The sequence below is a fragment of the Arachis stenosperma genome, chromosome 3, assembly GCF_014773155.1.
Source record: "Arachis stenosperma cultivar V10309 chromosome 3, arast.V10309.gnm1.PFL2, whole genome shotgun sequence".
NCBI classification, from domain to species: domain Eukaryota; kingdom Viridiplantae; phylum Streptophyta; class Magnoliopsida; order Fabales; family Fabaceae; genus Arachis; species Arachis stenosperma.
In genome coordinates, this window is record NC_080379.1 from 165,358,847 (window position 1) to 165,430,208 (window position 71,362).

Genomic DNA, 71,362 nt, shown 5'->3' on the forward strand with positions numbered 1-71,362 from the left:
AGAAAGTTACATAGAGGGGGAGTTCATTGAACTACCAATTCAAGAAGCTCTTGATGAAGAGGACACTCAAAGCATCATACAACATCCAAGTCTTGATATTAAAGAAGGGAAGGCAATAAACAAAAGCACTAAAAAGAGGATTGTGACCAAGATACAAAGGATGATACCCATGAAAAGAAAAGGTCAACCAAAAGCAATCCCACCCCTACCCCAACAAGTAAAGCAAATCAAGCCAACAATGAAAGAGAGCTTGCTAGGAAGAGGCCAAAACATGGGACATCAATTTGCTCCTCTTTCCCCTTGAGGTTATTTCTCTTAACCAACTAGAAGAAGAGGAAGAAAATTCATGAACAAAATGTCAAGCTAATGACATTAAAATAGCGCTTGTTGGGAGGCAACCCAACTGTTTGTAATATTATCTTTCTTTTAGTTTACTTTCAATAATTTGGCATATGATTGCATTCTAAGTTTGGTGTTGCCATGCAGCAATTTGATTTTCAATCTTCACTGGGCACTTGCATCATTCCAAAATAAAAGTGTCACACTAAGTTTGGTGTTGCCACTTACCTTTCATGCAAAGTACCATGCATACACCACTTATTAATGTAATCACATTGTCTCAGTTTTCTTTTTTTGTGCCTTTATTGTATCCTTAATTTTGCTTGCTTAAGCACATGCATTACTCTCATTCCATTGCTTAAGACATTCATGACCCATCGTAAATCCCATCACCATTGTTTTATTTGTTACTTGAGGACAAGCAATCAATCTAAGTTTGGTGTGGAAAAGAGAAGAATAGGAGAAAAGTGACAACAACAATGAAGATGAACTAAAAGGTGGTAAAGTTCCTTTTCCTCTTATTTGTTTCCTGTATATTCAATTGCTTGATTGTCTTCTATTTTTTATATGCATGTGTGTTATTCCTCTTGTATAAGTATAGTTTGATTTTTGAATTGTAATATATTGCTGTGATATCATAAATACCAATTTGGATTTTGTGGGTCAAAATAATTAAGTATCATGACCATAAACAAACAAGATAATTAAAGAAGAAGCTAGCATGAGCTTATAAGTATTGGGAGGCTAGCATAATTAATTTGCTGCTCAATTGCATTTGAATTTGTTTATTTGAAGTTTTCATCTAGGATATTTTATGAAATTTTTTAAAATCTTGAAAACTTTGAAAAAGCAAATCAATTAAATCAAGTAAAAGCAAAAGGAAAAATGAGAAAGCTGAAAGTTATGAGTACCAATGACGCTTCATTTGTCAAGTACTTGTGATGTTTATGTATCGAGCAAAAAACTTGAAAACAAAACACTTAGAGTCAAGGCTAGGTTCAAGTGCAAAGCACTCCCTCAAAGCTCAAGGCTCTAAGCATCAATGATTATAGAGTAAAGAAGAGAAACAAATGAGCTTAAAGAGTCCTCTAATTAAATGTTTGTGGTGCTTATGTATCAAGTGGTAATACTTGAAAATAAAGCATTTAGAGTCGAAGCTTTTAACTAATGGTGCAAAGCACCCGAGAAGCTAAGCTAAGAAGAAATAAAAAAGCTTGTTTCAAGGAAGGGATATAAAGAAAATATTTCATAAAGTGAGATAGATAAAAACATCAATCATTTGAATCTCTTTTGTGATTGTTGCATGCATAAAAAACTAGCTAATCATGAACATTAAATTGCTATTCTTCTCACCTTGGATTGTCAAATTTATTACATGATTCTTTATTTGTTTGAGGACAAGTAAAGTTTAAGTTTGGTGTTGTGATGCATGAGCATCATGTTATGTTGTTCTATGCTTTTTCATGACAAAAACTAATTCATAATGCTTAATTATTGAATATTTTTATGCTTAAGTTATAGATTACTTTCATCTCTTTGATTTGATTTATGTTGTAGAAAATGGTGGAAGAAAAGGAAGTAAAAAGCACAAGACAAAGTATTCCTTGCAAAGGAGCACCTGGAGAGCAACCATCAGCGCTTACTTGGGCGCTCATTTAGTAAGCGCCAAACTAGCGCCCATAAGAGCGCCCAATACATGCTAAGGACCCCTGGAGCTAGGCCCGGCGCTCTCCCTCAACGCTCTTACTCACGCTCACAATCAAGAGCGCCAGCCTGGAGCTTGGTTTTAATTCAATTAAAGTTACCCAAGGTCCACTCAAACTTCAAGCATGCAAATCCCACAAATACCACTCAATCAATCAAGGCCACAAGAATAATCTAAAATAGTTAATTTTCATTTGATTGTAATTTGTTTTTAATTTCATTTGAATTTGTAATCTAGGATAGCTGATAAACAGGCTTTAGTTTTCACATAGGAGGACGACTACTGGGAGGGGTCTTCGCGGACTCTCACCCACGCACTCTTCTTCTCCTCCATTTTCCTTCTCATCACTTTGTAAATATTTAGTTATGAGTCACTAACTCTTTCTATTGAAAGAGATATCTATTGCAATTTAATGGATTGATTTCTTTTCATTCTTCATCTTCAATTCTTCTTTCATTACTTCTTTAGAGAGAGTCTTTGTGCTTCAAAGATCTAATTACTATCGAGAGATGGATTAGATCTATTAGAATTCTATGATGAACTTGAGAAAGGAGTCATGGAATTCAGTTTGTGACTCTTCTCTCATAATCCTCTTGATAAATACATTCTTAGTCCAGTATGTGACATGTAACCACTTTGAATTGAGGTATTGAGGGTTGTGTGGTGTTTAAATAAGAAATTGAGCTTCATCTCTTCTCATGACCAATTAGATCAATAGATTGGCAATTGATCAAGTTCAGAGAAATCAAATCACTAAGAGATTGGAATTTGATTACTTATGATTTGCCAAGAGATCAATGATTGCATGATTGAAGAGGAGATGAGAATTGTTGATCCTGAGAATGTAATATCTCTTTATCCCAATGCTTTCTTTTTATTTTTTCTTCTAGTATTTTACCTTTCTGTCATTTACTTTCTTGCACTTTACTTTCTTGTACTTTCCATTCCTTGCAATTTACTTTCCAACACTTTACTTTATTGTACTTTACATTCATGTCATTTACTTTTCTTGCACTTTATTGCGTTCTTTTACTTTTATGCCATTTACATTTCCTGTTTGCTCAACATCACAATATGAACCGTCTAACTAGAATAATCAACTAACTATTGATTGCTGAATCCTTTAATCCTCGTGGGGTCGACCTCACTCTTGTGAGTTTTATTACTTGCTACGACCCGATATACTTGCTGGTAGTTATGTGAAATTAATATCTTTTCCGTATCAGTGGTTGGCTCAGCTTTTGTTTTTAAAGGCCCGGCGACCAATTTTTTTTTCCGACCAACTCCTCTCTAGCGCGAGCTTTTAAGCTCATTATTAAGTTTGAAATTGTAAGGAGAATGGCGAGAGCGGCAGAGTGTTTCAAGGATGCTTCTGATGGCACTAATGGTCAGAGTGGTGGCAACTATGACCGCGACAACATTCATGGTGAAAACGGTGACACTTATAGTAACAGAGGATAGTGAGTTCGGTGAAAATGGAGTGGCTAAAAGAAAGGGAGAGAGAAGGGTACAAAAGGGTGAAAAAAAAGAGAAAGAAAAAAAGGAAAGATTTGTTGCACCGGAGGTAGCTGAACGACAGAAATGAGAGTGCGTGTAAGGTGATGATGGGTTGTGATGGAAAATGGCAGCTGAGCTTGCGTGGAAGAAAATGAAGAGAGATTTTGAAAATTAAGAGTTTGAAGAGGTTTTTTTAGTAATTAAGAAAATTTTAGTAATTATTTTTATTTTAGTCTTTATATTTATCTTGAATCAAATAAAATATTGAAACATAACTCAAACATATACGCTTTATACTAAATATAATATAAAGACTTAATTTAGTCTCAATTTTTTTTAGTCACATTCTCTCTTCTAAATACAGTCTAAAGGTATAAGGTTTACTACTAGTAGAAAATTTTAAAAGTTTTATTTTAATAAATGCACATTGATATTAAAATTTGCACATTTTTATAGAAAATGAATCCTTTCAATTTTTTTAACACTTGAGAGAATAAAGTATGATCTCTCACCATTAATTTTATAAATGGGACAAAAAATAAATATGAGAAAGAATAATAAAAGATGAAATTAAACAATTGACACCGTCAGTTTTTTCTCCAGGAGAGGATCCACTCCCCATTTTTATATAATAACTTTCGAGATTAGTAACTATTAAGGCACATGTTAGCTAAACTCTTTCCTAATTTTCAACTTCATAAAACAAGCTTTTTAGATAAGTTCATGAGTTTGTTGGACTTATAAATAGGCTAAATTTGAACCTAAAAAAAACCTATAAAAAATAAAATACCTAGATTTTGACCATATATTTACAACATGAGTCAAATTTATCTAAATAGAATGTCAGCTCTGCTCAATCTATTTGTACTCCTACTTAAAAGTTAGATTATCAATTTAAATGGTGTTTTTTAAACTTATGGGAGGTACACAAATCGGACATCCGATTTGCATTTAAAAAATTTTAAAAATTTGGAGTATACAAGTCGGAGGGTCCGATTTGTGTTTTAAAAAATTAAAAAAATTTGGAATACATAAATTGAATCGTAAATTGGAGTGTCCAATTTCTGTACATTTTAAAAATCGGACGGTCCGATTTTTATTCCTAAATTAAATCATCTCACATTTTAGAAAAATACCATAGCAGTTCACAATTCAGACAAACACCATTATTAATCTAATACTAAAAATGAAAACATGTAATATTATTACCGATGATATTTGTATTGGTGATAATGAAAGTAGATGAGATAACGATAATAATAAAATATAATTATACAATAAAAATAATAAAAATAAAAGTGATAATAATTAAATAAAAAAGAGGATGATAATAATTAATTATATTATAAATTTTTTTTATGAGAATTTAAAATTTTCATAAATTTCAAATAAAAATTAAATAAATAAATCGTATTATTTTAAAATAAAAAATTGACATGGAAGTGTAATTTTTTAAAACAAAAAAAAACACCTTGTACTTTATGAAAATGAACAATGACAACATCGAATCTTTACTCGTTGCGAATTGCAAAAAGGTTGCACGGAAGATACGGGTCTGGTAAAACTTGCTGCAACCTAACAATCCTGTTTTTCGCAGATTGCAGAAAGGTTAAATGGTAGCCACGTATTTGACATTTCAATACTGAAAAATTGAAACTACTTCAATATTTCTTGTAGAATGTAAAAAGCTAAAAACAGTAATATAAAAAAACTTCTTGCTGACTGACTGCGATAAAAAAATCTTTTCTCATATATTGAAAAAGATTAAAAAAAAAGCTTTCACAAAATACGAAAAATTTATCTCTATATTTTTGTATTTTATCCAAAAATTCTATTTTTTGTTATTACACCATAAACTTTTCATATATAAAATTTCAGCCCATTAAAGGCACAAAATCTTTTAGTAGTAATAAAGTGAAATTATCAAAAAAAAATTCCAGTAATTATATTTGTACTAAATAAAAAAAGGAACTAATTTAAATTGGTTTAGTAATGAAACAACTAGTTTATTTAAATAATTATTCAAAATTTAAATCTCATTTTAGATAGGTAAATGCTATAGTGTCTAAAAGGTGGTGATTATTTACTAAAAATGATTAAAAATTATTATTTAATTTAAAAGATATAAGAATAAATAATTTTTAAAAAATCAAAATTTGCTACAAAAAATAAATTAAGCAAAATTTAGACAAAAACTCATAGACACCATAAAATTGGTCTTTTATGTATTTAATAATTGATTAATCAATAACAAATTTTAAATAAAGTTTTAATCCGAATCTTTATCCGACAGGGACCATGGAAAAACAAAAGTTACAGCAAGAGAGGTTTCTTCTTGCTCAACCACAATAGACAGAAGCTCACGGTTTCGGCAAATACTTGTTAGCTGTTCTTACTGAATGCAATGGTGTACCTGGTTGGAATTTGGAAAGCTTGCTTTTCAATTTCATTGATCTATAGACACATACATACACTTCAGAGTTCAGACTTCAGACAAATACAGAGCGATTATTGGATATAAGTTGCACTTTCCCCCATAGGAGAACCTTCGTTATTTATCTTCTCTGCACTGTCATGATATCAATTATCATTCATCCACAACACCTACTGTCCTATTATCAATGATAAATTATCAATTTTCCTCTTGTATGATCATAGATTTATAGTAGTTAATCTTTTCAAATCCGATTTGAACATGCATGACCACATATATACAAGACCAATTTATTCTCCTTACAAATATCAGATCATGTGACTTTATTTTTAGTATCTATTGGCTTGTGCCGTTTGATATCCTTTTAGGAAGAAACCAGCACATGTTCCCATTAATTGTCTATCTATATTTTGTGTTGCCTCCACATGTAGGGGTCGCAATGTGTAGGATAGGATAGGATTTGGATCCAACTCTAACTATATTCGCTCTAAACTAGCGGGTACTCGATTTTATTGCGGATTACAAAAAATATACAACATTATTATATAACTTTATGATAATATAAAATAAAATTAATTTTTATGTAAAAAAAATATTAAATTATCAATTAATGATTTTTTTTTATGGATAAGGATCTTTTGCATTTAGTGAGAGGTTTTTGATTCAACATCAATTTAAAATATATTTTTATACAAGTATATAACATAAACATATATAGAGTGCAGGTTGGTCGGATAGGGTTGAGACTCAACCCGTACCATACCCGACTCGCACGAGATCCCTATCATATGCGGATCGGGTTGGCAATCCTACCCGATCGGGTGGGGTCGGATTGGGTACCCGCGAATAGGATACATATTGTCACCCCTGTACACATGGTTGAACTATATATATAGAGCAGCAGAAAATCACCCAATCTGCTACCTCTAACTTCTAATAACTTTGTATAGAATAAAATACCTGGTTTTGTTTACACATAGTTTAAACTTATTTTTATTCTCAAATCTATTATTGGCCATTTTAATATTTTAAAATACTTTTCTCTCACTTGAAAAGATCGAATCAAACTAGAATAAATTGAAGGAGCTGTTACAAGGTGCTGTGATTGTCTGAGAATCCAGATGCATGGTTCATAGATCACGCTGTGCAGCCCTTCAACATGCATGTGCACTTGTTATTGATTTTGTTCGCCATATCTATATATCCGTGACTGAAAACCAAGTGAGTTTATAGAATGTCAACAAAGTGTCATTTTCCAATTTCATGAATGAATGATGGACAGACAGAAAGAATGAAAATAGGACTGACACAGTGACAAACGCTCTGGAAGTCAATGTCACCGTTGGTATCACTATCAATGAACCTTTCAATTTGCAATCAATCACTATATGTTGTTTTCTCCGGGTGACAAGGTCTAGAATCTAGAGAGGGGATCCTCTTAGTGTGTTCCGTCTGATACTATGAATGAGCCATTGTCTTTATCGCCATTATTATCATTATTATTATTAGTTGCCAATTCATATTAACTTTCTTCTCATTACTCACCTTTACTTCCACACAAACGCTCACTTCCAATTTCCTTCCAAGCTTATCTTCTGCTTATCCTGCACTTGTGATGGATCTTCCTCCTCCACTATGTCCTGATGATGAAATCTTCCGTGAGAAGGTTCAGGTATATTTCTTGATTCTTGATTGAGTTTATATGAAATTAAACCTGGCTAAGATCTGATCTTCACCATGTATTGCTGTGTCTATTGAGTCCTTTCACAGTTTTCAATTGATTTTTCAGAAGAAGAAAACATGGAAGCAAGAGATCCTCCTGTCGTTTCAAATTGTTGGAGTAGTTTATGGTCAACTTAGCACTGCACCCTTATATGTGTTCGGTACAATGGATGCGAAAGCTCTTGCATCGGAGGAGGTCGTTTATGAACTCTTCTCCTTCATTTTTTGGACTTTGACAATCATTTCTTTGCTTAAGTATGCCTCTATAGTGCTCAAGGCTGATGATAAAGGAGAGGGTAAGTAATAAGTATCTTTAAATTTATAACCGCCATTGATTAATTCCCTCAATTCAATTCATCAGATTTTGAAGGACTGACTTGGATGTTATGTGATTATGCCTAGGTGGTACGTTTGCGTTGTACTCGCTATTGTGTAGAAATGCAAAAGTTGGGCTGCTCCCTAGTGATAGAAGTGCCAATCAGATTATGAATTGTGAGGGGAGAACTCCTTCAAAGATCAGAGCAAGAAGGGTCATTGAGAAAAGCAAGATCTGTCACTATTTACTGTTGTTCTTAGCCCTCTTTGGTTCCTGTATGGCCATTGGGGATGCAGTGCTCACTCCAGCTCTTTCAGGTTTATACAAGAGAAAGTATAGGGGCTAGCATTTTTATTAAAATTTGGCCAGTACTTAACCAGCAAAAGAAAAGTGAATAATCTCACACTATTAGATAAAATCTCACACCATTAAAAATATCAATGATGGCTAATTAATGGCTACAAATCACAAAACTTGCTGATCCCCTAACACTCCTCGTATATACGATCTTCTAACATTTGTTTCTTTCTTGTGTGATTAGTTACATTGTTCTTCTTCAACTTACATTATTATGTATTTTTCTGGCTGTTTACCACCAGTGTTTTCAGCTTCAACTGGCGTTCAGAGATCCTTATCTGATATAATAGCAGACATGTGTAAGGCCATTTAATTTACTCAATGATGCTAGCAGAATTTTTCTCTGTGCTTTTTGATTGGCTTATCAGTTAATTGTAAATAAATAATAAGCAGATCCATCGTCACGCCGTGCTCGCGAGTCGGACACAGTGTCTAATGCCTTACACAGATGTAAGTACAGTTTGTACCTTGCTTGAGAAAAAAGTTACAGCACCAGTTTGAGTTTACAACTAACTTGATCAATGAATGTCAATTAATGTGTTGTTTATCTAATGAACATTACATATTGCAGATGTAACTGTTCCCGCTGCGTGTGCTATATTGGTTGGCTTGTTCATGTTGCAGAACTGTGGGACGCGTAAAATTGGCTTCATGTTTGCTCCAATTATTTCTGCTTGGCTCTTGTTTATTGGAGTGGTGGGAATTTATAATATTTTCCATTGGGATGTCAAAATCATTTATAAAATATCCCCGGTATACGTCTTCAAATTTATCAGAAATTTCAATTATCACAGATGGAAATTGTTAGGAAGCATCATTTTATGCGTGGGAGGTAGGTTATTTATTTACTCTCATCAATTAGGGTTTTTTTTCGGATATCGTTTAATATGATACGCACGATGTTCTACTGTTTTGCAGGATCAGAGGCAATGTTTGCAGACCTAGGCCATTTCTCCAAGAAATCAATCAAAGTATACTACATAATTCTAATTTGTGCATTGTAATTCAAAATTAATTCTTATCAAATTGTGCATTAATTATGCGTCTACTCTGTTGTAGATTACATTTATATGCTTGATCTACCCGATTCTTGTTTTATGCTATGCCGGTCAGGCTGCATATATCTCCAGGAATTTAGGTGCTAGAGATTTCAACCATTTTAGTCAATCTATGCCACGTAAGTTGGATGGAATGCACCCTAGAAATTTAGGTGCAATTAACTACCTGAATTTCTACCATATACGGTGGAAACTCATGTGCAGTCGACTTCACATGAAGTTGATATCTGAGAGTCGTTAGATGGTTTGACTAATTTGACTAAATTTTCATCTAACGGCTCTCAGATATCAATTTCATTTGAAGTCGACTTTACCTGAGTTTTCACCGCCACATATATTTTGATGTGTTTTTGAAAATTCAGTATTTGGGTGAAGTGATATATATAGTTTGGTGTGGTGATCCCTTGCAGGTCATTATTGCAAACATGTGTTCATAATATTATCCCCACTTGCTTCAGCAGTAGGAAGCCAGGCAACCATAACAGCGAGTTTCTCCATCATCAAACAGTGCTTGGCATTAAACTGCTTTCCCAGAGTGAAAGTGATTCACACATCAAAAACAATACACGGCCAGATTTACATTCCTGATGTCAACTGGCTACTGATGATTCTCAGTCTCACCGTCACAATTAGTTTCAGAGACATGGTGAAGATTGGGTATGCAGCAGGTTTGGCTATAATTTGCGGAATGCTTGTAACAACTAGTCTCATGTCACTCATCATCTCATTGTGTTGGGAGAAGAACTTGAGCGTATCCGCGTGCTTTCTGCTATGCTTTGGTTTTGTTGAGGTGGTGTATCTCTCTGCTTGTCTGCTACAGATTCACAAGGGAGCCTGGTATCTGCTTGTTCTTTTGACAATCACAATGACAATCATGCTCTCGTGGCACTATGGAACTGTCAAGAAGTATGAGTTTGATATGCAAAACAAGGTCTCAACAGAATGGCTCGTAGATGTGAGTCCGGGTCTCGGGATCGCCAGGGTGCCTGGGATTGGCTTTATCTACACCGACATTGTAGCAGGAATCCCAGCTTTCTTCTCACACTTCATTACTAATCTTCCCGCGTTCCATCAAGTCCTGATCATGGTATCCTTCAAGTCTATGCCGGTGCCTTATGTCTCCGAAGGCGAAAGGTATCTCATAGGCCGGATTGGCCCAAAAGATTACAAGATTTACCGCTGCATCGTCAGATATGGATACTGCGATCACATCAGGGATACTGGCGACTTTGAGGAGCACATCATTCGTTCCATAGGGGAATTCATTTCCATTGAGGAGAGAGATATTGAATCCGTGGATGCCGCCACCGCCACAAATGAAAGAATGATTGTTGTAGGGAATTCTTCAACAACGCATGAACATAACAATGCTCTAGTTCCTCTGGATGCATATGAGGATCCAGCGGTGAACAATGAATCTCAGATCAGTCCAGTTCCTGACACGGAGGGTACAAGCAAGAAGAAGCGAAAGAAGGTTCGGTTCATGCTGCCTGTTAATAGTCCTAAAATAATGCAGCCATGTGTGAGGAAGGAACTTTTGGACCTAATTGATGCCAGGGAGAGCGGTAGTGCCTATTTCTTGGGCCAATCGCACCTAGTGGTGCGTGACGGCTCAAACTTTCTTAAGAGATTCTTAATCATGGTCTATCGTTTTAGTGAGAAAAACTGTCGAGAGCCTCCCGTAGCTCTCAAAATCCCTCATGCTGCTCTTGTAGAAGTTGGTATGGTATGTACTATATAGAACACATACAGATCAACAACCTACACTGTTTTCGCTATTTTATTAGGAGGAGCGCGCGAGCAGCTGCCTTGCAAACAAGAACCTCTTATCCCTGCAACTGTAATATGCATGAAAGGGATGGTTACTTGCTTCCGCCAAGATATCTTCATAGAAAAAGTCGTTTTTATACAAACTCCTTTTGTTAATGTCACGACCCGGCTAAAGGTTATGCACGTATATATTTGACTACTTGTTAGTTCATTAGTTGTTACCCGAACAAAATAAAATGTATGGTAATCTTTTTTTTACACATTTTTTAAAATATAAAAGATACATTTTTTTATCCTTTTTATTTATATTAAATTATCTTTAATAAAAGAGACCAAGATAAAAATAGCTTGTTGATTTGTTCAGACCAATAAAAGATAATTTGAGCTGAAGAGTTAATAGAGTTTTCTTTTGAATAAAATCAAGAATTCTGTCTTGTATACAATAATTTATTAAATAAAATTCACATCTACAACAAATTAATCTTGGAAAATGCTACATATACAACACTAATCACCCTTTAATCAGCCTTTATTAATATTTAATTATTTTTTTATTAAAACATATCCCTATTTTTAGGGTATATATCTATAAATATTTTTAATTTAAATCATAAAAACATAAATCAATCTAACTTCTCTCCAACTTCATAGTTAACTACTAGGTGTGTGTTTGGATTACAGTTTGCAAACGGAAGTTTGTATAAAATTGATTTTGCAAACTTGATTTTGATCAAAAGTAAGTTTGTGTTAAAGTGATTTATGTTTGGTAATTTTTATATCAAAATGGATTATAGTAAAATAAATGTTATTTGGCTTGTACCATTCAAAATCACTTTTAGCTAAAAAATTACTAAAATAGGCATCAACTTAAAATTTTTTTTATATTATCTTATTATTTTAATTTATATATTTAAATACATCTTATTAGTTAATTTTATAATAAAATTAATATTTACTTACTAAAATAAAAATAACATATAAAAATAGATAAAATATATTTTTAAATAAAAATAAAAAAATATAAATTATATATATATATAAAAGAATATTAGTCAAATATGTTACATTTTCTAAGTATTAAATGTTACTTTAGTATTTTTTACATCGTATTCTTGTTTTAGAACTCTCAATAATCTTATTATTAATATTAATTTGGAATCCGATTTTATTATTATCTATTATTAATTTTTTATTTAATTTATCTTTTTTAATGAAATCATAATCTATATTATAAAAAATTACACTAAAACATAGTATACGAGAATTACAGTTATAAAAGAGAATACTGAAAATAATAAAAAAAATAAATATTTACTTTATAGTGATTGAAACAAATCTAAAAGTTCTTGATAATCTTTTATATAATATTTTTAGTATTTTTGGTACTCGTTTTTAGTATGTTATAATTTTTTATTATTATTATTATTTACAATTAATTTTTTGTTTAATTTACTTTACCTAATAGAATTAATAAATTATATTATAAAAAAGATAATAACAAACATAATACACAAAAATCACAGTTATAAAAGTGTATAATGTCAAATAAATAGTTAAAAAAAATAAAAATAATAAATAATAGAAAATATAATTCATATAAATGGAAATAACAATAATTTTATAATTAATACAATAACATATACAAATGATAAAGTTGGTAAAAAATAAATAAATTGTTAGTATCTATGGCTAAAAGTCAGTTAAGAAAACACAGAAGCTACAAATAGTTGCTTCTTGTAAACGTGGTTTTGGCAGTAAAATCACTTCTGCGTTCATAAGAAAAAAATTTGCCAAACCAAAAGTTGAAGCTTTCAAGAAATGTAAACATGATTCTTCCTTTCAAACGGGTTCCAAACACACCCTAGGACTTTGCTTCTTTTTACCCAACCTCCCATAACAAACCTGATTTGTTGTTCCTTTTTTATCGTAACTTTCACACTGTAAAGCACCCTCGCAATCAAACATGATTTATTATTAGTTGCATTAGTGAATTTCAAAAACTGAAACCTCCCAGCCGAAGCCTCTCTCATTTTCATCGGTGAAGGTAGCTGAAATACCCTTTAATCTTTATTAATGAAAGGTATAATCACTTTTTATATCTGTGCTTAATTAATGTTATGAAATATTATATTCATTATTTTTAATTATATTTAAAAATAAACAGAAAAATTATATTTTTATTTAATTGGAATAAATTTGATTTTATTTGATTTTATTAATAGAATTATTACGAATAAAGTATTTTGTACTTAATTAGTTTGAGTAAAAAAACAAATAAAAAATTTAGAGTTTACGAGAGAAAATATAGCTGGTATAGTCATAATAATTGTATTTTTATTTTTCAATTATAACACATCTAATAATACGATATTATATACAAAATATTTTTAAAACACATCTAAAATCGTAAAAATCTAGTTTTTAAATATACACGTTTTCAAAATCGTAAATTTCTAGTTTTTAAATAAAAACGCACATAAACTATTTTGTACTTAATTAGTTTGAGTAAAGAAGCAAATAAAAAATCTAGAGTTTACGAGAGAAGATGTAACTGGTATAATCATAATAATTGTGTTTTTATTTTTCAATTATAACACATCTAATAGTATGATATTATATACAAAATATTTTTAAAACACATCCATAATCGTTATAATATATTTTTAAAACACATCCATAATTATTATAATATATTTTCAAAGTTGAATTTTAAATTTTGATTCATTTGAATTTTAGTTGTGTACTTAAATTATAATATATTTTTATATTAAATGTATTAATTTTGAAACGAAAATTTAAGATTTAAATTTTAAATTTTAGTTTGATTTAATTTGAATTTTAAATATGGATTTAATTTTTAAAGACACTAAATCTATTTACATTTTTTAGATGTGTTTGTTTTATTTTTTTGAATTATTGTAAGAAAAGGGTGAATATTGTACCAATTCTAAAGGATACCTAGTTGAGTTGATTAATCTTTAGTTGATCAAATTAAAAGATATTGTGAACAATAAAAAAACATAAAAAATTAGGTCGAAAAGATAATTTGCAAGGACATTTTAATACTTACACTAATAAATATCTTTTGATTTTGAGTGTCTCTGTCTGTTACCTTTAACTCATATTATCCTCTCTTTTATCTACCATTATGACTTAAAGTTACAAGATTATTTTGATTCTTTTTCTCAATTTACACGTATCATTAATTTACCATGTCTTCGTGCCACATAACATTTAAAATGATAGGTCAATATTTAATTGATAAAAAGGCTCATTTAATTTATGATTATATTTCAATTATAAAATTAAATTTTAAATAAAAATAAATTCTTTTTAAATAAAGTAAAATTATTTTCCGACATTAAAAAACTTTGCATAAACACTCACAGTTATTAGTTTAACTGTTTAAGAATAAGATACCCCTTTTGCCAAGGAACCGAAAAACTTAAAGCCGTCACATAAAGTTGATCGATATTAACGTGTTACTAATCTAATCTATTATTCCAGATTCTTGTAAAAGAGATTCTGTATGTCACCACTAACTTCACACTGTTGAAGGGTTCCAATATATATATGAGTGAGTCGTTCGAATTGGTGATAATAGTAATAGCATGGTCTTTTTGTTATTCTCCTAATTAGCTAGTAAGATAGAAGAAAGCCTGTTGGTTCCGCTGTATCGGGTGTTTGAGGTAGTGGTTAGTGGTGGGAACTGGGCGAAAAGCACCACTATGCATGGCGAGGAGGGTGAGGGAGGAAACTGGACAAGGAAGAAGAGAGGACTGAGCAAACAGGAGGAGCGGTGGAAAAGGTTGAGGCGTCGGCTGGCGATGTTTTGCGGTGAGGCCGAAGATAATTCCACCGCTCACGGCGGAGATGTACGGCGGCAATATATTATTCACCCTGACAATCGGTACATCTCTCTCTTTCACACCATCACACACACAGATTAATTAGGAATTATTCAAGATGTGGTATTACATTATTGCATATTTACATGAATTGACACAACACTACACGGGTAGGACACACCACGCCTATCCTCCGCATGAACTTCGGCTTCCCAATGTTCACTTATTGTTTGACTCAACTTTTGTTGAGTTTTTTTTTTTCTTAACTCGCTTGATTTTATATGTCATAAGAATATTATCTATACGGTGAAAATTTAGGTGCAGTTAATTTTATGTAAAGTTGATAATTGAGAATCGTTAGATAATTTGACTGATTTGACTAAATTTTCATCTGACGGCTCTCAACTATCAACTTCATGTGAAATTGACTGTACCTGAATTTTCATCTATCTATACCTAAAACATTAAGAGTTTCGCTACTCATCCAAATAATTTTATATTCAAATTCATCCAAATCATTTAGTTTACATTATTGGGAGAGTTTCGTCTTCTTTTTCTTCTTTCTCTTCTTTTTCTTTTTTCTCTTCTTTCTATTCCTTTTTCTTTTTCTCCTACTCCTCTTTTTTTTCATTATCGTTATCGTCACCACCACCATATATACCACTACATTCATCCTTTCCTCCTTCTTTTTCTTTTTTATTTGAATTTATTTGATCTCTTCCTTCATTTTTTTCCCTCCATCATCATTATCGTCATCACCAACAACACAAACATTTTGTTAATATCTTTATTGATTCTGATTTTCTGTGATAATCGAATGAATCGAAAATATTATCAAAACGAAACCATTATATAATACCAAATGAACCGAAAATTGTCCATTATATAAATTTGAATTCAGAAATACCTACGACTCAAATGAACGAAAATATTATCAAACGAAACCATTATATAATACCAAATGAACCGAAAATTGTCTATTATATAAATTCGAATTCGATGATAACGATAATGATGATACGTATTAGAAGAATACAATAACGATAACGATAATAATTATGATGATGATGATAATAGAAAAAGATGAAAAGGAAGGAGGAGACGAAATTTCAATAAGAGGAGGAAGAGAAAAAGGAGTTGTTGGTGACGACGATAACGAAATTGAAAAAAATTAAAAAAGAAAGAGAAAAAGAAGAAGACGTAGCATCGAGAGTGAAGAAGAAGAAGAATAAGAAGAAGAAGTATAAGGGAAAGAAAACAAAAAAAAACACGTAATTTAAATTACTTGGATGGACTTAAATAAAAAATTGCTTAAATGTAAAAAATTAATAAAAAATTAATAGCTAAATCAACTATCATGTATTTATAAATAAATATATATAATATCTATTTTATTTTTAATATGTATTTTTTTTGACACATATTCTATACATGTAATTAAATTTAGCAATTAATTTTGTGAATACATTGCATAATTTTATATATATCACTCGATTATATACTATTAATATGATTAAATAATCAATAAAACTCAGTCTTTATTCTATTAATGATTATTAAGATTAATCTAAATAAATACAAAAAATAATATTATTAGATTTAATCTTTTATATTTAAAATACAAAATTAATCTCCTTAAAAATTAATATATCTAAATTTAAAATAAAATACAATCTAAATAAAAGTAATAAATTCTAAATCAAAGATCTTAAGTCATAAATTTAAATTCAAAATTTAAAACCTAATCTTAAATTTTAAACACTAAAATATAACCTCTAATTTTTATTAACTGGACTTAAAACACACAAAAAAAAATAATTAAAAAACAACAGTTCTTGAAAATGAAATGTTGATAGAATCAGATAGAATCAGCATAAAAACAAAAAAAATACAAAAAAAATAAATTAAAAAATATATGACAGTCAAAATAAATTATGACTATAATTACTTAATTAGTCATTCGATATGCACACAAATTTATTAATTTCTAAACTTATATCATTAATTTTACGAAGTTTAGTAATAGAGAGAAATGTTAAGGATGAAAAGCAAATTTAATTTGAATTAGAGATTAGTTCTCTAAAAATATTAGAAAGTGAATGTATAAAAAACTAATATAATTAAACTTTTATATTTAAAGACTAATTAAAGACTATACAGCATTTCTCAATGTCTGTTATGTCAGAAAAATAAGAAAATCAATTAATAATTAGTTATTTGTATATAATCAAAACTTGAAAAATTTTATATGTAAAATTTAAAAATTATATAAAATATCATTATAAATAAAAAATTAACAAAAAAGATAAAATAAATAGGTTTCGCCAATAAAAGATATACTCAAAAACATTCAAATACACAAATTTGCTACAGGCATAGCCACACTATAAATGATGCACGTTCTCTGTAATGATTTAAATTTTGTATGAACGAGGATTTAAAATTTGTAAGTCTTAACATTTTTTTAAGGTTGCTTCACAATTTTTTACATTCCAAAATATTGAAAACTCTCCATGAAACATTAGATTTTTTATTTAGTGTTCATATACGGAAGATTTTCCAAAACGAATTAAAATAACTTTTTATTTCTAAAAATCAAAGAAAAAAAACCTTCAATTACTCAATTCCATTTTTTTGTTTGCAAGTTGTACATAGATTGAATGGGCCAGACCCGATTTGAAGGCAAATCGACCCAGCCTCTCGTGATGAGTAGCAGTTCTAGAATGAGAATAGATGTTCTTATTTTTTTTAAATTATTTGATAGATACTTTACATTTTTTAAATAGAATTTAAAAAAAAAAAGAAAAAATATTAAATGATGAATGATCACATTTTATTAAATAATTAAAAAATTGAAAAAATCCAATACATACCTAGACCAAAAGAAAAAAGTGTATATATATATATATATTTATGTTTTTTATTTTATTTATGTGACTATTTTATAATTTTTTGTGTTTTTTATTTTTTTATTAAAATAATTTTACTTAATATTTTTAAATTTTAGGAACAATTTCTTATAATAAACGTTTAGAAAAAATATAGAATTTCTTAAAACAATTTGAGGAGTCACATGTTATGTTATTGTTACTTTAAGTTATCTAATCTAAATATTTTAAATTTTTATTAAAAGTTAATGAGTTTAAGATGATATAAGTGTATATTAGTAACAGGTAGATGATATAAGATAGCATTTGATTTATTTATTTTTTGAGAGAGACACACAGAAACATAAATATTAAAAGATATGGATACAGATTATTAGTGTATATATATTTTGTTTGGTAAAATATTAAATAACATACCATAAAATTAAAAAAGTTTATATTTTGTAAAAATTAATAAAAGATAAAAATATAAAAAATTAATAAAAAAAAGTTTACAAAATTGATAAACAATAAAAGTATAAAAATTAATAAAAAATAAAAGTATAAAAAATTGTGTCCAATTAATTGTATCTCTATATTTTTGTGTGAATTTATATATGGGAGCCATTCAGATAAAGACGTCTAAATCATGTTATTTTTGTCAAAATTAGGCTAGATAAATTGATTTAACCGAAAAAATGGTGAATCAAATCTTGAACTGGTCTAAATTAATATTATTTTTTATAAAAAATGACTACAATATCTTTATTATAGAGAATGATTAAAATATCCTATATTTAAAAATTCTAAATCTTAATCCTACAATAGAAAAATAAAGGATTAAAATTTAGAATTCTTAAAATTAATATATATAATAAAAGTATTTTAGTCATTTTTTATAATAGGGTATTATAGTTATTTTCTATAAAAAATAATATTAATTTAGACCAATTCAAAATTTAATTTACCATTTTTCAGTCAAATCAATTTGTCTAGCCTAATTTTAACAAATATAATACAATTTAATTAATTATATATATTAAATTTTAATTATTAAAAAACATCTTTATAAAAAAGACGTTTCAACATCTTTATTTTTATCTGAGTAGTTCCTTTTATATATTAACATATTAGTAAAAAATTTGTGTCTCGAGTAACAAACAATCAATATGTATTAACCTGTTATTCGAAACCAAAAGTTGCCTAAGTGGATATTAGTAGCACGTACATGGTATAATCTAAGCCATGGTTGAAACTAGAAATAGCTAAAGAAACGGGATTCTAGCGCGAGAGGAATTGAGGAGCAGAAGGATACAGAAACTAAAGTAGCGTGGGCGCAGTGCAGTATATATAATTGTAAGAAAGAGATGGGGAAATGAGATAGAAAACTAAAGAAAGAATGTACATTACATGGATGCAGGTTGTACAATATTGGGTGGAAGCACTTCATACTGATATGGGCGGTGTACTCCTCCTTCTTCACCCCAATGGAGTTCGGATTCTTCAGAGGCCTCCCGGAGAAAATATTCCTGCTAGACATCGCGGGCCAGTTGGCCTTCCTCCTCGACATCGTGCTCCGCTTCTTCGTGGCCTACCGCGACACCCACTCCTACTGCGTGGTCTCCAGCCCCTCCCGCATCGCCATCCGCTTCCTCAAGTCTCCGCAATTCACCCTCGACCTCCTCGGCTGCCTCCCCTGGGACTACATCTACAAGGCAGCCGGCAGGAAGGAGCCGCTCCGCTATCTCCTCTGGATCAGGCTGACCCGGGCCGCCCGCGTCACGGAGTTCTTCGAGACGCTGGAGAAGGACATCCGGATCAACTACCTCTTCACGAGAATCGTGAAGCTTCTCGTGGTGGAGCTCTACTGCACCCACACAGCCGCCTGCATCTTCTACTATCTGGCCACCACCATCCCCCCCTCCCGCGAGTCCTACACTTGGATTGGCTCCCTCAAGATGGGCGACTTTGCCTACTCGGACTTCCGCCACATCGACCTCTGGAAGCGCTACATCACCTCCCTCTATTTTGCTATTGTCACCATGGCCACTGTTGGCTACGGCGATATTCATGCCGTCAATGTCAGAGAGATGATATTCATCATGGTTTATGTCTCCTTTGACATGATTCTTGGCGCTTACCTTCTTGGCAACATGACCGCCTTGATTGTCAAGGGATCCAAAACCGAGAGGTTTAGGGACACCATGACTGAAGTTATCAAATACATGAATAAAAACAATCTTGACAAGCCCACAAGTAAGGCCATCAAGGGCCATTTACGCTTGCAGTATCATCGCAGCTACACACAACCTGCTGTACTTCAGGACATCCCACCCTCTATTCGATCCAAGGTATATATTCATCATCTTTTCATTCCTGGTCCAACTTCACTTGTGACACCCACATATTTTTTTTTTTTTTGGTTTTTGCAGATTTCAATTAATTTGTATGAGGAGTTCATTGAGAACGTTCCTCTTTTCAAGGGTTGCTCCTCAGAGTTTGTTAAGCAGATTGTAAGACTTACTGTAACACTTCACTTATTCTTTCTCTTGGTATTGTTCTTAATTGCACGTGCTAGCTTCATGCTTCATTATCATTCTAGTATATTTGAAGATACACTGCTCAATTGCCAAATATTGAACTTGATGCATGCTTTATCCTTGTACTTCATGTACTTTCTTGAAAGCGCCACCAGTATCTGAAACTTGTCCTTTTTTCTTCAATCAAAAACACCTGATTCAGATTCTTGTTTGACAGACAACCAAAGTTCATGAAGAGTTCTTCCTCCCTGGAGAACTGGTTTTGGAGATAGGAGATGTAGCAGATCAAATTTACTTCGTATGTCATGGAGAGCTGGTACGGGTTATCGTAGCAACGATTTTTTTATTTTATTTATTTAACTTCCTACGTCTTTCAGCATTACTTTCCTCTCACTTCAATTCCTCATCAGTTCGCTATTTTCTAAACTATCTGCTCCAGACTCTAAATAAATTATCATAAAAGATGATGTTTACTTTAGAGTGGATAATGAAACATGAACCAGGGAATGGTATTTGTTAGTGATGGATTCTTCTATTTCAAATTGCTGTCGTTCCATAAATGTGAAATGTTTTCACAAGTGAAATAGTATTTTTAAACCCGACCTGACTGTTCATCCTTTTGTCTACAGCGTGAGATAAGCAGTGAAAATGACAGTGGTACAGACGAAGTAGTGCAATTAAAAACCTACGATTCCTTCGGTGAGGTTTCTTTCCTTTGCAATATGCCTCATCACTCCACAGTCATAGCTCATGAGCTTTCCAAGGTTTTGCGACTTGATAAGCAATCCTTGAAGGACATAGTGAAGATATACTATGTAGATGGCCGTGTTACCTTAAACAATCTCCTTGAGGTATATGTTTGCCTTGGATATAAAAAAATAAATAATAATTTTACTGATGGAAAGATATGGATTTATAATTTTAGATCATCCATGCTGCTTTCGGACTCATGGTTATGCGTGGCTGACAGGGAAAAGACTCCGGTCTAAAACGCAAGTTGTTGGAATCAGACTTGAGCTTGACTATTGGAAACCAGGAAACAGAGTTGACTGTGAGGATGAATTGTGCTGCATATGAGGCTGACTTATACCTTTTGAAACGTTTGATCACATCCGGGGCAGATCCCAATAACACTGATTATGATGGTAGATCACCCTTGGTATCAACTCTTTATCAACTCTTCATCTATTAATTCATTTTTTTGTTAAATGTGTGTAAGAGTAAAAAAAAGTGAAATTAGTTGAGATGACAAGTTGCTCTTAACTAAGATATTTTTTTGTTCAAGTCTTGTCTATACTATATATAATCTTTGTAGCATTCCCTCAAATCTAATCTGGCTCGCACTCTATGAGTAGGATTGGTTGAATCCTGTTCTTCGCATGTGAGTCTTGATTAATTTGTTGAGAAATAAGATAAGAGGAGTAGTATGATCAAGATTTTGAATTTTCGACACATAATACAGTGGTGACAACCTAACATAATAACATTTTAATTACGTATTTTATGTTTACTATCACAGCATATCTCTGCCTCAAAAGGATATGTAGATATTTCTTCCTTTCTAGTTGAGCAAGGAGTAAATATCAATTTACCAGGTTAGTTTTTAAACTTTTTTTCCGTTTTTAGGTGATTGAGGACAATCCTTTTATTTTTTGAATGTGCTGTATTGAAGTCAAAATATGGAGTTTGGTTTAAACTTTAAACAACCACCTGCATCAGATAAATCTGGGGCTACTCCCTTGCTAGAAGCCATCAAGAATGGACATGAAGACGTAGCTGCTTTACTAGTTAATGCAGGGGCTACTCTCACTATTGATGATGCCGGCAATTTTCTCTGTGTGATGGTTGCAAAGAAGGAATTTGACCTCTTAAAAAAGGTTCTGGCTTGTGGAATTAATCCAAATGCCAAAAATTATGACCAGCGCACACCTCTTCACATTGCTGCTTCTGAAGGTTTGTGTGCAGTAGCTGAACTACTTCTGGGAGCAGGAGCAAGTGTATTGTGTAAGGACAGATGGGGGAATACACCACTTGATGAAGCTCGTATCGGCGGAGATATAAATGCTCTCAAAATGCTTCAAGTTGCCAAAATTTCTCAGTTGGCTGAGTTATCCTGTGGTATTCAAGAAACTAAAGGTATGGTTGTCATTTTAAATTGAACTCAGTTGGTTTAATTTGTTTTTCTGACATATGCTTTGATTGAGTTTGCAAGCAGAAATATTGCCATCAAGAAATGAAATTCCGAAGAAGAGATGTATAGTATTTCCTTTCCACCCATGGGAATATGATCATAAAGAAAAGAGAACAGATGGAGTTGTTCTATGGGTCCCGGAAAGCATTGACGAGCTTATAATAACGGCAATGAAACATTTGAACATTTCAAATGGTACTTGTATTTTAACAGAACAAGGAGGCAGAGTTCTAAATGCAGACATAATTGGCAATGATGAGAAGCTATTTCTGGCGAGCCAAGTGCAGAGTGCAGAGTGAGGTACATAAAAGGATCAGGCACAAAATTAGGGATCAGTTCGTTATATTTCTTGTCTTTTCACATTGCATTGCAAATTTGCAATGATGCTCAGATATATTTCAAGTTTCTCCTTCAACGACCTAAATTAAAAAATAATGTATAATTTCAAGTGAATGCATTATGTATTGGATTTATGTTTTGCAGTGATATCATAGGTGCACCTGTTTTTGAAATTTTAAGTAAAATTTTTTTCATATTTAAATTTTTCTAAGAATTTTCATTTCAAAAAAATAAAAAAGAAAAAGAGAGAGAAGACAAGAGTGCACTCAATTTTTTTCCATTTATTTATTTGGAATTTTAAAATTGGCACGATCCGACGTTAGGATTTATGTTTTGCAGTAAAATGTAAAAACTTCTCTTCATTAACTCTTATAATTTCTCAAAAAATAAAAAAATATTAAGAAAAAATTTATTCGACTTTAAAACTAAATTGAAGTAATTTGATTGTTATCTTGCATCTATTTATCTATTTCGCTATTAAAACGAGGCTAAAGAATTTTATTATGGACTTTAGAGGTATACTTTACTTGAAAATGGAGGTTTTTGATGTATATATAGGTGGGTGGACGTTGCAGACATGCAGGCACAACACACAGGTAACGTGCTAATTTAGCACGTAATTTACGTGTTGGACACGTGACACAATCGCACGCAACACGTAGTTACCGTGTTGCCACGTGGCACTCATCTCTTCAACACACAGGTAACGTGAATCACACGCGGCAGCATGGCAGGCAACATGCATCATGTGTGTTGCACACGTGGCAAATGCTGGTTGGATGACGTTACAACACGTAGCCTGCGAGTTGAGTCTTCTGTCTATAAAAACCAAAACTCGTAACCATTTTGTTTAATTGTGAGAGAAATATTTTTCTCTAGGGTCAGTACGATGGAAGGCACTGCAAATATAGTGGTTTACCACAACGGTGAGGTCGTACGAAATACGTATGAGGGTGTGAGTTTTGTGTGTGAGAATATGTTTTCGTTTATGGTTCCGTGCACTATAACGTGCGCGGAACTACAGTACGGGCTCTGTCAAAGCATAGAGGTTGATATTTTAAAAAAGGTGACCAACATTCTCTACAGGAGTCCGATTGTCGTATTTGACGGTCTGATACAGTTCAAAACTAGTATTCAACGGATATTTCATATCCACCAACAAACTCAGGTGCAACACTCGAAGATTGAGTTATACGTTGAGTTTTAGCATATTGTTGCATATGAGGTTCAACATGACACATATGTGTAAAATGACAAAGTCGAGGCGTACTTGGAAATGAACGATGATAGCGATGAGGAGTTCGAAGCTACGTACGAAGCCAGTGATGAGGACGAGGACGATGATGGGAGAGGTGAGGCAGTGGCGGAAACTTTAGTGGTTCCAGTCGCAGTTAGTCAACCGATGGACGTTCCACATTTTATGCGTAGCTTGTATCTTGACGCCATGCATGCACCGGACTTTTCTGAATATGCAAACATAGGTACGTGAGCAGTGGGTAGCATGTTTACTTGATTTTGTTTTAGCGGATCGATGAACGATAAATTCGTTTTCTTATAGGTGTTGTTGATCCTGGGGATGGGGAGTTCAGAATCGGAATGGAATACGGTTCAAGAAAATCAATCATTGCGGCAATTCGGAGTTACACTATCTCCAGAGGAGTTGATTACCTTTTTTATGAATCCGAGTCACAGACGTTCTATGCAAAGTGCAAGAATTATGGGCGTGGGTGCGACTGGCTTATCTGAGCCAGCTTGATACAAAAGAAAGCCTGTTGGGAGATTCAGAGATATAACGGAAGGCACACATGTTCCATGGGAATGATCTCACGAGATCACTCAAAGTTAGACTCAGACACGATTGCTGAGGCTATGAAGCCATTGGTTGAATCCGACCCATCCATAAAGGTCAAATCTATAATTGCGGAAGTCCAGGCAAGATTCAACTATACTATTAATTACCAAAAGGCTTGGCTGGTAAAACAGAAGTCGATAGCCAAGGTTTTCGGTGAATGGGAAGAATCTTACCAAGCTTTGCCGTTGTGGTTCTTGGTAATGGTTCAGAAGATGTCTAATTCACAAGTCCAAATAGAAACACAACTCCTGTATAACAGGAGTCAAGAGGTAGACGGAGTTAGGATACTTCATTAGATATTCTGGAATTTCAATTCATGCATAAGAGCTTTTAACAGTACATTTAGAATAATATTATCCAAATAAATAATAAATTATTAAACTTATGTTAACCAAGTAACAACTAATAAATTAATCAAAAATAACAAACATAATTAGGATATCCCAAATAATTGATAACATGATTTTCAGGAGACGTTAATTACGTACTATTTTTAATGTTCAAATCTCACTCTGAATCTTAAAACTAATTCAAAACATAAACCCAATGAATGAAACCCCAAGCCCCAACATTTCGTTACCCCACCACTCTAAACAATAGAATGAAATGAAGCCTCAGCCCCACCACTATTTTATACACTTACGGCATCAACCCTCAACCCTCACCTTAAATGACTGCTGTTCTCGGAGCGGAGTTTGCCGGTTGCATGGAGACACGGGACAAGACGCATGTTGCATGTTGTTGCATGCAGGACATGTGGCATAGCAGCGTTAACACGCAAGTAACGTGCTGCTTGGATGAAGACACATGGCGTTGCGAGGTTAACATGCAGCCTGCGTGCTGTTTGGATGAACACACGTGGCGTTCGCGTGTTTGGAGCCACTGATTAATGCACCTTAGCTTGATGAGCTGAGAATGTATGGTTTATGGTAATAGTGAAGGAGAACGAAAATGATATGCAGCCCAACCCCACTCTTCCTCCATTTTTATACACCAGGGGTGGGTCTAAAACCATAAATGTCACCTGTTCTCGGAGCAAAGTTGCCTCTTGCATGGAGACAGTAGTCAACACATTACCTGCGTATTGAACAACACGTAACCTGCATGTTGGATTACATTTCTAACACCTCCACAACTCTATAAAACACCCCAAACACCAATATTTAAACAAAACACTATTCTTGTCTCCATATCTTAAATAATTTCTATTAAAACGAATATACGGCTAAAGAATATACGTAACCTACATGTTTGACTGCTTTTCTGAAACTTCTGATCCACAATTCTATAAAATACTCCAAACACCCATATTTAAACAAAACACTATTTTTTTTCTCCATATTTAAAATAATTTCTGCGAATATACGTTTTTATATTATTATTATTATTATTATTATTATTATTATTATTATTATTATTATTATTAAAACATGGTGAGTGATAGTTGGTACTTGATGATTTTTGTTTATTTAAAAAGAAATAATTCTCCGTACAGATATCAATAATATCATTACCCTTGGAAAAAAAAAAGTATTAGACATATTATTTCAGAAATAAACTATTTTAAAATAAAAAATTCTTTTTATTTTAGAGATTTTTTTTCATATTTTAATTTCATGTTAAAATCCCTGAGGTTACATGAAGCCAATGATAAATTATGGCAGCATGAATGGCCATTTGTGCACCACAAATAAATTGTTTGCAACAATTGAACAAGTAACATCTCCGGTTGCCTGTTCTTACTTCTTTTCTCAGCCTCATGATTCACGAGTGAGGGCCACTGGGTCACTCGAGGTAAAGGATCCCCATCAAATCCGTTTCGCGAACTCTCTTCTCCGTTCTATCGTTTTCTCAATTTCTCTCTTAAACCCAAAATATCTTTCTCCTCATCTCTCATTTACGTGTTTCCACCTTCGTTATTTATTTTTTTCCACGTTTTGCACCTCTAGTCTTTTCTCCTCGTGTACCACTCTGCACCATCCTTTTAAAATTTCATAATAAGCGAAAAAATGTATATGATCTTTTTTTAAATTAATTATCTCTTTCACATTTTTAAATTTAAAAGTTAATGTATTTGGATAAAAATATATTTTTTTGAAAATTTTATATATTTAACAAAAATAAATTAATTTTTAATACATAAAAAAAATTAATGAGAACGAAAAAGTATATAATAAAAAATGCAAAAAGTTATCCTTTAATATTGAAAGAAAAAAACTGTGAACTATTAAATATAATAGCTTAATATAACACAAAAATTGAGGGAATAGAGTTAAATTTTTCAATTAAGAAAATTTACTATGGAAATGTGATCTAATAGTTATTTCATGGATTTCATTAGATTTTTTAATGATTAATTGGAGTTTTGACCAACCTTTAGTTGTTAACTCGGTCAACGACTCAATGTGTTAAACAACAATTATTTTTTAGGAATTTCAACTTTGAAGTTAGGATTTTTCTTTTGCAATTATTTTGTTAGTTACAAAAAATTTTCAAATTTATTTTAATAATTCACATTAAGATAACAAAGTATAAAAAAGGATAAGTATGACAGTTATTGCACATAAAATAGAAGTTACTGTTTTAATATTATTTAATTATATTTAATTTTGTGGTTATTATTTTATACAAATCTAATTAATTCAAAATTTTTAAAATTATTTTTGATTTTTTAATTATATTATATATACATAAAAAATTAGTCATCAAATAAAATATTTATATGCAATATATATTATAGTATAGAATAGACATTAACAATATATAAAATAATATACACAATAATCAACAATTTTTTAATACTATCGGGACAAGAATTATCATCTTAATTCGTATTAAACGATAATATTGCGTTACGAGTTAATAGGTATATTTCAAAGGAGGTTAATATAAGAATTTTCGCTTAACTGCTACATTATGATATTTAAAACGTATATTGAAAATAATAAATGCCTAAGAGTGGTATACTAAAAAGACGGAATAAAAAAATGAGAATTTAGCAAGTAAAAGATTGTTCATTTCAGTATCTAAAAAGCACTACTAATTTAAACATTAAGTATCAAAATATTTTTATAAGTAATTCTTCCGATCTAAAAATAAAGTTGTGGAAATTAAGATTTTTGAAACTCATAAGCTCGTAACCTAAGCTTAGGTACGAACAATAATATTTTTAAAAAATGTCGTGTATCTAAATACTTGTTATCATTGATACTTTACTTTTTGTTATGGGCAAATAAATGAGTGTAATAGCCAACGAATAATAGCTTAAATAGCATAGTCTCTCCATACTCAATTAAGAAGTTGTGGGTTCGAATCTCCTATTTTTAGTAAAATAAATAAATAAAAAAATGAGTGTAATATAGATAAATAATACTTCTAACAAGCAAAATCAAAATTTTAAAAGAATAGGGGTATGACAGTCATTTTGCGTGTTAATGGGTACACAAGTGGAGGAGACGCCATATAAAGACGAGAGACGCCTCCCTGAATGTTCCGATTAACAAACAGTAAACAGCCATCATAAGAATCACAATACAACTAAAACACGAAAGGATTAATAGTCAGAATTGTATACCTCTGTTATCATCAACTAGGGTTCTTGCAAATGGACGCGACGACCACCGTGGTGCGATCGCCCTGCAAAGCGTCGATCCTCATCGGAAGACCCAGCATATTGGCGCCCAACGGCTGCAGCTTCGCCCGCTTCGATTCCAATTTTCGCTTCTCTTCTTCCGCTAAGGTATCAAGTCAAATCCTAGCTGAAGTAGCCATGGAAATGAAACCACCTCATCTCAAATCATATCATATCTTATGACGCACGATTAATTAATGCTCCGTAAATGAATTGCATTGTTAAATAGTTGTCAGTCCAAATTAGCATTCCATTATTTGATTGTTGTGTCGATATTTTGCAGCTATACACTTCTGTTGCTATTCCCAAGCAAGGGCAACGGAGACTGTGTGTTGGAAATAGAAGAGGCTTAGTAGTTAGAGCTTCATCGTCTCCGGAATCATCAGAGTCCGGTACCAAGATTGCTCCTCTTAAGCTGGAGTCCCCGGTCGGCCAGTTTCTCTCTGAGATTTTGATTAATCACCCGCATCTTGTCCCTGCTGCAGTAGACGAGCAGCTTGAGCAGCTCCAGACCGACCGCGATGCTGATGATCAGAAGGAAGCTCCTGCTGCTTCAGGCACTGATCTAGTTTTGTACAGGTTTGTTGCATACTTGATGGCTGATGTGATGTTATGCTATCTTATTTTAGGTTCTTATGAACAAATATTGTTTTATCGTGTTATTGCTTTGTTGATAATAATTATCGCTAGTTGAATTCTTGCTTATGGGCGTAATTTAGATGAAAGGAAAAAACTCTTATGCACTATATATGCTTTATATTATGTAGTATAATTATAAAGTATTATAAAACCTTTTTACAGCACATATTCAATTTTTATACCGCCCTTGTTTGTTTATTGTAGGTAGAGAGAAGCTTTTACTATGTTCCTCATAAGGCTGTTTGGCAGACACTTAAAGATTTTAGGGGAAGAAAATTTCATTGGAAAAAAATTATGGAATAAAAATTAAAGCAGTAAAATATTGCCAAAATTAAAGCAGTAAAATTTGTGTTTAGTTATGATCCCTAAAAAGATTAGTTTTTAAAAAAGGAAACTCAATATCATGGACTACATTTGTAAAAGCAATTTCTGTATTCATGAATATCACCTTTAAAGGAGATAGGGATTCCATGCATAGGATGGAAACATGGAGTTGTCTACTTTCCCTTGCTGTTCTCTAAATTTGAAAGCTTTTTGTAATTTTTCCAGGAGAATAGCAGAGGTAAAGGCTAATGAAAGGAGGAAGGTTCTGGAAGAGATCTTGTATGCGTTGGTGGTGCAGAAATTCATGGATGCCAATATTTCTCTGATTCCCTCCATCACCCCTGATCCATCTGGAAGAGTTGATTCATGGCCAAGTGAACATGGAAGACTTGAGCAGCTTCACTCTGTTGAAGCATATGAGATGATCCAAAACCACTTGAGTCTCGTTCTGGGTAACAGAGTAGGAGATTCAATGACTGTGGCTGAGATCAGTAAACTAAGGGTAGGGCAGCTCTATGCTGCATCAGTGATGTATGGTTACTTTCTTAGGCGAGTTGACCAAAGGTTCCAGCTGGAGAAGACAGTGAAATTTCTTCCAAGTGCTGCAGAGGATAATAATGTTGATCAAATTGTCATGGGCGATACAAGACATGCTGGTGGTGAGGACACTCCTCAAGTTATGTCTCATCCTGAAGTCTCTGCTTTTCCTGGTGGTGATGTCAGTCCTGGTGGATTTGGATATGGGATAAAGCCAACCAGGCTGCGTAGCTATGTGATGTCCTTTGACAGTGATACACTACAGAGATATGCGGCAATAAGATCAAAAGAGGTTGTGAGCATCATCGAGAAACATACAGAGGCATTGTTTGGAAGACCTGAAATTGTTATAACACCCGATGGGGCAATTGATTCTTCAAAGGATGAAAACATCAAAATTAGCTTCGGTGGTTTAAAGAGACTTGTTCTAGAGGCTGTGACTTTTGGTTCTTTTCTCTGGGATGTTGAAAGCTATGTGGACTCGAGGTACCATTTTGTCTTAAATTAAATTCTGCTTGCTCCTATATTTCCATAGGCAAAGTATGTATAACCTTAGTGACAAGAAGTCCAAATATTGTTGTTTAGTGTTTACTAATTAATCTGTACATAGTATACAGTGATTTTTGCTCTACATTTCCCTTCCCTAACTAAGGAAATGTTGTCGTCATTTGTTTCCTATAGCAAATCCTTTCACAAAATGGTAATTTCACTAATTTGGATTGCTGTTTTCCCGAACTTGTTTGGGTATTAGTTGGATATTGGAACCCCTTGATTTGGATATGGCTTTTTGCCTACAAATCAATTGCTCTCAAAACTTGGGCATAGAATCCGTTATACTAGGGTAGTAGTTGTGTTAGAAATATTGGACACCATCAACGGATTCTTAATTAGTAGTAGTAAAGCTTAGGGTTTTTCACCTTTCTAAAATAAAAATTATCTGAGAGTTCCAATTCAAAAATATTAACATCTGCCCTGTTGCAGCAGTATGTTTTGGATTTTAAAACATAAATCAAAGCAGAGACACGTGTTTTACTTTTGATTTAAATTAAATACAAATCGCAAGTGTGTTTGTGGTTTGCTCAAAACTCATTAAGCTAGCTTTGGGATAACTAATTTTTATCTATTTTATAAAAATGTAAAAAAACCCAATAGCTTGTATACATCACATATCCAGAAAATATTGAATAATTGACTCTCCAATCCTAATACGATAAAATAAATGTTTTATTCTCTTGTACAAAAAAAAATTCTCTTATTCTTGGATGTTGGAAAGAGCAACTCGATTTCCAATACTTTGAAGCAACATATAACGTTGGTTGTTCCGTGATGAAATATCTTGCATTATTGACTATCAGTGAAAAGAAACAAAAATTTAGACGTATAAAAGACGCTAGCTTCAAAGCCTTTACAGTAGCACATCTTTTCAATCCCAAGATTAAACACACTAAACGTTCATCAGATATGACATGAAGAACTGAATCCTAAAATATCACCTACTACTTTGCCGGGGTGTTACCCATCTAAAATTCTAAATGGCTACCATGGAGCTCTAAACGTTACATGGAAGAATATAAATCCTTTGACGAAGTAAATCTGTGCAAAATCTCGCCATAAACATCATAGAACTCAATGTCAGCATCTGTCTGAGTCAATTTGACAGACATGAAGCCTTGTCCGTCATAGAAGAAATTTACGCCTCTTTTGTGTGTTTCTTTGACGTCTCCTCTCCAAGCCTTTGATCCTGCCCCGCTAGTTAGGAATTGGATAGGGCTGCAAACAAGTTCATTCATTAGCAAATAAGCACCTTTTTAAATGGTTGTTTTCTGTATAACTAGTTGCATATCATAGTTTTTACCTTTCTGTATCACTTATGTGTTCTAGACAATGATCATGTCCATTCATGTAAAAGTCAACGTCATTTGCCTGAAAATTGATGTTAAAATCAACAGAGTTTTAGACAGAGTAACTAGGAATTATTCTTCATGGAGGCAGGGAGAAGTGAGGATGATATGCAATTTCAGTTTTATGCTTACCTGAAGAAGTGGGAGAAGCTGCTTTCTAAGTTCTGGAGTATCACCGTGATGTCCAACACTACTGATTGCGTGATGACCAACAACGATCTTCCATTTTGCTGTTGATATGCTTAATGCCTGTTCTAGATCCTGGAACATGGTAATATTTTTCACCAGTGCACCACCACATAGATAATTTAGGCATCAATTCATTAAATTGCTTGGCTACCCTAGAAGCCCCATGTAATTATAATCTAATCATAATTCATACCTTGAGCAAGTTGGAAATATAAGATTTTGGTGGATTAATGCCCCGCCAATCATAGGTGTGTCCCTCGGGTTCAGTGAAGTACTCTTGAACGAATGGAGTGGTGTCTACAAAGAAAATCTCAACTAACTCTGCAGGAGAAGATGCAGTAACGTTTATGAATTTGAATGCCTAGAAGTAAAAGAAGACGGAAGAGAAAGAAGAGTACCTGAATGTACGATAAAAGACCTTAAACAAAGCCATCTACTATCGACCTCCCTCAGGAATGGGCTCAACTGGGCCATTGCATCGCCCCTATAGTCATGGTTTCCCAGCACTACGATGCATGGGTATTAATAAAGGTGAAGAAGAAGTAAGAGATGGGAGGAGGAGGTGCAAGAACGAAGAGGTTTTTACCGGTATACCATTGCGTTTGAAGACTCTTTGCTGTGTAGATATTAGTGAAAGATTGTTGGAAGGCAGGGTCGTGGTGGCTGGTGAGTCCATCGTCGTAGAAATTGTCGCCGGTGGACACAACAAAGTCAATCTCAAGCTTGTCTGCGGCCTTTCCCATCTGGAAAGCAACTTGAGATTGGTTGTAAGCACCTCCTCTTCCCCAGTCACCCACCACCAAGAACCTTACAGACCCATCTTCATGTTTCGAAGGATGTGCAAACCTCTGCACATCATTATCACAACACCAACATACCCCAAAGCCTAAGCTTATTGCTATTATTGTTCCAATACTCAACATGCTCGCACGATATCCAAAGGGGACAAATTTCTCTGCGTTAAATATTTTTATATTTTAAGTAACTCTAACCTTCGAACAACAATATAGTTGCCTTGCATTCATCAGAAATTTAGCTAATCCACATTTAGTTTTCTTTCTTCTTTCAGAACCGTAACAATCTCTCAATCAATGCTAAACAAAGTTTCGTTTCTTTTATTTTTATTTTTATTTTTTTGAACTTCTAAGTTCTAACCAAATTTTTTTTATCTTAACTTCTAAACAAACAGACCATTTAAACGGTTCGGATGCAAAAGTAGCGGGCCCACAGGCCGAAAGCAAACCCTGCGGCAGGCCCAGTGCATGGATATTTTATCTCTCATTCTTCATTTTTTTACCTTTTAATCCGCGGACATTTTTGTTCCTGAGCATTGGAAAATACATTTAAATTTCTGACGTTCCTAAAAATAAGACCGATCAATCCCTCCGTTCATGAGCCACCCTCAGAGTGGACAGAAAATGCTGAGCTGGCTCCCCCTATGCTTACCTGGCTCAACGGCTTTTCCACGTGGCACATTAGTGGGATTGAGGTTTTGAAAACGAGACACATAAGTCCCTCTCACACAAGTAATTTTAGTAAAATGACTACATTGCCCTTAAACCTAATTATATCTTCACCGATTCTCTCCTCTTCACCTGCGCAGCCCCCAACCCTCCTCTCTTCACTCTTTCTGCCTACCCAACCATACACACACAAAACAAATGCATTCACACACATGGAAGAGAGATCCGAGAAAGGGGATGCATCGCCGGTAGGGTGTGGGCCGCCGTCACGCCATCGTCAAGTTGGAGGGAGGAGCCGTCGCCGCCACGCCTCACCGTCGAATTCCCACGCCGTTGTCGCTGCCGCGAAGAGAGGCGTCGCTGGAGGGTCCTCGCCGCCGTTCTCGTGCTTCATCGTCGCCGTTTACCTTCCATCCAGCCCAAGCCGCCGCACAAGGGAGCCAAGGAAGAAGTAGCCGCCATTGTGCCATGCATCGTCGCCGACCTGCCTTGAAGTTGCCGTCGCGGATCAAATTTGAGGCGTGAGAGAGAGAGACACGAAGAAGGGTACCGCACGCTGCCATCGTCGCCATTACTGAAATCTGAACAAGTCTTCTCCTCATCACCAGCCGCCACCATGAAGGAACGACCCAAATGAATTTTAGTATTAGGGCAGCACTCAGAACGACGTCGTTTTGAGTGAGAGGAACTTATGTGTCCCGTTTTCAAAACCTCTATCCCACTAACGTGTCACGTGGGAACGCCGTTGAGCCAGGTAAGCATAGGGGGAGCCAGCTCAGCATTTTCCGTCCGCTCTGAGGGTGGCTCATGGACGAAGGGACTGATCGGTCTTATTTTCAAGAACGTCTAGGATTTAAATGTATTTTCCAATGCTTAGAGACGAAAATATCTGCAGGTTAAAAGGCGAAGGACTAAATTGTCTTTTTCTTTTTTTATTAGTAAACCACAAAGAATGTTTTTATATTATTAAAGGGCAATGCTATGAGAGTTATTAAGGTTCTTGAATCACACTCTTGATACTGAAATTGCTATCCATCTATGATGTCAGAATCCCCAATCTCGCTCTGACCAAAAAAAAGAAAGAGCAATGCTATGATGTAGATAATCAGTTTTCTTTACACCTGTCACCTGGGGAAGGTGTGTAGAGGGTTCTCGTAATGAACACGTGGCAATCATAATAGTTAGACTTTGCAAAGGTTCCCCATAATACATGTAAAATACGATTTTCGTGGAGAACTCTTTTGGGTAACCAACATTTAATTTCTCAATTTATTATTAATTAGTAATTTTAATTTTTTAAATTATTATTAATTAATAATTATTTATATTTTATTTTTTAAAAATATAAAATTAATAATTATTAATTACAATTATTTATAATTGACTTAATTGATTAAAAATTATTTATATTTTTTTGTAGATTATTTTTTTATACTATTAAAGATGTGAGATAAAAATTAATGATGTAATTTAAAAAAGATAATAATAAAATCGTTTAACTCTTCACCTCCTTCTCCTTTTTTTTGTTGTATCACTTGTATGTAGTATTGTGTAATTTACTCATTTATTTATAAATGATCTTTTTGTGTTATTGACAATCTTCTGTACTTGGTTCATTATCTTCCCAACTAAGTATTTATTTGGCTCTGAGATCAAACAAATGTCATTTAAGTGCTTGGATTCATTTTTTTGGTATCGGTATAAGACATGTCTTGAGATGATTCAAGATGTCAGTTTATATCATGCTATAGATTGTATTGAAAATTTGAAATTGTTTTATTTTTTGCTTATCAATTGGCCAAATTATTACTTAGGATCGCTGATTATACTTCTAGCGACAATTTTAATATAACAAAAATTTTACTGTCATCTTTTTTTTATCACCATTTCACATTTGACAAAACAGAGTATTAACCTCTTTTCTCTAGTGTCATCTCATTTAAATATCTAATCTGACTCTATGATTCTACTCACTAACTTATCTCTCCCCTGCAGGCTCGCTGTTTCAAACTCTTATTTTTATTCTATGATGGCCTCTTCTACATCTTCAATTGAAATTGAATTAGAAATTGAATATGCAAATTTCACCCTTTCTCTTCATGGATGTGCAATACCATCTTCTTTGTATACAGGATGTAAACTGAAAATGAGTTACGCAAACATATAATAATTAATTTGGTAGATGATTTTTATTAGGTACATAGTCTTTCTTTTCTAATTAAAAATATTAAAATAAACTACTAACATTGTCCTTAATTTTTAAAGAGTTCAACAAAAATAATTAGATAATTATTTAAAAAATATATTAAAAAATTAAACCAAAATTTGATCTCAATAATTTTTCATATTTTTAAAGTATTTTTTTATTAACAAAAAAATTGTAAAAAAAAATTAGTTGGTGTAATCACTAAATTTTAAGTATAAAATGTGATTTTTTAAATCATATTTGTAAAAAACATATTAAAATTAAGTATTTTTTTATAATATATATTTAATATTATTAAAAGAGTATGTTTAAAAATTAAAAACAATTTAGTTGTTTATCTAAAATTTTATTAGTTAATAACTTTAATGTGTTCTAAGAATACATATTAATTAAACTCTAACTAAAATATAATATATCTAACATTCAAACTATTTTGTCCTAGACCCTTTTTGTTATCAACTATGAGTAATTTCGCATGAGGGAGGGTGATAGGGTGCTGGATTTTTTTTTTCATTTATTTCCTCATGTTGCATGATATGGGTAGTTGAGAAATGAGAATGTGTTAAAAAAATATTGCATGATATAATCATACAGACACTAAAACATGCACATAAAAATACAAATTATTTTGACTTTATAGGTGCAAATTGTAAAAATATTTCGCACTGTGAGAATATGCGGAATGTGCTTAACTTTTGTGAGTAACTCATCAAAACCGGTTGCTAAACTATTGCTAATTAAATAAATAAAAAAAATTGACACTAACACATGGAGGGGTGAGTACGGGTTGCGGGTATCCCATTAGGCTGATTTTTTTTATATTGGAACAAATTGTGTGATGTGCCCCAATATTTTAATATATGTGAGTTTTACTCTTGTATGGGATAATTTTTTAAGTTTTAGAAGATACAAAACGTCACCAACGTTTTATATGTAAAATAAATTTTAAATTTGTTATATACAAAACGGCAATGCCGTTTTCATTTAAAAAATAAAAAAATATATAATTTTTACAAAACGGCAGAACCGTTTTGCATGGGGAAAATTTTTTTAAATGGAAAATAGGAAAATGTCATTGACGTTTTGATCTTTTTTATTTTTTTTAATTAAAAGAAATTGAAAACGGCGGTGACGTTTTGTATATTTCCACAATGACGTTAAATACAATTTTTTAGACATTTTGATGGATTACACCAACTCAAATCCAATATTAAAAAAAAAAAGTGTATCCCATTACCCATTCGAATTTAAACCGAATTAATTAAATTGGTTCTGAAACCAACGGGTAATTGGATTCAATTCGAACCAAATTAATAACTCTTTCTAGTAATTAGTTCGGATAACAGTTTTGGTTGTGCAGAATTCGAACCAACTCGTAAACTCGATCATATATTAATTAAATAAAAAAATTAAAAATTAAAAAATATATATGCCTTTTAATATGTTTGGATTTTAATATCTTTAGTATTTAATATGTTTGGATTTTAATGTGTTTAGTTTTGAATGTATCTGGTGTTTAACATGTTTAGATTATTTCTATTAATATTAAAACATTTATTTTTTTATGAATTTCTGTTTCATCGATATCTAATTACCCAAACTGAACCAATCTATTTTCAATCGGTTTAATTTAGTTCGAATACACACAAAAAAAATAATATAAATTCAAACCAAACGAACCAATTATAATTTAATTAGTTCGATTCTAATTTAATCTTAAATCCGAACCAACCCGATCCGTGCCCACTCCTAAATATATGAGACAATGAGATGTAATTAGGATTTTGTATTGTTAGTGTTATTTTTTTATTTATTTAATTTTTATTTTTTTACTAATGATAATATAGAATTAATTTTACTGGTATAATTCTTTTTATCGTGGTTAAAATAAATTTTCTTTAATTAATAAATTTTATTAAATTTAAAGTTTTATTCTTTTGACTCAATGATATTTGTAGAAAAACCAACAAAAACCATTCACAAACATACGCATAAAATCATACATTTTTAGAGTAAAATTCCATAGTGGTCCTCGAGATTGACGCCGTGCACCAAAATCGTTCCTGAGATTCAAATTTTACCAATTACGTCCCTGAGATTGTGAAAATTGCACCATAGTAGTCCTTGACCCGTTTTCCGTTAACGACGCGCTGACGTGGCTTGATGACGTGGACCTTTGGTGACACGTGTCATCCCATGGTTTGGCCACGTGTAACGGTAGGATGACGTGTCGGTCAACAACACGTGGCATGCTGACGTGGTTGAATATGCCACGTGCCACAGTGCTATTTTGCCACGTGTTAGATTATGCCACGTGTCGCAATGTTATTTGTCCGCGTGTTATCTACTATGTCATTGTTATATGTGCATCAAATCGGTCCCTTACTTTGCATCAAATGACTCATTTTAGTCCCTGAAATTGAATGCCGTGCACTAAATTAGTCCCTTCGTCATTTTTTTCTAATTTTTTTATAAATTTAAACTTCTCATTATATATTTGAATACACTAATTTTAATTATATTTTTTATTATACATATTTTATAATAAATTTTTTAATTAATAGTGTTAACTTATATCATTAGAGTACATGTTAACTAAAACCAAAACTTTATTATTACCTCTTGTGTTTATTTGTATCTGTTTTAATGCTGTTTAAGTGATGATTACAATAAATACTTATATTGATTAATAGTGTAATATATTCGGACATTCTTAAAATGGATGGGAATAACGAATTTATATTAGTTAATAACGAATTTATATTAGTTAATAAGTGTCATATCAAGTATTCCTAAAATATTTATTAAGAATGTCTGATTTTTCATATAATTAACTTCTCACTAAATTAATAAGATAGATTTATACTGTGATTATAATAATTCATTTTATCTATAATTTAGTTAGGCGATTTTTTCATATATTACACTATTAATCAATATAAGTACTTATTGTAATCATGACTTGAACAGTATTAAAACAGATACAAATAAATAAAAGAGGTAATAATAAAGTTTTGGTTTTAGTTAACATATACTCTAATGATATAAGTTAACACTATTAATTAAAAAATTTATTATAAAATATGTATAATAAAAAATATAATTAAAATTAGTGTATTCAAATATATAATGAGAAGTTTAAATTTATAAAAAAAATTAGAAAAAAACTGATGAAGGGACTAATTTAGTGCATGACATTCAATTTCTGGGACTAAAATGAGTCATTTGATGCAAAGTAAGGGGACCGATTTGATGCACATGTAACGATGACATAGTAGATGACATGTGGACAAATAGCATTGCGACACGTGGCAAAATAGCAATGTGACACGTGGCATATTCAACCACGTCTGCATGCCACGTGTCGTTGACCGACACGCCATCATACCGTTACACGTGGCCAAACCATGGGGTGACACGTGTCACCAAAGGTCCACGTCATCAAGCCACGTCAGCGCGTCGTTAACGGAAAACGGGTCAGGATTACTATGGTGTAATTTTCACAATCTCAGGAACGTAATTGGTGAAATTTGAATCTCAAGAGCGATTTTAGTGCACGACGTTAATTTCGGGGACCATTATGGGGTTTTACTCTACATTTTTATTCTTTAAGTAAAAAATAGTAATAAAATTTCTTAACGGTGACGCTAAAATATTTTAATTTTAATACAAAAATTTTTTAATTTTGCTATTGAAATTTTTTAAGATTCTGAAGACCGTTTTAATACTTAATAGTTGAATTTTTTATTAATAAAATTTAATTAATGCTTTCTTAAAATAATTGAATTGTCATTTATTTCATTTTGGTTTGTTTATTTCTTTGAAAAAAAATTACATAAAATTAAAATTGCTGAGACTGAAAATTATTGTATTATGTATAAATATATGCTAACGTGCTTTTTAATTCATTTTTTTTGGTAATTATCAGTGTAAAAATAATTGAAATCAAATCAGTAAAAGATAAATTGCCAATAATAGTAATGCTTTATTTTTTCTATTTATCTTTTTTTTTTATTTCATTTGTCACAACTCTTTCACTTTATTAGTATTCTTAAAAACTAATTTCCTTTTTTATTATGCAATTTCAATCTAAATATTGTGATTTCACTTCACTATTATATTTAAAATAGACTATTATTGATATTTATACTTTTATAGGCACTAAAACACATAAAATTCTCGAACTTTAAATTCCGCACAAAAAATTCAACAAAATACTAAATAAAAATATTTCTACAAATATAATTGGGTCAAAAGAATAAAAATTTTTAAATATTATAAAATTCAATAATTACAAAAAAATTCTTCTTTAACAATAATAAAAAAACATCCAAGTGAAATTCAAATTTTAAAACACAATATCTATATATAATTTTGATTTAATTCGAATCTCAATCCTATTTTTTGGTTAAAAAAAAAGAAAGTAGATTTAAAAAAAAATTATTTCAAACAGGGATTAACCTAATGTCATCCTTAGCCACCATTTTTTATGCCTCCATAAAACTCACCTAAATATAAACCTAATCTATTGTGTTACAACACACTTCCATAAGTTCTATGGGAGTGACTTGTTCTTCCTTATAAACTTCTTCACTCCACAACTTATGTAAGAATATATAAATTAGTCCATGGAGGGAGAATACAAGAATAATACCCGTGTCTCTGTTGAGCCTAATGTATCCAAACAAAATAAGTTAACATCAGTGGTTAAAGAAGTGAGAAAGCAAGTATGTCTGGCAGGACCTTTAATTATGGTGAATCTTCTTAATTTCGCCATTGAGCTTATTTCCATAATGTTTGTGGGTCATGTCAGCGAGTTGGCTCTCTCCGGCGTTTCCATGGCCACCTCCTTTTCTTCTGTCTCTGGCATTGGTTTAGTGGTCAGTTCCTTTTATATATCTTAACATTCTTTTTACGGTTTCATTAATCTGATTTTTCTTCTCTTCTTTTTCTTTATAATTTGAATTTATTAAAAAATATCAAATAAATATAATCCGAACTGAACCATCCCAATGTTTTGTTCGATGTTAGTTATGAAAATATTTCAACACGAAACCCGATTACTCCCCTCCATGGCATGGAAACTAGAAGCGATTACTAATTCATTGCCAACTGTTTCTATTGAATCGACTAACCTTGTGTTCAACTTCTTGTTGGTTTCATATAATGACAGATGGGAATGGCAAGTGCCTTAGATACCTTCTGTGGCCAATCATATGGAGCAGGACAGCATGGCATGTTAGGCATACACGTTCAAAAAGCCATGCTTGTTCTTATCATCTTATGCATACCCATCTCTATTATTTGGGCAAACACAAAATCCATATTGATTTTATTTGGCCAAGATCACGAAATCTCCACAGAAGCAGGAAGATATGCTCAGTTAATCATTCCATACCTTTTTGCCTCCAGTGTTCTTCAATGTCACACTAGATTTCTACAAACACAGAACATTGGAGTTCCAATGATGCTCAGCTCTGGAGTAGCTACTGCACTGCATGCTGCTTTGTGTTGGGCGTTAGTGTTAAAATATGACTTAGGGAGTAGAGGAGCTGCCATATCAAATTGTATATCATATTGGGTGAATGTGTTGATACTTGCGTTATACATTAAGTTTTCTCCAAAATGTTCACAAACTTGGACGGGATTTTCAGTGAAGGCATTCCATGATATTCCTTCTTTTTTGAAACTTGCTATTCCTTCTGCTGTTATGGTTTGGTAAGTTTCTACTAACGTTGCTTTTCTCACCGTTATACTGTTCGAAATCCTCTACGAATGAGTTTTTGTTTGGTTCCCATTGTGCCATTGTGCTGAACAGCTTAGAACTGTGGTCGTTTGAATTGATGGTTCTCTTATCTGGTCGTCTTCCAAATCCAAAGTTGCAAACATCAGTGCTTTCTATTTGGTTAGTTCCACATTTGATGTAGTTCTCACCATTCTTAGCTACTAGATCTTTACATGTTATTGTGGATATTGTTATTTGCACCGATATTAATTAATGTTGGGAATTACAGTGTGAATACAGCATCAACTATTTGGATGATCCCGTTTGGATTAAGTGGAGCTATAAGGTAACTTAATTATTACTGCTGCGTGCTGACGAATATTTAGAATTCTGTGACAACAAATGTCCGAGATCAAGTAAAAAATTGTAATTGCATCATTGTTTGTTTGTGTTGCAGTACTCGTGTATCTAACGAACTTGGAGCTGGTAATCCTTGGTCTGCACGTTTAGCAGTGCGTGTAGTGGTAGTAGCAGCCATTATTGAGGGTATCCTGGTTGCAACACTGATGATAATGATACGCAACGTTTGGGGCCATGTTTACAGTAACAACGTACAAGTGATTCGACAGGTGGGATTTATGCTGCCAATTCTTGCAGCATCCAATTTCTTGGACGGGCTGCAGGGTGTTGTCTCAGGAATTGTTAGAGGATGCGGTTGGCAAAAAATGGGTGCTTTTATTAACTTAGGGTCATATTATGTAGTTGGAGTTCCATCAGCTATTGTGTTAGCTTTCGCCTTGCATCTTGAAGTAAAGGTATGTAAATACCAAACCGAAATCTATTGTTTTAGATTGAGATATGCGCCATACGGGAAAAGGTAAATTAATTATATTATATAGTGTTTTTTAATAAGTATTATATTATTTAAAAATTGATTAAATAATATATAAATTAATGTTAAATTTAAATTATTTTATATTAAAAATATTTTATAGAATATTTATTTAATAATTTGTATATAATTTTATATAATTATTCAATTAAAATATAATATAAATTAAAATATAATTTATTATTTTAAAATTTTAATATTTATTTTTAAAAAAGATATAGACCTTTTATATTAGAGTTGTGAAAAACTATATCTTCATTTGTTGTTTTTATTTTTATGTTTATTTTAGTTATCATACTTTATCTTTTTATATGGTATTTTTTGAGTTGTAAACAATTAAAAAATATTTTAAAAATGAATGAGAACAAAAAATATCAAAAATATAAATTAGTTTTATAATTATGAAAGATTTGAATATACCTATTAAAAAGATGTGTCAAATTTAAATTTACTTGGATTTAAAAAAATAAATGAGAATAAAAAATATTTAAAATATAAATATAAAATTATGAATTAATTTTATAATCATAATATATTTAAATGTATTTAGTAATAAAATGTAACAAATTTAAATTTATTTAAAGGAGTTTTTGCTAATTAGTATGAAAAATTAAAAAAAAAAGAGTAACAAAATTTTATAGACCAAATAATATAATAGTAAAACTATTAATATATTTAAGTTGTAGAATTTTAATATTTGTAACTAAAATTTGTTATAATTATTATTATAATAATATTTTTAATATATATTTATTGTATTTAATTAATATTTTATATTTTAATTAAATAATTCTAGTTAAGATTTTTTTTAATTTTTTATTAAAAGATAATTAGTTAATTTTTAGGTAAGTAAAATTAATAATATAAAATTATTAAAAAATATAATTTAAATATAATATAAAAAAATTTAAATATCAACTTTTATATAATAAGGATAGATACTCTGCAGGGACTCTGGCTTGGAATTATATGTGCCCTTGTTGTTCAAGTACTTGGTCTGATGATCATAACTGTTCGGATTGATTGGAAGAAAGAGGTGTCTACTTTTTTTTCTTTTTGGTTTTTCTTTAAAATTTTAGTTTTGCTTATTAGTTACTGAAATGGTTAAATTTGTTTCTTTTTGTAGGCAAGGATAACTAGCGAAAGAGTTAATAATTTAGGACAGACAAGTATTGAAAGAGTTAATAATTCATTTATTTAAAAGTTTGAGTTTATAGCATGTTACATTTTTTTTTGGTTTTTTTTTCATGTAAGTAATTTTGTGTAAGTGATAATTTTGAACATACATTTATTTATCTATTTATATAAAATTGAGTTTATAGCATATTATTTTTTTTAATTTATATAAGGTAGAATTCAAACTCTCGATATTTGTTTAAATAAATTAGTGATCTAACTACTAGATTAATATAACTTAATTGTAATATAAAAATAATAAAATTCACATAAAATGAAACAAAAAATTTTATCATGTTAATCGATTAAATTTAATATCTATTATTACTCAATTAAATTAAAAAATAACGGTTATATATAATTAACTTTTACATAAAATTATAATAATAATAATTTTTTAGTTACAAATACTCAAAATATATATTATTTGACCTACTTAATCATATTATTAATTTTTTTTAGAAAAGGGGTTAATACGAATACCCCAAACAGAACAAACAAAACAAGACTAAACAGCTCCTCTTAAGTTTAGTTTGATAAAATTTATAAAAAAAATGTTTGTACTTTTTAAAAATTCAAATTTTTTATTTTGTATTTGATAAATAAAAAAGACCATGTATGCTTGCAATTTTTAAAAGATTAAGGTATTTTAAAAGCACTTAAGATAGAACTTTTTAAAATTGACTTGTGTTTTTTAAAATTTAAAAATTTAATATAACTTCATATGTTATCTAATTTTTAAATTTAATACTTGTATTCATATTTATTAGAATATTTTTAAATTTTAAAAATTATTTTACCAAATACAATTATTATTACTTATATTTATTAAAAATTATTTTTAATTTAATTTACTAAATATAAATATTATAATTTTTAAAAAATTATTTTTTAAAAATTAACTTTTATAAGCTTTTCTTACCAAATAAAAACTTTAGCAAATCTTATTCTAAGAGTTCCAGGAGAATCAGAAAGTAGAGTAATATCAGAAGGTGGCCTCTCAAACAAATGATGACCTATGGGGAGCTCCTGACCTTTCTTAGCATCATTGGCGACTAACCAAATGAAGGAGCGAATTCGCTCCGGACCGCTCCACTTCCAAATCAGTTTGAACTTTGAAGACTCGATCCGGCGTGCTTTGATTCTCCCGAGGCGAGTTGTAGGCTGATTTGAGGTTGAAGCGAGCCTTCTTTCTTTCTTTTTTTTTCTCCCCCTCCCTCTACTCTACTGGAAAGTTTAGTTTTTTTTTTTTTTTAAGTATTATTGAAAGACTCTCCTTGTAAGGATGTGACCAAAGTTTCTTAAAGCCCTAAAGATTAAAGAAACAAAGGCTTCTTTTATTTGTTTGCCCACACTCCTATCTCTATAAGTGTATGTGTTTGTCAATGACAATGACAATGAAATAATGATCAATTGCCCTAATACAAAAAAAAAACAAAAATTGATCAATTGCCTTCATTTTCCCTGAGGTCATTTCTCTGATTTACTACAATAATTAGTTACTAATCTTGTTCCTTGATTTTTTTTTTTTGTGATAGTATGAAATGAAACCAAAGGCATGATATTAAGATTCAATTAATTTATTTGGCGGAGTTTCAATCATTATTAATTAAGTTAAAGCTGAGTTGGGGCTGACCAAATGCATATGAACAGTAAAGAAAAATAAAATGTTCATTAATTTAATTTGGGTTTGGGAAAAGAAGCACTAAAAAAAAACGATGCGCATGTGAGTGGTTGACAGCACTTCTTTCTCTTTTTGAAAAACGGAGGCCCACATCCACAACCTTACATTTTCAATCCCTCTCCTAAAAAACCTGCAAAATAAATCTTCATTTTATCATTAAAGCCCGTCAAAGATGCTCTGCCTACTATAAATAAGAAGTAAATGTCAAAGAGAAGCACTCACATCAAAAGGTCAAAAACGTCTTTTCTTAAATTATCTTTTAATAATTAAAATTTAATACATATAATCGATTAAATTGTATTATTTTTATTAAAATTTGACCGGATAAATCAATTTAGCCAAAAAAACCAATAAATTAAATTTTAAATTAGTCTAAATTAATATTATTTTTATAAAAATGACTACAATATTCCTATTATAAAAATTATAATAACTAAAATACTCTTATATATATATAGGAGTATTTTAGTCATTTTCTATAATAAGGGAATTGTAGTTATTTTCCATGAAAAATAATATTAATTTAGACTAGTTCAAAATTTGATTCACCATTTTTCTATCAAATTAATTTGTCTGGCCTAATTTTGATAAAAACAACACGATTTAATCGATTATATGTGTTAAATTTTAATTACTAGAAAAGATCTTTAAAAAAAGACATTTTAGACGTCTTTATTAAAGTGGCTCTCAATATTAAATCCATATCCAAAAGATTCTGGTTGACAAAATGGTATTTGACCTTTATTATTAACAAAATAACTCCCGAAAAATTTTAAAAGTTAACAAAATTACCTAAACAAAAAAGCATGATATCACATTAAATGAAAAACGTTGATCTAACAATAAGAAGAGCTTTAGTGATAGCGACAGAAAACTCCAATGGTGTTTCCAGCAAGAAAGGGAGCTTGCAGCTGCGACAATGGCATTTTCACATCTCGTTCTCTCTTAGTCTCGCAACCCACCTCTCGTTTGTCTTCCTCTCTAGCTTGAAGAAGAAGAGAAAATCAAGAGAGAAACAGAGGAGAGAAGAAGAAAAAAAGAGAAAAGCGGAAGACGAGGGTGCCGACGGAAGGAGGACTGCTGCTCACCATTACCGTCGTTGTTGCGGTTGCAAGGGGAGAAAGCGCAAAGAGTAGGGAGAGACGCAACTTGAGAGAGAGATGATGAAAGGGCACAGGCACGACGGAGAAGAGGAATGAGGGAGCTATCCTGTCATTGCCGTTGTGCACTTGTTGTGAAAACTCAACAAAAGGTTCAAAACAAGAACCTGTCTAATAGCGGAAGCATCAAAAATAATTTTTTCACAACGTGTGTGATTGAATAAGCAATACCAAAGATACTCCAACCAATAAATATAATGACAAAAATAAAATAATCAGACACCAGAATTTTAACGTGGAAAAATCCCCTAAAAGAGAGAAAAAAAATTCATGGGACATAATCCAGTAAAATCTTCCACTATAAGAATAATGGGTACACAAACAGTCTTCCTAGTGACACTAGGACATCTCAACCATCAACAAAATACATCATCAAAACTGATGGAATCAACATAAATCCTCCACAAAGTGGGTATCTTAAATCAGGCAAAAGAGAAGGCAATACAACTAGCAAGTTATATCCTAATGTTCATTTCTACACCAGGAATAACATACTAAAATTTCATAAGAAATGGAACAAGTTTACCGGTTTAATCAGATCAAATTGTAACTGTCATTTTCCCCTAAATTCTTCTCCTATTCGTTTCTTAAGCTTTCTGCGTGCTTCACTTGCTTTCAAATTGAAAGAAGCCCTCTGTCTCTCTCTTGCTTCCCGTGGCGATTAGCCACTTTATTTATTTATTTATTTTGTTTTTAATATGTGGGCCCCACTTAGTTGGGGACCCACCAACAAATCTCTCTCTCACCAACTCAAGTGAGAATAGGCTGCTCCACCAAACCTGCCTTTTCTTTGCAGGAATCAAACTTCACTGCAGGTAAACTCTTAGTCATCATATTTGAACTATTATCATCAGTATGGATCTTCTCAAGTGCATATGACTTCATCTCAAGTGCTTGACGTATCCAATAATGCCTTACCTCTATGTGCTTCGATCTGGAATGAAACGTCGAATTCTTACTGAGGTGGATAGCACTCTGACTGTCACAAAATAACACAAACTTCTCTTGATTGATACCCAACTCTTGTAAAAATTTCTTCATCTACAAGAGTTATTTAGAAACTTCAACAATAACAATGTATTCTGCCTCTGTAGTAGACAAAGCAACACATTTCTGAAGTCGAGATTGTCACGACACAGCTCTCCCAACAAAAGTCATCATATAACCAGAAGTAGACTTCCTTGAATCAAGATCTCCAGCCATATCTGCATCTGTGTAACCATCCAACACATGTTGGCCACTCCCAAAGCATAAACAAACTCTGGAAGTACCATTAAGATATATGAGAATTCACTTCACTGCTTGCCAATATTCCTTGCTAGGATTAGAGAGAAACCGACTAACAACTCCAAGGGCATGAGCAATATATGGCCTGGTGCAAACCATAGCATACATCAAATTGCCAACTGCAGATGCATATGGAATCTTCTCCATTTTTGCTTTCTCTTTCTCACTTGTAGGACATTGTTGCGAATTCAGCTTGAAATGACTAGCAAGTGGAGTACTAACAGGTTTGAAATTACTCATGCTAAACCTCTCTAAAACCTTCTCAATATACTTCTGCTGTGACAACCACAGTTTTTCATTCTTTCTGTCACAAGTGATACTCATGCCAAGGATTTTCTTTGCAGGACCCAAATCCTTCATAGCAAAGAATCTGTTCAAGTCTTTCCTAAGAATTTCAATCTTCTTAGTGTCATGACTAACAATCAACATAAAGCAAGAGAATTATAAAATTATCATCCAAGAATTTTTTAACATATACACAATGATCAGAAGAAGTCTTACTATATCCATGACCTTCCATGAAGGAATCGAACTTTGTGTACCACTGCTTTAGCGCTTGCTTCAGCCCATATAAGCTCTTATTCAACTTGCATATAAGATGCTCATTTCCTTTAACCTCGAAACACTCTGGTTGCTTCATATAAACTTCTTTATCTATGTCATCGTGAAGGAATGCAGTCTTCACATCAAGCTGCTCAACCTCTAAATTCAAGCTAGCCGCCAATCCAAGCACAACTCGAATAGAGGACATCTTCAAAACTAGAGAGAAAATCTCCTCAAAATCAGTACCTTTCTTTTGCTCGAAACATTTCACAACCAATCGAGCTTTGTACCTTGGTCATGAGACATTTTTATCCGCTTTCAGTTTGAACACCCATTTATTCTTGAATGCTCTCTTATCCTTCGGCAACTTGACCAATTCAAATGTATGATTTTCATGCAATGATTTTATTTCTTCTTGCATGACCTTCAACCAATCTTCCTTATGCTCATCAGACATAGCTTCCTGGTAGCTCTCTAGCTCCCCAATCTCAGTGTTCATCACATACTCATGAGAAGAGTATTTTTGAGAAGGATGATGCTCTCTAGTAAATCTTTTCAATTCAGGCTCAACTAGTAGTTCAGGTGAAACTTTAACATCTGGCACCTCAGGTTGAGGTGTAGGTTCATCATGCAAATCATCACCATCATTATCAACTTGTATATCTCCTCCATCAACAAGAGGTCTAGTGGAAGGACTAGGTTAATCATCAGCAGAACGTCTAACAGTTATTGTTGGCTTATCTGTCTTCTCAAAGTCTTCAATAGTTTGGTCTTCAAGAAAAATCACATCTCGCCTTCTAAATATATTCTTGCTCACTGGATCCCATAATCTGTAACCAAAGTCTTCTTGATCATAACCCTGAAGATACACTGCTTTGACTTTCCATCAAGTTTAGACCTTGCATCTCTTGGAATGTGAACAAAAGTCTTGCAGCCGAACACTCGCAAGTGACTATAGGAGACATATTTCTCTCTCCAAACTTTCTCTGGAACATCACTATTTAGTGGAATTGAAGGAGAAAGGTTGATCAAATCTACTATAGTTCTCATCACTTCACCCAAAAAGATTTAGGCAACTTTGCATGAGAGAGCATACACCTGACTTTATCATTGATAGTGCAATTCGTTCTCTCTGCAACTCCATTATATTGAGGAATATTAGGAACCGTCTTCTCAAGCTTGATCCCATGTCCTTTACAATACTCTTCAAATGGACCCCTGTATTCACCACGAGTACCTGGTCTTTAGATTTCAAAATAAAAGCCCACAGTTTTCAAGAATAATCATCAATAAAAGTAACAAAATATGATGCAACACCTAGTGTCTTAGCATCCATAGTGCAAACATCAATGTGAAATAATACTATAGCATGCTTTCCAACAAAACAATGAGTACAAGTATTTAAAGTTGTACCTTTCACGAGAAGTGAGTGCTTCTTGGCTAAGACGCTTAGTCCTTTATCGCTCAAGTGACCAAGACGTATATGCCACAAATCAGAAGGGGAATCATCAGCTACATTCATCTCTTCTTTGCACAACTTTGCTTGCAACCGGTAGAGAGTAGTGCGACTATTATCTTCTTTAGCAACAATGAGAGCTCCTTTGGTAATTTTGCATTTTCCACTACCAAAGGAAGTGCAATACCCCTCTTGATCCAATGCTTTCACTGAAATAAGATTGAACCGCATATCTGGCGCATGCCTAACATTCTTCAACTGCAACTTGCATCCCATGTTAGTTTCAAGCCACATATCACCCATACCAATGATATCACACACTCCTTTATCTCTCAATTTCATCTTGCCAAAATTTTCAGCAGTATAGGAAGTGAAAAATTCACGTTTCAGAGTGACATGACATGAGGCACCAGAGTCCATAATCCAAGTGGAATCATCACAGACAAGATTCACATAATTTTCATCATACGTGATAAGAACATCTTCATAAACAATAGCAGCAGTTTCTTTATCACTATCTTTACCTTTGTCTTCGTTTCTTCTCCTTGATTGTTCTCTTTTCAAGAACCTACAATACCTCTTGATATGCCCCGGCTTGCCACAATGGTGACAAATAAATTCCTTTATTGGCTTGTACTTTCCTCTTGACTTGCTTCGACTCTCTGACTTGTCGGAACTGTGAGGTTTTCTACTTTGACTTCTCCTCCGTGACTCTGAAACAAGTGCTTCTGAATGGGAGGAGGCATTAGTCAAACCTTGCTCTTTTCTTCTGGCTTCTTCATTCAACATACTCTCTTTAACCATTGCCAACGTCAATTTTTATTTGGAGCTGAGTTAGTCAGTGTCACAACCAGAACTTTCCAACTATCAGGCAAAGAGCTCAACAATAACAAGGCTTGCAACTCATCATTCAAAGTGATTTCATTATTTGTCATTTGGTTCACCGTCTCCTGGAAAATGCTCAAGTACTCGGACATTGATTTACCTTCAATATACTTCATATTGATAAGCTTCCTAATCAAGAATGCTTTGTTTTTCACATTCTTTCTCTCATATAACTCTTTCAATTTATTCTACATATTCTCGACATTTGTTTCGGTGTCAATACGTGGATACACGCTAAGATCAAGCCATTGCCTAATCAAAGCAACTGCCTTCCGATTCACCTTCTTCCATTCATTATCGGATTTAGTACCTTTGGATTTACCCCCCTCCACAGGATCATACAAGTCCTTGCTATACAATATATCTTCCATGAAGGTCTTCCAAATCGAGTAATTTTGGGAATTCAATTTGACTATATTTGGCCCATAAGTATTTTCTGTCATTTAATCAGCACATAGATAAATAACCAAGGCTCTAGATACCACTTTGTTGGAAAAACTCAATAAAAGATTCAAAACAAGAACCTGTCTAACAGTGGAAGCATAAAAAATAATTTTTTCACAACATGTGCGATTGAATAGGCAATACCAAAGATACTCCAAGCAGTAAATATAATGACATAAATTAAATAATCAGACACCATAATTTTAACGTGAAACCCCCCCCCAAAAGAGGGACAAAAAACCCACAGGACCTAGTCTAGTAAAATCTTCCACTATCAGAATAATGGGTACACAAACAGTTTTTCTAGTAACACTAGGGCATCTCAACAGTCAATAAAATACATCATCAAAACGGATGAAATCAACATAAATCCTCCACAAGTTGGGTATCTCAAATCAGGCAAAAGAGAAGGCAATACAACTAGCAAGTTATATCCTAATGTTCATCTCTACACCATGAATAATATATTAAAATTTCATAAGAAATGGAGCAAATTTACCGGTTTAATTGGATCAAATTGTAACTGCCATTTTCTCCCAAATTCTTCTCCTCTTCGGTGCTGAAGCTTTTTGCGTGCTTCACTTGCTTTCTTTCAAATTGAAAGAAGCGCTCTGTCTCTCTCTTGCTTCCCGTGGCTATTAGCCACTTATTTATTTATTTTTTTGTTTTTAATATGTGGGTCCCACTTAGTTGGGGACCCACCAATAGCACTGTCACCGCCCCTGTAGTCGATTGGAGATGCCGCCTTCAACGCAACAAACAGAACATGAGGAGAGAGTGAGCTCGATGTTTTCTTCTTCTCCCATTTATTTCTCTCTCGATCTTCTTTTCTTCTTTAAGCTAGAGAGGAAGCGAGAAAGACGAACGAGAGGTGGGATGCGAAACTGAGAGAGAACAAGATGCAGAAACGTCATTGTTGCAGCTATAAGCTCCCTTGCTTGTCGTAAACACCATCGGAGCTCTCTGCTGTCATCACTGAAGCTTTTTTGATTGTCAGATCAATATTTTTCGTTTAATGTAATGTCATGTTTTTATTTAGATTATTTTGTTAATAATAAAGATCAGATATTATTCTGTCAATATCAAAATTTTTTAAATATTAATTTGATATTTACCTCTAAAAATAATAAAAGACCACCTAATTCTTATTTTCACTTAATTCTATAATAATAATAAAAATAATAAAGGTCCACCCAATAGAACATTTTAAAATGTTTAAATTCTTAGGAGTTGGTTGGTTGTCATGGACGATTATGGAAAGACATGTATGTATAATCATTGATGTTAAACTCGTAATGTATCAGTTTGTATTCTAATTTGACATAATAAATTAGACATAATATTTTGTGAAAATAAGTTTTTTAAATTTATTATAACATTATTATTATCATTGTGTAATAAATGTAGTGAATGTGTTATTTCACATTTATTCAATATAAAATATAAATTGAATAGTTTGACATTTATAATATCGTTGTATCACTGAAATAAATCTAAAAAGCAATAAGAACATATATAAATGTATTATTAGCATATTAATTTTATACTAAATTTATATATCAAAAGTTAATGAAAGTGTATTGATAATTTAGTATTTTACTAACTTCAATAGAGAAGTAATTATCATATATTATTGTATTTTTTGTTACATATTTTATTTTAAGTATGAAATTAGAGTTATAGATAATAAATAATTAATGGTACAAAAATACAAATTATAACATGTTATTAAAATGAAAAAATTATTTCTCATACTTAAAGATTATGAATAGTTAATTATCAATTCGACACCCAAAAGATGCAGGTATTGACAAAATAGTATGTGACCAATGTTATTGACAAATTGGTCTCTACAAGATTATTAAATTTGACAAAAGTGACCAATTTTGGCAACCTTTAACTAAGTTGGATGACGTTAACGTTAAAATGTTGAATTGATATTCAATAATTACTATACTTACAAAAATTATCCATATTTTTTATTTTTATAATTTTAAAAAGATTCCAATATCTTCTCCTTTCTCATCCAACTTTCTTTTTTTTCTTACAGAAACTCTCATCTCTACTTCTTCTTCATCACCCTAATCTCTTATTCTTCTTCCTCAATTTCCTCACACCCCAATCCCCTTAGTCATAACTATCATCTCTTCTTCCAACTTAATCACTCATTCAAAGAAGCAACAACGAAAAAAGAAAGGACCAAGGCAAAAATGGTTGCATGGACAATAACTCCTCATCAGCTCCATCACCTCCTCTTCTCTGATTCTTTCTCAACCTCTCAACATGGCGTCCTTCTCCATTCATCTTGTACCCGAGGACATTAGCAATGGCTTCTTCCATTGTTAGTGGCATTGTCACCTTCTTTCTTTTCTTTTCCGTTCTCTATTTCTCTCTCTCGTCATCTCGTTCTATTATGTCTTGTCATCCTCTCTCTCTCTCTCTCTCTCTCTCTCTCTCTCTCCGACGACAGCAAAAGTGACGACAATGACATATCTATAGATTGGGCAGGAGTCGACAACAGAAGCAGCAGTACATTTGAGACGCAGATATGAGGCAGAGGATAAAACCTAGTAGTAGCGGTGACGACACGATCCTTTTTTGCTATCGCCCTCCTCGTTCCTCTTTATTCCCTCTCTTCTTTTCTTTCTTTGATTTTTTAAATGGATATAGTGATTTAATGCTAAGATTTAAATTTAGATTTGTTATTACCATGATTTTTATTTGAATTTGTTGTTGTTCTGCTACTATGTATTAAGCAAAGAGGATGAAAAAGATATTTTTTATTTTGTAAAAAATAGATTTAATTGTACTTTTTAATAAATAATTGTAGAAATAATTTTTATAATTATAATAATTGTTGACTACCATCTCAATGTTTAGCATAAATATTATTCAATTTAGTTGATGCTTAGTCACTTTTGTCAAACTTAATAATATTTCAAAACACTATTTTGTTAGTGTTTGAGTCTTTCAAGTACCGAATCGGTAATTAATTCTATTTTCAAAATCTTATTTGAATATGACATTGTTATTGATGATTTTGGATTGTCGTCTTTGTCTATAATTAGAACCTTCAGGCCGTTGTAATTCTTAATTCTTGACAAAGTAACGTAAAGTTGTCTATGGGTGAACAGTAATTTTTATAAGTAAAGTTCGACATGCGATAATGATTGACCCTAACTTTTGTTGATGGTCATTTGCAAAGCATACTGTTAATAAAAATTGTTCCTCTTGGAACTTAAATGAGAATCTTAAATCCAAAGGTATCAAGTCGATTATTGGAATGTATATTTTGTTACCAATATTTCTACTAGTCACTATTGTTGCTCCAATTATGTCGTTGCCAAGTTTGTTGACTATTAACCTTATCCCATTGTATAAATCTAAAGTTTGTTTTATGTTTTGCAATAGCATTACAGTGACTCTTAACTTCAAAGTTAACTTGTGATTTGGTAATCTCAAACATTCGATGTCATTTAGAAACTTGGGTGTGAATCACTCTTATTTTACATTTTCATTCTCATCGATTTGACATGTGTCAGAACTTAGATACTACTTCCATGCTTAAAAAGATTGTCAATACAAAATCATTTAACTTCTTAACACTCTGAAGTGTGGATACAAGTGACATGTTTTGCAATTATTTTAGATATACAAAGTCTACCAAATGAGAAAGAGAGAGTCATCAATAATTATAATCAATAATTTATCTGGAAGTTTAACTTTTAACTCGTCACCAACAGCTAAACCAATATCCGTTTCAAATATCAAGTATCCAATTAGCAAATTTCTTCTTACCAACATGTTGATTTGAAGAAGATTTCGAAGTCTTATGTTCATATTCACATTCACCTTCAGAACCTTACAGCATGACCACAGACGGAATGGGTTAATAACTAACGATAATATATCATGTGTACTCTCTTTCGGAATTACTGCCAGTATCTACAGAAATCACATTTAAGAACAACAAAGATACTACTAGGGATGTTAAACAAGTCAGTTTTGATCCATTTAGGTTCGGTCTGCCTCTATTCCCGAGTTATAATGGTTAGCCCATTTAAGCCTATTTTTTTCACATGCCATAAATTTTTAGCCAGAACTATTTATGGCCATCCTAATGAATTAAACAGGGGCCGACCTGTTTAATTTTTATTTTTTATTTTTTGAAAAATATTTTTGTCAAAAAATTCCTACTTTTGGATTAAAAGAACTTAAATAAATAGTATTTTTTAGTTGATGAGTCAGATTTTTGGATAGGAAATATTGGAAAAAAGGTACTTTTTTTTATAAAATACAATAGAATTTTAAACAAGTCACCTATTTTGTTCGCAAACTGACCCATTCAACTCGCATTTTTTATGGTTACTCGGGTTTAGTCTGTTTAACCATAAATTTAAACGGGCCTAATTTTTAGAGGTAAAAGTCCACCTATTTAAACGAGTTTGTCCAACAAATTTAGTCTATTTTAATGGTCTTATTTATCACCAAACGGCTAATGTGTCTTATGTTGAACGGTAACTAATATAAGATCTCTGAGCATTGGATCAAGTGCTTCAAAGCACATTTTGTTAAGCGATTTTCATCCCAAATTATTAAGGTATTTTATATTACCAGTTTAGCCTTCAAACTACTATGTTTGATGTTGCAAGTTAATTCACCAGTAATTATGATGGATATTGAAAACCTAAAATAAGTTATTATGTCACAAGATAAAAGTAAAGATGCAATTTCACTGAATGCAACATTTAAAATAATTTTTTTTGTAAACCGAATAGCATATGAAACTACATTCTAAATAAATGTCTTATTACATCGATCGCGAGCATACCCATAGACGAAATAAAACCTATTAGCTATATTTGTATGTATAATTACACCGTCAGATTTACTGTCGATTTTAGCGTCGAGTGTCAGCGGCGAGATTTCTGTTGAAATTATTGTCGAATTAGGCAATAAATTTGTAACCCTAAAATATTACCATCAGAACACCATTTCCAATGGTAACGTCAACGGTAATATTTGGAGGGAAAAAATAAATTTTTGCACACCCACTACCTCTCGGATGTACTAGTGGGTAGATCCGCCGATAACGTTGTTTAGTAAAACGCTGCATTTTGGACACATGAAGAACGTTATCATCGGATTAATCCGACAATAATAGTGCCCTAAATGAAAGCGCGAACATCGTCTCCCCCGTTTCGAATTTCTCCTTCTCTCTCTTCATCAGCACCTTCTCTTTCTCATCACTGTCTCCACCTCTGTTCTCTGCCCCTCCCGTCGTTGCCAAGAGCACCGCCGTCGCCACCCTTCTCCGTCCCGTCAACCCTTTACGGCGACCCCTCTTTCTTCTCCTTCTTTCCCTCCCTCTGTCTCTATCCTTCACCATCACTACCATCTGCTATCATAGCAACTTTGGCGACCACCACTGCAACATCCACATCTCTTATTTCTTGCTCTGTTTTTCATTACAGGTTCTTGAACAACTTTTTTCCAATTTCTTTAATTTTAGTTTAATTTAGTTTAGGTTTGAGTTGAAGTTCAATTTTAATTTTGAATCATTTCCAAAGTTTGTTCAGTTTAGTTTTCTAATCTTAGTGAATTTAGGTTGATTAAGTTAGGTTAGATTCAATACATTAGGTTTTGAATTATTGAAGTGTTTGGAATTATCTAATTGTGTTAATTGCTGCGTTGATGACAATTTTGTTGAGATTGTTTGATAATTGTTTAATTTTAGTTCAATTTAGTTTAGATTTGAGTAGAATTATAATTTTAATTTTGAATTACTTTCAAAGTTAGTTCAGTTTAGTTTTCTAATCTTAGTTTATTTAGATTGCTTTGTTTCTGTTTGATTCAATACATTAGATTTTGAATTGTTGAAGTGTTTGGAATTGTCTAATTATATTAATTACCACGTTGATGATTGTTTTGCTGAGAAATTATTGCTAAAATTGTTTGATAATTGTTTAATTTTAGTTTAATTTAGTTTAGGTTTGAGTAGAAGTTCAATTTTAATTTTGAATCAGTTTCAAAGTTAGTTCAGTTTAGTTTTCTAATTTTAGTGGACTTAGGTTAATTAAGTTATGTTAGATTCAATATATTAGTTTTTGAATTGTTGAAGTGTTTGGAATTATCTAATTATGTTAATTGCAGCGTTGATGACTATTTTAATTTGCTGAGAAATTGTTTGAAAATTGTTTAATTTTAGTTTAATTTAGTTTAGGTTTGAATATAATTTGAATTTGAATTTTGAATCAGTTTAAAAGTTAGTTTAGTTTAGTTTTCTAATCTTAGCGGATTTAGGTTGATTAAGTTATGTTTGATTCAATATATTATATTTTGAATTGTTGAAGTGTTTGAAATTGTCTAATCGTGTAAATTGCACGTTGATGACTATTTTGCTGAGAAATTGTTGTTGAAATTATTTGATAATTTGATATATGCAGACATGACGACAGAAATAGGTGTTGCGGATCAGGTTGCTGGTCGTGGTCGTAGCCGTGGTTGGTGTAGAAGGAGGGTTTTTTCCGGTACTCCCAGGACTTCTGGATCCTCTCCCTCAACTCTGACCACCCCGATCACGCCATAGGTTGCGGGTTTAGCAGACCAGCCCTTCATCATGGTTCTTAACCCCAACTACGTGCCTCCGTATACGGCGACGCCGTTACCTCCTACCGCTTAGCAGCTCGCATCCATGGCGACGCCGCCTCCAGCGACGGAAGTGAGGTAGTAGCTAATTCCCCTCCACCACCTCCCTTCGTATGGTTGCGCATTTGACCTGATGGCGGCATGAGATAAGTATCACGTTCAATGTTCATGTATTTCCTGTTTATGATTATCGTTGAAAGTGTCTGAATTGTTTCTAGTTTGGTTGATTTAGGTTTGAATGCTGGTTATTTTTTTTAGTTTCAATAATTATGATTAACTTTATTGCTGAAAATTCGTGAAAATTGATTCTTGTTTAGTAGATTTAGGTTGATTTGGAGTGCATTATTTTTATGTTTAGTTGATTATGATTAACTTTATTGCTAAAAGTTTTTGAAAATTGATTCCTGTTTAGTGGATTTAGGTTGGTTTGGAATGCTGGTTATTGTTTTTAAGTTTAGCTGATTATGATTAACTTTCTTGCTGAAAGTTCCTGAAAATTGATTCCTGTTTACTAGATTTAGGTTGATTTGAAATGTTGGTTATTGTTTTTAAATTTAGTTGATTATGATTAACTTTATTGCTAAAAGATCCTAAAAATTGATTCCTGTTTAGTAGATTTAGGTTGATTCTTGCTTGTAGGTTGTTGTTAGATTTTTGCTTAACAACAATACATGTACTCAAAAGATGACCAATGTCATCAAGCTGATATACAACCAGTCCTGGCCCAACTACACGAAAATTCTCGCTGAAACCAGGAAGCATTGGTTTGAGAAACGAATGGTAATTACTTTCATTGTTTTTGTTTCAAACCTTTTTAGCTAGTTTATATCCTCTATCTTGTTTAGCTAATTTTAAAGTTTCTTTGTTGTAGCTTCACTTTATATGGGATGCTGAGCACGATCTGGCCATCTGGAAGATATTTGACCATAGAATGGGTCAGCGGCTCCAGTAGATGCTAGATGATGTTCGTCTTGGGTGGGACCAGTGGACGGACTGGCTCCAACCGGATATAAAGAAGGCCCTGTCAGCACATTAGGAGACCGATGATGGGTTCAGGCATCTGTATCTCACCAACAGAGCTAACAGGGCATCGTCTAGATCGTTCAAGTATACCGGCAACTCGACGACCTTCATGAAGGCCAAAGTCAGGCTGTTATGTAGTTCTTTTAATTTTGTTACTAGCTTCATTATATTCTTTTTGCACATCATTACTAGGCATTCTAATAATTTTGTATTTCAATGGAACATGTGTAGTCGAAGTCGTTAGACCGCGATGCCATATTGGCGGAGACGTTCAAGTACACCCATATGCTGAAGGAGAATAAAGCAAGATGTGCTGATCAGCGTCTCAGGACCATTATGTGAGTAAACATACAACTGATTATCTTCTGCTATAAAATTATTAGAGATTAACTGTATATATGTCGTACTAATCACAATAACTTGTATTAATTACACAGGAGTCCTACACACAGAGACTAGAGGCCGCGACTCAGCAGTCTCAGCAAAGTAAGGAGGACGCCGCCGATGGCTCTGCGGCTTCCGTCGTCAATCCCGATGTGGTTTGGCGCAAGACCGCCTCAACCATGTACAAGAACCGTGTATACGGGATGGGGTCGTTATTTGCCAGCAGCCTCTGCACCTCTTTGAGGCTATCGTCAGGCTCTGCTGCCAGTCGAGCTGTCCAGTCCGAGGACGGCGTGAATTTGAGGCTGTAGGTGCAGGAGCTCCAATGCAGCCTTCACCAACAGGCTCATGAGTGTAACGATTATCGAGAGAGGTATCAGGAGATCTTCACCCGCGTGACATCTACAGATGAGCTCATACTGGAGTTTAGGGAGTCGATGGAGTGAATACAACGTATGAAGGCTTAGATGGAGGTGTACCAAGCCCAGATGCGCGCCGCTGGTATCGATCCTGCTGGTGGCAACACCACTACTGGTGGCAGCAGTCCTGCTAATAGCACACGAACATCACCGACTTCTGTGCTGTCAACTTAGGGCCACTGGGCTGACGATGACGACTATCTAGATTTGTAGATATTAGTTTTTTGTTTTATTGTTTCATTGTATGTATTTAATGTACTTGACTTTTAATTTATTTGAACATTATATTATTTATTTTAAATAAAAATTATTCATTATTTATGAATTGACTACTAATTGTATGAAAAAAATTAAATTTAAAATTAAAATTAACCATTTATTTCAATTTTTTTTTAAAAATTGACATTACCGCCGAAATTACTGTAGTAATAATTCGACAGTAATAGTGCACGAAACAATAATTTTTTACACCAACAATACTGTCGAAAAAATTTGTGATTAACCAATTGATTTTCCTATATGATTTTTGTATGTACTTTGTTATCCAAATATTTATATAAATTTTAAATCAGATGCATAAATAATTTGTTAAATACAAAAGTTCTTTACAACTTATAAAAAAATTATTTTTTGTTATTATCATCATTTTTTTATAATATTTTGAGATATTTTTATCGTTATCAAAACTAATAGATATTTTTGTCAAGATATTTAAAAATTGGGGACAATTTTAATAGTTTAACCTTTTTAAAAATAATTGAAGTGTTTTAGATATGATAACAATTTATTTTCATAATGATTTATTTATAGTAAAGATTTCAATATATTATTATTATTATTATTATTATTATTATTATTATTATTATTATAAATGACTTTGTATATATTTGAAGAATATATTTGTTAACCCAAATCACAATGCATTATGTTAGGTTGTGTTTGTTTGCAAATTGTGGGCTGAATTGGAAATTGAAAAACTAAAATTTAGTATTATGTTTGGTGGTGATAAATTAAAGTTACTATTAATATAAAATTTTAGTTATTTTAATACTTTTAAAAAGTAAGAATACAAGAGTTTGAAAATTTTGGAGACTTAAGATTGAAATTTTTTAATAATATTTTTTTAAAAATATTTATTTAATTTTTTAAATTTTAATTTTACTCCTTTTTAAAATAAATTGGGACATCTCTCTTTATATTTATTTTAAATTAAATAAAATACTAAAATATAACTCAATTTTATGTACCTTAAACCAAACACAATATAAAGATTTAATTAAGTCTCTTTTAATTTTTGTCCTACAATTTCAGGTTTTTTTTTTTTTCAAATAGCCTTAAGGGCGTCATATTCTATTTTTTGAACTATTCATATAAAAACGTCTAAAACGTTTTTTTTTTAAAATATTTTTTAACAATTAAAATTTAATATATGTAATTGATTAAATTGTATTATTTCTGTCAAAATTAAATCGGATAAATCGATTTGGCAAAAAATCGATAAATCAAATTTTAAATCATTCTAAACTGATATATTTTTTTTAATAAAAAATAACTAAAATACTCATATTATATATATATATATATATATATATATATATAAATTTTAAAAATTCTAAATTTTAACCACACGACAGCATAGAAAAAAAGAAAAATTAGGATTTAGAACTTTTAAAATTAATATATATAAAAGAGTATTTTATTATTTTCTATAATAAAAATATTGTAATCATTTTTTATAAAAAAATATTAATTTAGACTAATTTAAAATTTAGTTAATCGATTTTTTAGCTAAATTAATTTATCTGATATAATTTTGACAAAAATAATATAATTTAATCAATTATATATTTTAAATTTTAATTACTAAAAATCATATTAAAAAAACATGTTTTAAACATCTTTATTTTTTTTTATTATTATAAATCCTCCGTACCAGAAGTAAAAATAACGTCTAATCTTTTACTATCCTGTAATGGTTTACTCTTTTGCTGTCTCCTTTTCTTGTTTCTTTTTTATTTTTTACTTTATTATAGTTCACACTTGATTGACACAGAGGAGAGAGAAGGGTGAGTAGGGTTTTAATCTTCACTCTTTTTTCTCCTTTTCCCCCTTTTCTGAATTCCTGAAACAATTTCCGAGTCTCACAGATTGTGAAGATACCCACAAAAGACACAAGCTAAATTCCAAAACTCCTTTTGTTTGCCCCAATTTATCATCATCATCATCTTCTTCTTTCTTTGCTAACCCTAACTTAGTGCACTTCAATTTTTACCCACTCTCAAACCCTAGCTATTCAGACCCATGATCCATTTCATCTGAATTCACCATCATGCTGCTTCCATTTGAGTCCACTACAGTCAAGTAAGTTCAACACCCCTTCCCACATTACCAAAGTTCATTCCTTTACTCTTTCATCATCATCATCTTCTTCAGTACTTTGTTTTTGCTAGCTTTTTTTTATTTTAATTTTCTTGGATAATGTTGGAATCAGGTGCATGTGCGTTATTTGAGAGGGAAGAGGAGAGGCATGGAAGGGGGTGACCGTGGGCTTCTCCTAGCTTGCGTGATTTCGGGGACCCTCTTCTCAGTTTTGGGGTTAGCTTCATTTTTGATACTATGGGCTGTTAACTGGAGGCCCTGGCGAATTTATAGGTAATCCAGTTGAAATTGTTGGTTAAAGAAGGATTTTTTATATGCTTAATTAGCCTATTTGTGGTCTTGATAATTCATTTATGGCTCAAGATTGAGTCTTTCTCCCAAAATGCTGTTGAATTGTGATATGCCATATGATTGCTATTTTAGTGTTACTTGCTTAGAAACAGTTGAAAAGTTTACTGACATTGGATGCTGAGTGTTGTCTTCTCCAATTGCCCAATAAGTATGATATTCTTGGCTACATTTGTTAAACAATTAGATCATTTAGGAAGCAGACATAAATTACGACCATTTGGCGCAGACTTCTAATCGCATGAAGGTTTTTATCTGGGTTTTAGTAATCCGGAGGGGGAATTAATAGTTTGTTGCTTCCCAATTCTAAAATGCTCTGCTGTATTTTCAGTTATGCTTCTTTTAAGTTACTTTTTGTGGGGTTCTATTTTTGTAAAGTTTCACATCAGTTATTGATCGTGTTGAGAGTAGAGGTACTACGGACAGAATGGATGCAAAATGTAAGATGAGCTGCTTTAAATTCTGAAGTTTCAATGTCATATACTTGTGGTTATATTAGAGGAAAACCTTTTGTATTCAATAACATATTACACTAAATCAGATGCTTATCCAAATTTCCTTTCATTTATTTGTATAAGGAAAAGATTATCCTGCACACTTTTGGAGATTTCATATAAGACTTCTATGTGTTGGTTTATCATTTAATCACATTGTGCATACATGGTAACCCAAATTAAGGAATATCATATTATACATTTGAGATTTTAAACATTATTGTTGTCATATTTACTTCTTTATTGGAATGTTAGCCTTAGAACAATGACAATGTACAACATGGTGATCAAGTATCTAGTTATAGTATCAACTTCCTCCTTCATGGAAGGTATGCCCTGTAAGGATCCAGGCTTGTAGACTGAGCTGCTATTTCATTCACTTCTGTACCTGAGATAGGAATGCTCAAAAAATTGAATATCTTATCCCTTTTCCAATTTAATCTTCTTTTCTGTTATCTTTTTGCTTATATATTATTTGAAATTTGTAGTTTACATTGATAGTAGTTGATGTAAGTGGAACATAAGAATAAATACAGATTGAGGTATCTATTCCGAGTTGTATCTCTCTAGATATCCAAGGTTTGAATACTTTTAATTGGTATCTGCTACCACTTTGAGAAACTGAGTAATTATAACTCTTCTTTCACATGATCTATATGATATTCTTTTTAAATATTTATTGCAACCACACGATGGCAACTGGGTAATTGAACATGAAAAATGTCATTTCTCTGGCTCTCTTGATTGACCAAGTGGTGAACCGAAACATTATACAGATTTTGATTGGTAGGAATCTAATACCAGTTCCAGAAACCAGATAAGCTATAACTCTTCTTTGATGTGATGATTTATGTGATCTCTTTTTGAAATATTGTTTGCAACCATGGGATAAGAACAGGACAATTGAACATAGGTTCAAGTTTTGATCCACCTTTGAGTCTTTCTTTGTCATCTTATATCATACATTGTTTGAGAAGAAATGCAAGTCCTTTTGTATGGGATTAACCTATGCTATTTAAGTATCCTGAAGTTGTTTATATCTGTTATTTCTTTGTTTCTGTTTCCAGTTGGATCTTTGCTCGGAAATGGCCGAATATCCTGCACGGTCCTCAGCTGCATTTGCTCTGTGGCTTCCTGAATCTTTTGGCATGGGTGGTTGTTGTTTCTCCAATTCTGGTGCTTATCATTTGGGGATCCTGGTTAATTGCAATACTGGGTCGAGATCTGATTGGTTTGGCCGTAATTATGGCTGGCACAGCTCTTCTCTTGGCATTTTATTCAATTATGCTCTGGTGGAGAACCCAGTGGCAAAGTTCAAGTATGTATTTGCTGGCCAATTTGTTATATTACCAAACTATACTTTGTGTTTTGTTCACAACTTATGGCTTGTATGTTCTATTTAATGTACCATTCTACACTCTGAAAGTTAGTCAGAGGCTTTTGTTGCATTACTCTGGTCGATTCTTTCCCAGGGGTGATCTCTCACCAACTAGACATATTGACAGCTGTTGGTGAACAATTGGAACCAAACAAACAAGCTTGGCAGTGGAATATTAATATGATTATGCCACAATGGGTAGTATCACATTAAAATGTTAGGGTTTAAATGAAAAGAAAAGTATGGGATTTCTATTAGAAAACAAGGAATATACAATATTAGATTGATGAAGAACATCAGAAATCATTCAAGTATCGATATGTCTAGTTCTGTGACTGAACATGGCTTTTTGTTATAGTGTGTCAAAGTCATATATCTGTTGATAGATAGCAATAACGTTAGATTGAGCAAGTCTTTCATTTAATCCTACATAAAATATGCAAAGAACAAACAATAGGGAGTTTTGCAATTTTTCTCTAATCTACACTTATAATTTCTTTGGGAATGTTACTCGTGCTTTAATTTCTCTAATCTACTCTTATAGTTAGTTTCATCTTCATTTTGGATATAAATATAATCATAGCTCATGTCCATATTTTCCTTTGACAGGAGCTGTAGCCATTCTCCTCCTCCTAGCTGTTACTCTTCTCTGTGCGTATGAACTTTGTGCCGTGTATGTTACAACTGGTCCACGAGCATCTGACCGTTATTCTCCTTCTGGCTTCTTTTTTGGAGTTTCAGCAATTACTTTAGCTATCAACATGCTATTTATTTGCAGAATGGTGTTTAATGGTATGCTTTTGAGTCATTTTGTTCATTTAGAAGTGATTATCCTTATTATATGCCTTGATTGTATAGATATTGCATGCTGGTGTTCATTTATTTTATAAATGATTTGATTCCATTTGTTTTAAGTTTCATTAAGTGGAAATCTTACCAGGTTTATTATTTGTAGGTAATGGCTTGGATGTGGATGAGTATGTAAGAAGGGCATACAAATTTGCTTATTCTGATCAAATTGAATTGGGTCCTGTGACATCTTTACCTGAACCACCGGACCCAAATGAGTTATATCCTCGACAATCGAGAAGGTATGCTTTAGTTCTTGCTCTCACTTTTGACTATCCTAGTGGAGACAAAGTAATTTTCAATGTTTTTCTCTGTCTTGACAGGGCTTCCCATCTTGTACTTCTCTATGTTGGCTCACTTTTTGTTCTGCTAGTATATTCCATTTTATATGGCCTAACAGCAAAAGAGGCAAACTGGCTTGGAGCAGTTACATCAGTTGCTGTTATTATTCTAGGTAATTTAATCAGTTCTATTATTAGTTCTATCTATTTCTTTAGATGTTTCTTCTGTAGTTATTAGATTGATTTATTTAATTCATTCCTTTTCTTTTCTATTGTTTCCATGTAGACTGGAATTTGGGAGCTTGCATGTATGGTTTTCAACTTCTTGACAGTCGTGTTGCAGCACTATTTATTGCTGGAACGTCCCGCGTGTTTCTTATTTGTTTTGGAGTGCAATACTGGTTAGTGCCTTAAATTGAAACATATAACCATTTATCCGAATTGCATGTAGTGTGGTTTATTGATGTTGAATGTTGCTTCTCCCTGTTCATAGGTATATAGGGCACTGTATCAGTTATGCCGTTATGGCTACTGTGCTTCTAGGGGCTGTTGTTTCTCGTCATTTATCAGTGAAAAATCCATTGGCTGCGAGGAGAGATGCCTTACAAAGCACTGTGGTTCGCTTGAGAGAAGGATTTCGTAAGAAGGAGCATAATAGTTCATCTAGCTTCTCTGAAGGCTGTGGGTCAAGTATGAAACGGAGTAGCAGTGTTGAAGCTAGTAATCTTGGTAATGTCATTGAAGCTAACAGAGGTTTGGCTGCAGCCGATACATGCAATTGGAATAATGCCCCATCTCAAACTGCCAGTTTGCCAGATGGAATAAATAGTGACAAGAGCATAGATAGTGGCAGGTCAAGTTTAGCAATACGTAGCAGCTCATGTCGCTCAGCTGTTCAAGAGGCTGAGGCTGGAACGTCTTGTGATGATAGAACTTTGGATCCCAATAATTCCATGGTGGTTTGTTCAAGTAGTGGTGTTGATAGCCAAGGGAATGAATCTAGCACATCAAACTCTGCAAATCAGCAAACATTAGAATTGAACTTAGCTCTTGCTTTCCAAGAAAGGTTGAGTGACCCTAGGTTTGCAACTATGCTTAAAAGAAGTACAAGACAAGGTGATCGGGAGTTGAGTACTCTATTACAAGATAAAGGCTTGGATCCAAATTTTGCTATGATGTTGAAAGAGAAAAGTTTAGAATTAGATCCAACTATTCTCGCATTATTACAGAGGGGTAGTCTTGACGCAGATAGAGATCATCGTGACAATACTGATAATGCCAGTGTTGGCAATGCCGTGCCTAATCAAATTTCATTTTCTGAAGAACTGAGGTTGCATGGGCTTGAAAAGTGGCTTCAGTTGTGCAGACTTGTATTGCATCACATTACGGGTTCTCCAGAGCGAGCATGGGTTCTGTTCAGTCTTATCTTCATAGTTGAAACAACCATTATTGGTGTATTTCGTCCAAAAACAGTCAAATTCGTTAATGGAACCCACCAGCAGGTAAGTCTCGAGTCTCTTCCCAGAATAATTCCATTTTGGAAGCTTAATTTCTGTTTTCTTTATTAAAGTTATTTTGGGTTGCTACTTGTGTAAACATAGCTGTGAATTTATTTTCTCATCTTGATGTGTTTGGAATCACTATTGCATGCAGTTTGAGTTTGGCTTGGCTGTGCTTCTGTTGTCTCCGGTGATATGTTCAATTATGGCTTTCCTTCGATCACTTACTGCAGAAGAAATGGCCATGACTTCAAAACCACGGAAGGTATGGACTTTATATTGAATTACATGCAAATGCATCTACAAAAAAAAATTAATATGGAATCATTCAGCTTATCTTCATATTACGTGTTAATGATGAATTTGTTTGAAGTTTAAGTATGTAATTAATGTATATTCTCTTGGATTTCTGTTTATGTTTCTAATTTGCTATTCCAGTATGGTATTATTGCTTGGCTGTTCAGCACTTGTGTTGGATTGCTGCTCTCTTTCTTGAGGTAATCGCTATGGTTTTTCAAAGTCATTCATAAGTTTTAGTTTTATCGTAATTTTGCCAAAGTTGTATTGGAGTACCTGGCATAGTTACCTGTGTATCTTTTGTGCAGCAAATCGTCTGTTCTCCTTGGATTGTCTTTGACTGTGCCTCTAATGGTGGCATGCCTTTCTATTGCAATTCCTATATGGATACGTAATGGTTACAAGTTCTGGGTTCCCCGAGTGAATTGTACGGGAAGTGTTGGAAATGATCGCATTTCTGGTACAAAGGAGGTTAGTTCTACCTACCAAGGGTGTCTTTCTGGTTGCTACTTAGTTGGTTGAGGTGGTTGACCATGACTCCTCCAGTTACCCAACACACAAATAAAAAATGGTTTTGGCTTGACATCCACCAAAAAAAAAAAAAAAGGAATTTATCAGATCAGTGATGCATATACTTACAATCTATCTTATTAGTAAACCGGGAGGTTCTAATTCATGCAATGCATTGCTTTGGGAGAAGGGTGTGATGCGATGGTTTTTTTTGGGGTTCAAGTAAATTTAATTTGCCAATGCATAATTGTCTATTTCACTTTTACAGGGTATAGTTCTTATTGTTTGTACGTCATTATTCGTTGGATCTGTACTGGCTCTGGGAGCAATAGTTTCTGCAAAGCCTTTAGATGATTTAAGATACAAGGGGTTGAATGATGATCAGAAAAGCTTGACCTCCCCATACACATCTTCTGTTTTTCTTGGGTGGGCAATGGCATCTGCTATTGGTTTAGTTGTTACTAGCTTGCTTCCAATAATTTCGTGGTTTGCAACCTATCGCTTCTCCCTTTCCTCTGCTATCTTTATTGGATTATTTGCAGGTATTTTTTCATTTTGCATATACATGTTCTCACAAACGAATATATTACCACACATATTTATCATTATCCTAGTGCTGATATCTTTTTTTATATTTTCTTTTCTGATTGCAGTTATTCTCGTAGCATTTTGTGGTGTGTCTTACTTGGAAGTTATCAAATCTAAAGATGACCAACTTCCAACGAAGGGTGATTTTTTAGCTGCTTTACTTCCTCTAGTCTGCATTCCAGCCTTGCTCTCGCTTACTTGTGGATTGCTTAAGTGGTTAGTAAAACGTTCTTATATTTATCACTGTATCATTATGATTATAAAGAAATGGCTCAAACTCTGCTTTTAGTATGATTGGTGCTGATCCTTTCAAAATGCTATTTATAGGAAGGATGATGGTTGGAGACTTTCTAGAGGTGTATATATCTTTGTTATAATTGGTCTTGTGCTTCTGCTTGGTGCTATAGCAGCTGTTATAGTTTACATCAAACCTTGGACTGTGAGTGCTGTGCCCTTGTTGTATTAATCTTCTTTTTTTTTTCTTCCCAATGAGTATGACACATATACCTTTTGTGTATTCTTATTCTCCCCTTCATAATTTTTTATTAATTCATTTTGGATGCAACTTCTTTCCAATTACTACAGATTGGGGTAGCCTGTCTTTTGGTACTTCTCCTCATGGTATTAGCAATCGGTGCTATCCATCACTGGGCATCAAATAATTTTTATTTGAGTCGGACACAGATGGTCTTTGTGTGTTTCTTTGCCTTTCTGTTGGCTTTGGCAGCATTTCTTCTTGGATGGTTTGAAGGTGTGTGTGGTTTATAGTATTAGCATCAATAGTTATGTCTTAAGTTAAAACTAGTTGCTTGGCTGCTCAGCTCATAATATTTTCATCCTTGTTTAGGTCAACCTTTTGCTGGAGCATCGGTTGGTTATTTTTCATTTCTTTTTCTTCTTGCTGGACGGGCATTGACAGTAAGTTATTCCTTCAAATCTTTCTACCTGTATGATAGGAAGCAAGCTATTTTGAAAATATTTGTGCATATTTTTATTTGCTTTTATGGATTGTATTTCTTTATTTTTTCTGTTCAGGTTCTGCTTTCAAATCCCATTGTGGTGTACTCTCCCCGAGTTTTGCCAGTCTATGTGTACGATGCTCATGCAGATTGCGGAAAGAATGTCAGGTTTAGTCATCACTTCTTCGTTAATTCTGATCAGTTATTGTTTCTAAGTTTGTTGGTTCAATTTATTATTTATTTATTTTTTCATGTTATCTAGTTTATTACTTGTATCCACTTCCTGTTTCCACTATTTGCAGTGTGGCCTTTCTCATGCTATATGGGATTGCACTAGCAACTGAAGGTTGGGGTGTTGTTGCCAGTTTAAAGATTTATCCACCCTTTGCTGGTGCTGCTGTATCGGCAGTTACACTCGTTGTTTCATTTGGGTTTGCTGTCTCTCGTCCGTGCCTTACGCTTAAGGTTTGGGAACTAATTGTAACAAAATCTCCTTGCCAGCAATCGCTAATCATTATGTGATAACTTCTCTATTCAGAAAAAAATATTCTAATTGTAACCATTTTCTAATTATGTACAGATGATGGAAGATGCTGTACGTTTTCTCAGCAAGGAAACTGTTAATCAGGCAATTGCTAGATCAGCAACAAAGGTGTGTTTGTCAGGACTCTACTGTTTATGCTCACCATTGTTTGGATTGCTTCACAATTTTTCTTCACAATTTTATGTTTTTGTATGTTGGAAAATAAATCTTAAAATTTTCCATGGTGAGCTAACTGAGATCGTGTGTAATTAATTGCATTATAGACCCGGAATGCTATATCTGGAACTTATTCTGCACCTCAGAGGTCAGCTAGTTCTGCAGCACTTTTGATTGGAGACCCTACTATTATGCGTGATAAGGGAGGAAATTTTGTGCTGCCCAGAGCCGATGTCATGAAATTAAGAGACCGTTTGAGAAATGAAGAATTAGTCGCAGGTTCATTTTTTAGTAGATTTAGATATGAAAGGACATTTCGCCATGAGCCAACCAGTGTAGATCACAGAAGAGTGATGTGTGCTCATGCAAGGATCCTGGCTCTAGAAGAGGCCATTGACACCGAATGGGTGTACATGTGGGACAAGTTCGGTGGTTATTTGCTTTTGTTGCTTGGTTTAACATCCAAGGCAGAACAAGCACAGGTAAAAAGAATAAAATGCTGCTTGCTATGGATGGTACCCATTCTTTTATTCATGTGACAACGACAATCCTTTTTCTCTTGTAGGATGAGGTTCGTTTGAGACTCTTTCTAGACAGTATTGGATTTTCTGACTTAAGTGCTAAGAAAATAAAAAAGTGGATGCCGGAAGATCGTAGGCAGTTTGAAATTATTCAGGACAGGTACTGCCCTGAATATCCAATGATCATTTCAAGTTTTACGGAGTTTTTACTGTCTAAATATACTGTTGTGTTTTATAGTTACATACGAGAAAAGGAGATGGAAGAGGAGATCTTCATGCAGAGACGTGAAGAAGAGGGGAGAGGGAAAGAAAGAAGGAAGGCCCTGCTTGAAAAAGAGGAACGGAAATGGAAGGAGATAGAAGCTTCTCTGCTCTCCACCATTCCTAATGCTAGCAGCAGAGAGGCTGCGGCCATGGTAGCTGCAGTGCGTGCAGTAGGAAGTGATTCTGTTTTGGATGATTCCAAAGCTCGAAAGAGGGTTAAAAGCATTGCACAGAGAATACGTCTTTCGCAGTTAGCACATCGTGCACTACAGGTTCCACACCCGATTTGCTATTACTTAAGAATTTTGATTGTAATTGGTTTGATCATTTCTGATGCTAGTGACCATTTGTTTATATTTACAGACTGGGGTGACAGGTGCCATATGTATTCTTGATGACGAAGCAACTTCAAGTGGCCGGCATTACGGTCCAATTGATTTGAGTCTATGTCAAAGTCAGAAAGTTAGCTTTTCCATAGCAGTGATGATTCAACCTGAGTCTGGTCCTGTCTGTCTTTTGGGCACGGATTTTCAGAAAATGGTTTGCTGGGAAGTTCTTGTGGCTGGTTCTGAACAAGGTATTGAGGCTGGGCAAGTTGGACTCAGATTGATTACTAAACGTGATAGGCAAACAACTGTCACGAAGGAGTGGAGTATTGGTGCAACATGTATTGCAGATGGAAGGTTTGGCCTTTCTCTCTACTTTTATGTTTCATGTATTTCTGGCTTGGAGAAATTCAAGGTTTCATCATTTTTAGCTTACATGTTATTTATGTGTTACTTATCAGTGCAAGTTGTTTTCAGATGTGTCAGAGATTTGCTTGCTTCCTCGTTTTTTTATATTA

The 71,362-nt window shown here is 32.8% G+C and overlaps 6 protein-coding genes across 7 annotated transcripts in view; 5 read left to right on the forward strand and 1 right to left on the reverse strand.

The window, feature by feature from the left end:
* Positions 1-7,527: 7,527 nt before the first annotated feature.
* Positions 7,528-11,436, forward strand: LOC130967671 (potassium transporter 25-like). Its single transcript, XM_057892633.1, has 9 exons — positions 7,528-7,647; positions 7,765-7,993; positions 8,100-8,330; positions 8,613-8,669; positions 8,764-8,820; positions 8,942-9,202; positions 9,289-9,341; positions 9,430-9,547; positions 9,839-11,436. The coding sequence occupies exons 1-9, from the start codon at positions 7,591-7,593 to the stop codon at positions 11,167-11,169; spliced, it is 2,394 nt and encodes a 797-aa protein (XP_057748616.1). The 5' UTR covers positions 7,528-7,590; the 3' UTR covers positions 11,170-11,436.
* Positions 11,437-14,701: 3,265 nt separating this feature from the next.
* Positions 14,702-23,085, forward strand: LOC130969718 (potassium channel SKOR-like). Of its 2 annotated transcripts, none has more exons than XM_057895571.1 (9): positions 14,702-15,108; positions 19,334-20,264; positions 20,346-20,426; positions 20,671-20,769; positions 21,083-21,304; positions 21,424-21,612; positions 21,973-22,048; positions 22,173-22,589; positions 22,669-23,085. In XM_057895571.1, exons 1-9 carry the CDS (start codon positions 14,927-14,929, stop codon positions 22,941-22,943), a joined length of 2,472 nt encoding a protein of 823 aa, XP_057751554.1. In that variant the 5' UTR covers positions 14,702-14,926; the 3' UTR covers positions 22,944-23,085. The 2 variants fall into 2 exon arrangements, with proteins under 2 accessions (XP_057751554.1, XP_057751555.1); XM_057895572.1 differs by having other exon boundaries at positions 22,242-22,589.
* A 5,229-nt stretch (positions 23,086-28,314) lies between these two features.
* On the forward strand, positions 28,315-30,694 carry LOC130967650 (UV-B-induced protein At3g17800, chloroplastic). The gene is made up of 3 exons (XM_057892604.1): positions 28,315-28,574; positions 28,750-29,045; positions 29,655-30,694. The coding sequence occupies exons 1-3, from the start codon at positions 28,440-28,442 to the stop codon at positions 30,472-30,474; spliced, it is 1,251 nt and encodes a 416-aa protein (XP_057748587.1). The 5' UTR covers positions 28,315-28,439; the 3' UTR covers positions 30,475-30,694.
* Positions 30,695-31,386: 692 nt separating this feature from the next.
* On the reverse strand, positions 31,387-32,907 carry LOC130967652 (purple acid phosphatase 17-like). Its single transcript, XM_057892605.1, has 6 exons — positions 32,643-32,907; positions 32,455-32,562; positions 32,250-32,377; positions 32,000-32,128; positions 31,822-31,889; positions 31,387-31,736 (listed from the first exon to the last, which is right to left on the reverse strand). Exons 1-6 carry the CDS (start codon positions 32,797-32,799, stop codon positions 31,523-31,525), a joined length of 804 nt encoding a protein of 267 aa, XP_057748588.1. The 5' UTR covers positions 32,800-32,907; the 3' UTR covers positions 31,387-31,522.
* Positions 32,908-40,461: 7,554 nt separating this feature from the next.
* On the forward strand, positions 40,462-43,563 carry LOC130965615 (protein DETOXIFICATION 16-like). The gene is made up of 7 exons (XM_057890383.1): positions 40,462-40,605; positions 40,899-41,443; positions 41,544-41,630; positions 41,740-41,796; positions 41,908-42,265; positions 43,292-43,378; positions 43,469-43,563. Exons 1-7 carry the CDS (start codon positions 40,477-40,479, stop codon positions 43,541-43,543), a joined length of 1,338 nt encoding a protein of 445 aa, XP_057746366.1. The 5' UTR covers positions 40,462-40,476; the 3' UTR covers positions 43,544-43,563.
* A 17,940-nt stretch (positions 43,564-61,503) lies between these two features.
* LOC130967848 (calpain-type cysteine protease DEK1) overlaps positions 61,504-71,362 on the forward strand; it is a 13,859-nt gene continuing 4,000 nt past the window's right edge. Inside the window, exons 1-23 of the mRNA XM_057892880.1 lie at positions 61,504-61,812; positions 61,943-62,103; positions 63,740-63,990; positions 64,660-64,842; positions 65,006-65,141; positions 65,223-65,353; positions 65,467-65,581; positions 65,674-66,682; positions 66,834-66,944; positions 67,118-67,176; positions 67,285-67,447; positions 67,755-68,028; positions 68,140-68,290; positions 68,402-68,513; positions 68,660-68,825; positions 68,922-68,992; positions 69,110-69,201; positions 69,336-69,498; positions 69,614-69,685; positions 69,841-70,215; positions 70,299-70,414; positions 70,493-70,790; positions 70,882-71,201. Of these exons, the coding sequence (XP_057748863.1) occupies positions 61,979-62,103; positions 63,740-63,990; positions 64,660-64,842; positions 65,006-65,141; positions 65,223-65,353; positions 65,467-65,581; positions 65,674-66,682; positions 66,834-66,944; positions 67,118-67,176; positions 67,285-67,447; positions 67,755-68,028; positions 68,140-68,290; positions 68,402-68,513; positions 68,660-68,825; positions 68,922-68,992; positions 69,110-69,201; positions 69,336-69,498; positions 69,614-69,685; positions 69,841-70,215; positions 70,299-70,414; positions 70,493-70,790; positions 70,882-71,201 (4,493 nt within the window). The 5' untranslated portion in view covers positions 61,504-61,812; positions 61,943-61,978. The remainder of the gene's footprint in view (positions 61,813-61,942; positions 62,104-63,739; positions 63,991-64,659; positions 64,843-65,005; positions 65,142-65,222; positions 65,354-65,466; positions 65,582-65,673; positions 66,683-66,833; positions 66,945-67,117; positions 67,177-67,284; positions 67,448-67,754; positions 68,029-68,139; positions 68,291-68,401; positions 68,514-68,659; positions 68,826-68,921; positions 68,993-69,109; positions 69,202-69,335; positions 69,499-69,613; positions 69,686-69,840; positions 70,216-70,298; positions 70,415-70,492; positions 70,791-70,881; positions 71,202-71,362) is intronic.

Excerpts from the sequence above, each read along its gene's own strand:
- LOC130967671 (XM_057892633.1), top strand. The coding sequence starts at position 7,591 with ATGGATCTTCCTCCTCCACTATGTCCTGATGATGAAATCTTCCGTGAG. Across the intron at positions 8,331-8,612 it reads GCTCACTCCAGCTCTTTCAG|TGTTTTCAGCTTCAACTGGC; the intron begins GTTTATACAAGA and ends GTTTACCACCAG. Across the intron at positions 8,821-8,941 it reads GTCTAATGCCTTACACAGAT|ATGTAACTGTTCCCGCTGCG; the intron begins GTAAGTACAGTT and ends TACATATTGCAG.
- LOC130969718 (XM_057895571.1), top strand. The coding sequence starts at position 14,927 with ATGCATGGCGAGGAGGGTGAGGGAGGAAACTGGACAAGGAAGAAGAGA. Across the intron at positions 20,770-21,082 it reads TCGTATGTCATGGAGAGCTG|CGTGAGATAAGCAGTGAAAA; the intron begins GTACGGGTTATC and ends TTTTGTCTACAG. Across the intron at positions 22,049-22,172 it reads AGTAAATATCAATTTACCAG|ATAAATCTGGGGCTACTCCC; the intron begins GTTAGTTTTTAA and ends CACCTGCATCAG.
- LOC130967650 (XM_057892604.1), top strand. The coding sequence starts at position 28,440 with ATGGACGCGACGACCACCGTGGTGCGATCGCCCTGCAAAGCGTCGATC. Across the intron at positions 28,575-28,749 it reads GCTTCTCTTCTTCCGCTAAG|CTATACACTTCTGTTGCTAT; the intron begins GTATCAAGTCAA and ends GATATTTTGCAG. Across the intron at positions 29,046-29,654 it reads ACTGATCTAGTTTTGTACAG|GAGAATAGCAGAGGTAAAGG; the intron begins GTTTGTTGCATA and ends TAATTTTTCCAG.
- LOC130967652 (XM_057892605.1), bottom strand. The coding sequence starts at position 32,799 with ATGGGAAAGGCCGCAGACAAGCTTGAGATTGACTTTGTTGTGTCCACC. Across the intron at positions 32,129-32,249 it reads ATATTTCCAACTTGCTCAAG|GATCTAGAACAGGCATTAAG; the intron begins GTATGAATTATG and ends ACCATGTTCCAG. Across the intron at positions 31,890-31,999 it reads AGCTTCTCCCACTTCTTCAG|GCAAATGACGTTGACTTTTA; the intron begins GTAAGCATAAAA and ends ATCAATTTTCAG.
- LOC130965615 (XM_057890383.1), top strand. The coding sequence starts at position 40,477 with ATGGTGAATCTTCTTAATTTCGCCATTGAGCTTATTTCCATAATGTTT. Across the intron at positions 41,631-41,739 it reads ACATCAGTGCTTTCTATTTG|TGTGAATACAGCATCAACTA; the intron begins GTTAGTTCCACA and ends TGGGAATTACAG. Across the intron at positions 41,797-41,907 it reads GGATTAAGTGGAGCTATAAG|TACTCGTGTATCTAACGAAC; the intron begins GTAACTTAATTA and ends TTTGTGTTGCAG.